Raw genomic sequence first — 70541 nt, 5'->3', positions numbered from 1 at the left:
AGCCTCTGGGGATGGTGTTCAAATGCAGAGTCCCCTTCAGTGGGTCTGGGGTTCAGAGATTCTGCGCTTCTGACAAGCCCCCAGGTCATGCCCAGGCCAGGGATCTACAGACCGCACTCTGAGAAATAAGGATTCCGACTACCACTAAGTTAGCAACTGGCATATCAGCTTCTGCACAAAATCTTGGAAAGGACCATACACTGTCGTACGTCTGTTTTCACCTTAGCAAGATTTAACTGGAGGTTGCCCACCCAGCAGCACACCTAACACAAATTCCAAGACAGCAGAAGGAAAAAGGCCTCTGAGCCATCAAACAGATGCCACCAGTCCTGAAGTCACAGATAATACTCAGCACTGGTGCCCTGCTCCACAGATTCGAAAAGGCAAGCAAAGCAAGCAGGGTGACTGCCAACACCACAGGCAGAGCAGAGAAAAAGCAACATTTATTGCCACAGCCAGGCACCAAGGAAGGAGACCAACACAATGCAAGTGGGCAGAGCAGAGGGCATGGATTTATTTAGGGGTTAAAGCCCATCCCCATCCCACCCCTGCACAGCTCTTAAGGAAATCACTGCACTGGGTTACAGAACCCAAGCAAATTCACAATGACTAGTGTTAACGAGAGAAGGTTAAGTTCATCCCACAGACTGACAGAGGAAGGTGGAGAGCAGCCAACAACAACCAGTAAGATGATGTTCAACATCCTATACCTAAGAAGGTGGATTAGTTCCCTATTGCTACTGTAACAAATCACCACAAATCCAGGGGCTTAAAACAACACACATTTATACTCTCTTACAATCCTGGAGGTCTGAAGTACTGAACAAGCCTTAGGACTAAGATCAAGGTGTCAATAGGGCTGGTTCCTTCTGGAGGCTCCAGGGAGAATCATTTCCTTGCCTTTTCTAGCTTCTAGAGGCGACCTGTGTTCCTTGGCTCATGGATCCTTCCTTGGTCTTCAAAGCTAGTGATAACCTAGGATAATCTCCCCACCTCAAGGTCCCTAATCACACCCACAAAATCCCTTTTGTTATGTAAAATGACATTCACAGGTCCAGAGATTAAGACAAGGATATCTTTGGGGGATTGGTATTTAGCCTCCTACAAAGGGCAAAGCTATGTGCAATGTATTTATAGAGAAGTCCTACAAGTCCTATGAAAGTGATGCCCAAAGAGCTTTTCCCATTTCAAGATCTAAACTTCAGTAATGTAGGCAATTCCTACATGGCAATTCCTCATTCTAGGAGGGGCCAGGTAAGGTGGTGCTGCTGACATGACTCTGAGCAGACAAATGGTGGCAGCTGAGGGTACACTGCCATCCTTTCTTAATACACTTCACAACTCTTCTTGTAAATCAAAATAAATTTATAAATCACTGGGATTAAGGGTCCTGCGCCATTTCCTCAGACCCTCTGTCCACCCTGACTTGAAAGCACACTTGCCCAACGTCCCCTGCAAGAGTGCAGACAAAGCAGCAAAGGTAGGAAATGACTGTCCGCCAGCTGAACAAGATACTACTGATGGAAAAAAAAAAGTGTCTCTAAGGGAATCGTGGCTTCTTTACGTCGCCTTGGACACAGAGCACCCAACACCACAGTGGATGCCCTGGAAAGGTTCAGGACTCCAGCTGCACCCTGGGTCCTCCGTGTAACAGGAACTCCCCTACAGCGTACTCCAAAAGGCTCCGTGAGACCAAGTGCCATACAGTCTCCCTGTACACAGAGACAGGTGTGGCAGATACCGTGGCAGATTCCACAGAGCTGCCAACGCCCTGGCTTGGCCCCCACCTAGCTGGAGGGCTGTCTCTGACCACATTCTCTCTTTGGGCCTGCACACCCATCTGTGCAAGTGGGACACCTGCGGCCCACTGCCTAGTGAACTGGGCGTGGCGGAAAGGCAGAAGCCCACAGGCCAGAGCTGGCCTCCCAGCCTCCGCCAAGGCGGGTCACGCCCGGAAGGCCTGGCCTCCTCCCTCTGCCGAGCCACGCCTGCTCCGCAAATTGGCCCCCAGCACCGCCGACCCCGGCACGCTGGCTCAGCACTGTGATCTTACAGCTCCACGGCCCTCGGCCTCCACGTCCCGTCCACACGAGGCCCGCCCTCTCCCCGACCGCGGTTACCTGCCTCCATGATGAACCTCGTCACGCGGAAGTGCACCCTCGCCTCAGGCGCCAGCCGCCCCTCGGCCCCCAGCGCCACAGCCCCTCCTCCGCTGCTCTCCGGCCTAACGGCCTCCATGAGGCCGCGCCCCGCGACCCCCACGACCCCCGACCGGAAGGAGAAGCGTCCCGGGCGTGCCGAGGCCGCCTCCCAGGGGGTCTTCGCGGCGGGCACGGCCGCCGCGCCCCGGCCGGCCAGCCCGCCCAGGGGCAGGCACGCGGCTGCGCAACAGAAGGCTGCCCGGACAAACGCGCAAGTGCAGGCGCAGGCGCAGAGGCCGACACCGCCCTGTGGCCAGGGTGCGCCCGCAGGCCTCTGGACACCTACGCCCCGCCCCGCAACGCGCACGTCCCGCCCCTTGGAGACTCATGCCCCGCCTCCGGGAGAAACGCAAGGCAACCCCGAATTCCAAAGGCCAGCCCCAGGGGGCCAACGCCCCGCCCCTGGGATACGGATTCTCCGCCCACGGATACCTCAAGCCCCGCCCTGGGAGCTGTGAGCTCTGTCCCCAGAAGGAACCCGTGGAGCCTGGAGCCCGAGGGTATCTCCAGTCACCTGAGCCGCAAGTCCACGCAGCCCGACTAAGGTGTCGCCCTGGGCTGTAGTGGCCCAGCATGGCTTAGGACAGAGAGAGCTGACAGCGTTTGCCGAGTCCTGGGTGTGGGGCGCTTACGGGAGTTCTTGCTGAGATGTCAGTGTCTTAGTAGGCAAGCTGCCACTAACAGGAGGTGTTAGGAGGTGTCAGTGTCGTAAATCCCGAATGCAATGCAGTGCTGTGCATAAAATGTGAAGAGGCCTTTTCTAATGGGGGCGTTAAGGGTGTTAGCGTCTGGATTTTCCAGCCTCCCTGGATTTGTTAGGGATGTAGTTTGTGCTCACCTTTCCAGCCTGTAGAAGCTTAATAAATGTTTGTTGAATGAATGTTAAATATTGAACTCACATATTTACCATCCCATATTTCATTTGTGTCTTCCACAAGCAGGAAATTGTGCATCAGTCGTTAGGGACATAGAGCACCAAAGGGGACTCTCAAGCTAATGACAGCCACTCTGGTCATTCAGATACATTCAGATAATTGCTATGATTTGAAACAGCTGGAAACATTGAGAGGCCAAGGCCATTGCTCCCTAAGGCCTTCTGCCTGGTGACTTGGTCTGGTGATGATGCAGAAGTCTCCACTTCCTATCCCCTGTCCAGCCTCAGTCTCCCTCCTCAGTGTCCACTGCCTCCTCGGAGCTCCCCAGGTCCTCTCCTCACCCCAGCTGGGCTAGTTTCCTGGGGCTGCTGTAACAAATGGCCACGAATTGGATGGCTGAATACAACAGAAATATGTCCTCTCACAATTCTGGAGGGCAGACATCTGAAATCCAGGTGTCACCAGGACTTTGCTCCCTTGGGAGACTCTAGTGGAAGATTGATTCTTCCTTGCTCTTCCAGCTTCTGCAGCCAGAGTTGTTCCTGGGCCTGTGGCCACATCACTCCAGTCCCAGCTCCGTCTCCACATGGCCTCCTCTCCTGTGTGTCTCCCTCTGTCTCCTCCTCTGTCTCTCAGGACTCCTGTCATTGCGTCAGGGCCCACTGGGCAATCCAGGGTGAGCGCACCTTGACATCATTCCCTGCATTACATCTGCAAAGAGCCTTTTGCCAAATAAGGTCCCACTCACAGGCTCTAGGGGGTAAGACATGGAAACATCTTTCAGGGAGCTGCCACTCAGCCAGAGTGAGCTTCCTAAAAATTGAGGTTGAATGACTCTGACCCTGACTAACACCCTCCAGGGCCTCTTCACCTTTAGGAGAAAGCTGGAGGCCTCAGCCTGACATGCCAGTCCTTGTGGAGTCACCTTATCAACTGAGCACTCTGCCACTCATGGCAGGAGCCTTGGGCAGTTCCCCTAAATGTTATGATTTCCCAGCTCAACGTCTTTGCACATACACTGCCCAGTGAAGGGATTCCTGCCACACATACATCTACCCAGCTCGCCCTTGTCTATATGTGCATAGGTGTGCATGTCTGCATGCATCCGTGTGTGTGGAGGGGCTCAGGGCCCTCAGTCCCCTGTGCTGCTGACACCTGCCATGCCTTGAGCACTCTGTTGCCACTGCCTGTCCACAGGATGTGAGTAGCTCCACCCTCTCCCAGGCCCAAGGCCAAAACCTGGGCAGCATCCAGAGTGCCCATCTCCCCTCAGCCCTGTTGGCCAAGGCCAGGCCCATACTCCACCAGGCAATGCCCTAGGCCAGGCCAGCTGCAGCTCAATCTGGCAGGTTCAAGTCCACGTTCCCTAAAGGGTCTATGGGCCTTGGGGCATCAGGCTGCTGCCCCTCAGCTTCCTGCTGGCCTCCCACACACATCTGTGCACATTACATATGCCCCCCATGCACGCACACTCACTTCCGTTGTGCATTCACCCACCCACACACATGCACGTGTGCATGCACACCTACACAAACCCTCTAAATCATACAATGCTTCCCTCTGGCCCCCGGCCTGGTGGCCCGCTGTCCCTTGCACCCGCACAGCTTGAACTCCTCCTTCTCTCCCGGGCCTTTTGTGGTATGAATGGGAGTCAAGGGAATGATTCAATAAAGACATTAATTTTTAAGTCCTGGGTCACAGGCCACTCTCCTGGAAGGCAACCTCGGCACAGTGGTTGATAAATGAATAATTTACTAGCCACCAATTGGAGCCAGAAAACCTTTACGTGGCACCTCACCCACTAACAAGCTTGTCACCATTGTCCCAAACATGGCATCCCCTTCATCCTCCTGGCCCTCTTGCCCTGGCTCAGACTGCACACTCCTTAAGGGCTGAGGCCTGGGTCTCATCTCCAGGCCCACACAGGGAAGGTGCACAACGAAGGCAGGGACAATGGCAATCTGAAGAGTGATTGTGTAATGTTTGCCAGCACAACCTCATCTAATCCTTCCCACAGGTCCTGCACCAATTACGTCACAGCCTCTCCTTACAATGGCACTATTTTCGAAGGAGAAAGTGACTCATTGCAAAGATGGGGCTGTCAAGCTGAAGCTCAAAGGACAAGGCAGAGAAAGAGGAAAGGCCATGCAGGCAGGGCTGTGCGAAAGTCTGGGTGGTCTTTGGGAAGCACCTGCCCACCCTAGCCTCCTTCCTGGCAGCCTTTCCCCAGGAGCCATCACTTGAAGAACAACCTGATCGCAGTCCAGTCCTGCCACTTGTCCTTGGAACCTTCTTGATACCTGAGAACCTTGCTCCATGGTCACCCCTTCTTCCCCAGCTCTCCTTCTCCCTGTCTCTGCCAGCACCTTCTGGACCATGGGGGAATCTGCCGGAGCCTTTTCCCTCTCACCCAGGGCAACCCCAGTAGCCTCCCTCTCTCTTCCCCTCCCCACTTCCCTTTGCTCACCCACTGTCATCTCTGAAGCCACTTATGGCCCACTGCATCCCTGCCTGCTGCTGCATGAGACTGCCTGCCCAGTCTGACTGCTGACAGCCGTGAAGCCATCCCCTTCCCATCCCCTTCTGCTCCACAGCCGGGTGAGCCAATAAGACAGCCTGGGTGCTGGCTCCCTTAGGCAGGAGTGGAGTTCAAACCACAGGGGAACCTGTGCCTCAGCCCTCCCCTAACTGGGAGAAGCCCCCAGTCCCCTTTCCGTGCCCTCTCAAGCCATCTGTAGACCAGCCTGGAAGGCCTACCCTACTTCCCCAGAAAGCCTCATTATGTGAGTAATGGAACTTTTCATATCCCTTTGAGGGGGTGGCACCATCAGTCTCAACAGCCAAGCCACATCTTGGGTGGGGTCCATTCTGTGTCTGCAGAATGGACACAACCTGCTCCCTCCTGCCCCAACACTTTCCCCAAGTGAATTTCGTGCCCCTGCTCTCCTGACTCCCCTCCTACCTAGGCTGGGCCCCCGCAGGAATTTGAGTCTCTCCTGTGCACTTACTTATTGGCTGCCAGGCTCATGCATGGGCATGACCCCTAAACTGGTCAGTGCCTAGGTAGGCCAGGCCTCACACCTGCACCGAGACCCAGGATCCCCATCTGCATGCCACTCATCCCACCTGCATAGACCAGGGCCTGCTTAGCCAGGCTCAGGGCCTGGTTCTGGGAACACAGCAGTGAAGTGGGGCGGATAGAGTCTCCCTGCAACAGCCTCACCTCCTCCCCCACCCCACATGTGCCACACAGGGCACCTCTGTAAAACCCACAGTGTGATCTGATCACAGCCCTTCCCACATGGTGCCCGCAGGAGCCGTACCAGCTGCTGGAACACAGCTCTGTTTTCCTGGTGGGTCAGGGTGAAAGAAGGTGGAAGTTTCCTTACAAGTGGGGGTGTGGGGGTGATTATAACTTCTTGGTAACTCTACTTCCTGGGATTATTTTCTTTTTCAGAGATTCCAGCAACAAGGGGCTCAACAGAATAACAGAGCGAGCTCTGCCCACAGGCAAGCCCACGTGTGCCCAAGTTGGACTTAAGGGAAGTGCTGAGAGTTGGGAATCCCACAAGCCAGGGGCTGACTGGGGTCATGAGGATGTTCTGGAATTAGATCTTGGTGATGGTTGCACAACTCTGTGAATATATTCAAAACCATCAAATTGTACAGTTTAAGTGGGTGAATTTTATGGTATGTGAATTATTAAATATATCTCAATAAAGCTGTTATTTAAAAAAATTACCATGTGCAATTGTGCCATCAAGGACAAAATCTTCCTGTCGGTAGCAGGGGTTTTACAAGGAAGAGCCGGAGGACTGGCCAGCAGAGGAAGCTGGAGGGCGGAGCAGCTGGGGAGGGCAGGCAAAGCCCTTTGTGGACAAGTGAACTCTAAAGGACTGAGAAGCCAGGGGACATCGATTGGCAGGAGGACAGCTGCAGTGAGGGTGGCAATGCTGTGCCATAGAAAGGCCCAGGGACTCATGATGACAAGGAGGCAGTGTAGGAGGGAACTAGAGCATGCAGGTGCCCCATTGGAGACTGGGAGCCCCCACGTGCGGGTGCTGGTGGAGCACTGTACTCTGGGCTTCTGCATACTCAGACCCACCCACCGCAGCATGGAGTCTGTCTCACGGGTGGCCCCTGCACCCATCCTGTGACAACTTCCCTAGTCACCAAGTGTATGGTTCAGACGGATCCACTTACTGACCACCAGGATTCCTGCCATGGTTCCTTCGCTCATGGAGTGAAGGCTCTTGCAATAGGAAAGGCTTTGTGGAAGCTACTGTCCCACAACCCCATGGTGACTCCACTCACAGCTACTGGTCCCCTGTGATCCTCCAGCTGGAGCAAAGCAGGAAATGATTTGCAGTTCCATTCTGATAAACAGAGAACTCCGGAAGTTTCAACCTACTCAGAGAGCAAAGTTATGTTACACCTTTACTGCCTTCCACCAAGGACACTTCAATTCTCTGGCTTCATGCCACGGTTTTGTCCCAAGGGGCCTTGATCTCGCTGTCCCCAAGATATCACTTTATCCATGACAACATGCTGCCAGGATCTGGGGACCAGGAAATCACTGGTCTCCTAATCATCTTGGTAAGACACACAAATGCCAGCGGCTGGGAGACCAGCTCCACAAGCTGGATAGACAGGTGGTGGTCAGGGAGGGAGGCCTGTGTAACTGAGACTCCAAGGGGCTGCCCTTGTTGGTAAAGACAAGGTGTAGGGCATGCCCATGGGAGCAAATGGCTGAGGGAGGCCAGAGACAAGATGTCAGGGCCAGAGGAAGGAGGATTACCTATACGCATTAGTTAGTAAATTGTCACACATTGATGTGGCCCTAAATGTGTTACCTTCATATGGGGTATTTGTAAAAGGCATCAAACTGCAGATGTGTTAGTTTCTGTATGAGATTCCTATGACCGTCAAAAAAAAGTGCCACAAATTTCATGGCTTAAAACAACAGAAATTTGTTCTGTCCCAGTTCTGGAGCCCAGAAAGCTGAAACCAAGGTGTCAGCAGGGCTGTGTTCCTTCCAGAGACTCCAAGGGAGGCTCCTTCCCGCCCCTTCCAGTTCTGATGGCTCCAGGCATTCCTTGGCTCGTGGCTGCATCACTCCACTCTCTGCCTCCGTCCCCACATGTCCTTCTTTGTATCTGTGTTTTCTTTCCTTCTTATAAGGACACTTGTCATTGAATTTAGGGCCCTTATCAAGGATGATCTCATCTTGGGAACCTTAACTGAATCACATCTGCACAGATCCTTTTTCCAAATGAGATCACATTCAGAGCCCAGAGTGTTAAGACCAGATGTCTTTGGGGGCTCATTATTTTTCTTCCCACAGCTATCTTGCCTGGAGTGAGCTTGACCTCAGCTATAGCAGATGCACACACTGCTCCCTCGGCCCTCTGTGTCTGTCCCAGTGTACAAGGGGTGGGGAGAAGAAACAGCCATTCTTTGAGAAGGCGCCAGTGAAGTGAGACCCTCAGGGGACACCCAGGTTCTTCTAGTGTGAGAAGACAAGCAGATATCTGAAGAAAAGGCCTTGCCTTTGGTGGTTCACAAGCTCAAGGCCCTGGAATGGCTTTCTGGAGTCCAGGAGGGTTGGACAACAGAGTCAGACAAGGGGACGTGCAGAGCCATGAGGGGACTGGAGGGTGAAAAGTGGGTAGAGGTCAGGCAGGAGTCAGGGCTGAATGATGTCGTGGGATCAGTCCTGTTGGATAACACACTGATTTAGGGGCAGTCGTGGGCAGAATGGCAGCCCTCAAGAAGATGTGTCCACACCCTCCTCCCCCAGAGCCTGTCAGTAGGACCTTACTGGGAAAAAGGGTCTCTGTGGATGTCATGAAGGGTGGGCCCCAAATCCAGTGACAAGTGCCCTTATAAGAGACAGGAAAGACACAGAAAGAAAAACATCATGTGAAGATGGAGGCAGAAGCCCAGGAATGCCTGGGGCTTGCCCTAGGGCCTCCAGAGGGAGTGGGCCCTGCTGACACCTTGACTCCAGGCTTTCTGGCCTCCAGAACTGGGAGAGACTAAATTTCTATTATTTTAAGCCACCCAGTTTGTGGTACAGCCACAAGACACGAATCCAGCAGGGTAAGGAAGGGAGTGTCCAAGCCTTCCCCAGAAAGCTGTTGGACTTGAGACTTCCAGGGAGGAGGGTGTCGCTTCCAATGCATGGGCCCTTTCTTAACCCCTATTGGTGGAGGAAGGAAGGCAGGAGGCATAATCTTCAGCCCAGGGTATTGGGAAATAAAATAGATAAAAAGAATACAGATGAAGAAATCAGATCCAAGGGCAGGTGGCTTACTGAGGTCACCCAGCATATCGGTGCCACTCAAAATGTAAGGCTTTTAGCTCCTGGCCCAGTGCTGCCCCTGTTATCCCAAACACCCCCCACTGAGGCTGAAAAGTGAAATCCTGCCTAGTTATGCCCTCCTTGTCAGGCTCCCTCCACCACATACCACATCACCCCTACGTTCCTAACTCCAGCCACCTCAGTTGCTTCTGCCTCCCTGGGTTCCTGTTGCTTGTACTGCGGAGGCTCAGGCTGACACCACGGCCTCCCCATCCCTCTTCCTGGCTTCCCCACTGCCATATCTCTGGTCATGCGACCAGTGCAGGCCAGACGTACACTCATGTGCCTACCATCATTTGATTGACTCTACAATTCTAAGTCCAGGGTGAGAATCTTATTGAATAAGCCTAGTTTGTGAACACATCCCCGTGAAACAGGAAACCACATTCTGTCAAATCAGCTGGTTTCGTGTATGAACCAGATAAGTGGGGCTGTGAGCGAGGGAGGTTCCTGTGGAAGGGTGTGTGTGGAGGGAGGGAGTGACCTGCCATTCCAGTCCAGGAACCCAGGGGCACCCACTCAGCAGGGCCACTCCAAGGGCACAATGGGTCAGCCTATGGGGTCACGCTTTGTGCACTACCTTTCTCATATACCTAGAAAAGGACTCAGGGAAAAGAATGGGTGAGGTCACTCAGAGACCTTGACCTTATTGTTTGTTCACTGGGCAAGGAAGTCAGACCCTCGGTTCTCTAGGCAGGCAGCCAGTGGAGAAGGTTAATAATAAATTAATTAATAATAACCTTAATTAACAATAATTAAGATTAATAATAAATTAATAGCTGGGGAAATAGCTGTGGAAGCTAGTTGTCCTGTGACATTGAGGCAACTATCAGAAGAGTTGCAATATTAGGGTGAATGCAAACAAATGGAATAATAACCAAATGTATTCAGAATGGAAAGTGAGAAATAAAACTCCATTTGCAGATGACATGATCTTCTATAAATAAAACCCTAAGGAGTGTACATCAAAAACTCCTATTAGAGATAATAAGTTCAGCAAAGCTTCAGGATACAAGATCAATATACAAAAAATCAATTATATTTCTATATACTACCAATGAACAACCCAAAATGAAATCAAGGATAGTTCCATTTACAATAACATGTAAAAGAAAAAAACACCTAGAAATAAATTTTTACAAAGAAGGGTAAGACTTGTACAATATATTATTGAAAGACATTAATGAAGATCTAAATAAATAGAATGATATCCAGGTTCACGGATCAAAAGACTTAATACTGTTAAGATGGTAATACTCTCTAAATTGATCTACAAATTCAGTGCAATCTTTACCAAAATCCTAGCTGGATTTTTGCAGAAATTGGTAAGTTGATACTAAAATTCGCATGGAAATGGAAGAAACTCAGAATAGCCAGAACAATCTTGAAAAAGAACAAAATTGGAAAACTCACACTTCCTGATTTCAAAACTTACCACAAAGCTGCAGGAATCAAGGCTGCATTGTAAAGATGGACGTATAGGTCAATGGAATAGAATTGAGAATCCTTAAATGAACCTTTACATCTATGGTCAATTGGTTTTTGCAAAGAATGCCAACACCATTCAATAGGAGAAAGAATAGTCTCTTTAACAAATGGTGCTAGGACAACTGGATATCCACATGTTAAAGAATGAATTTGGACCCCTAACTCACACCATATACAAAAACTAACTCAAAATTGAGCATAGACCTAAATAGGAGAGCTAAGACGATATAAAACTCTTAGAAGAAAAGAGGTGTAAATCTTCCTGCCCTTAAAGGAGACAATGCTTTCTTATACATGACATGAAAAGCAAAAGTGACAAAAGAAAAAAGTAGATAAATTGGACTCCACCAAAATTAAACAGTTCTTTGCTTCAAAGGACACCATCAAGAAAGTGGAGAGACAACCCACAGCATAGGAGAAGCTGTTTGCAAATCATACAGCTGATAATTGATTTCTATCTGGAATATAGAAAGAACCAATACAACTCAATAATAAAAAAAAATAGCCCGATTAAAATTGGGTAAAGGATCTGAATAGACATTTCTCAAAAGACCATAACAATGTGTCAAGAGCACTTGAAATGATGTCCAACATCACTAGTCATTAGGGAAATGCAAATCGAAACCACAATGAGATACCATTGACACCTGCTAGGATGGCTATAATAAAATAAAAGTGAAAAATAAGAAGTTTTTGGAGAGGATATCGAGAAATTAGAACCCTCGTGCATTGCTGGCAGGATGTAGACAGTTATAGCCACTTTGGGAAATAGTCTGGCAATTTCTAAAAAGGTTACACATAGAGTTATACAACCTAGCAATTCCATCCTAGTTATATACCCAAGAGAACTGAAAGCATCTGTCCACACAAAATCGTGTACACAAATACTGACAGCAGATTTTTTTCATAATAACAAAAAAGCAGAAACAACCAACCATGAATAGATGAACAGATAAAAAAAATGTGGCACATCCATACAATGGGATATTATTCAGCCATAAAAAGCAATGAAATACTGATCCATGCTATAGCATGGACAAACCTTGAAACCATTATATTCATAGTAATTCAAAGAAGCCAGACACAAAAGGACATAAATTGCATGATTTATATGAAAGATCAGAATAGGCAAATTCATAGAGACAGAAAAGACATTAATGGTTTCCAGGACTTTGGGGAGAGGAGAATGAGGAGTGCTTGCTGGTACAGGGTTCCTTTGTGGGGAGATGAAAATGTTCTGGAATAAGATAGTGGTGACAGTTACACAACTCAATGAATATTCTAATAATGGTTGAATTGTACTCTAGATGGATTGTATGGTACGTAAATTATATCTCAGTAAAATTGATGGGAACTTCCTGTACTGTCTTTGGACTTTCCTGTGAATCTATAATAATTTCAAAATAAAAACAAACAAAAAAGAAAGACATCTGGGCTGAGCACAGTGGCTCATGCCTATAATCCTAGCACTCTGGGAGGCTGAGGCAGGAGGATTGCTTGAGCTCAGGAGTTCGAGACCAGCCTGAGTAAGAACGAGACCCTGTTTCTACAAAAAACAGAAAAATTAGCTGGGCGTGGTGGCAAGCTCCTATAGTCCCAGCTAGTTGGGAGGCTGAGGAAGGAGGGTCGCTTGAGCCCAGGAGTTAGAGGTTGCAGTGAGCTACAATGACACCACTGCACTCTACTGGGATGACAGAGCAAGAATTTGTCCCAAAAAAAAAAAGAAGAAGAAGAAGAAGGAGGAGGAGGAGGAGGAGGAGGAGGAGGAGGAGGAGGAGGAGGAGAAGAGGAGAGGAGAGGAGAGGAGAGGAGAGGAGAGGAGAGGAGAGGAGAGGAGAGGAGAGGAGAGGAGAGGAGAGGAGAGGAGAGGAGAGGAGAGGAGAGGAGAGGAGAGGAGAGGAGAGGAGAGGAGAGGAGAGGAGAGGCGAGGCGAGGCGAGGCGAGGCGAGGCGAGGCGAGGCGAGGCGAGGCGAGGCGAGGCGAGGCGAGGCGAGAACATCCAATGGGCTGTGCTCCATCTGGAGGCTCTGAAAGATTCTGCTTCCAAGCTCATTCATGTGTTAGCAGAATTCAGTTCATTGAAGTTGTAGGACCGAGGTCCCCATTTCCTTGACATGTGACCCTTCTTCCATCTTCATCTTTGGCCAGCAATGGCACACAGAGCCCTTCCCACCATCTTTGTATCTTTCTGACTTCCACTTCTAGCCTCAGCCAATGGAGCTCTACTTGTACTGGCTCATCTTGTATGTTAAGGTCAACTGATTGGATTAAACTTAATCACATCTGCAATGGAATGTACTACACATTGGCCATGTAATGTACTATATTCATGGGAGTGACATCAGGGCCAAAGGTCATGGGGGGCAAAATTCTGCCTACCACCCGTGGGTTACTCAAAAACTATTTGGGATGTAAAACCCCTAGATCAGTGAGGAGTTGGATGTTGGGGAGGAGGAGGAGGGGTGATGGGATCAAGCTTGGGGCAACTGGGTGGGTGAAGGTGCCAGTTTCTGAGATGAGGAGTAAGTGTGGGCAGGACAAGACGGACTTGATTGGGACACGTGGAGTTTGAGGGGCCAATGTCCCCTGTGCGTTTGTCCCCTAGGGGAAAGATCTGGGCAGCTATGAGAGGAACTGGGGTCACCCAAGGAGAGGGTGGCAGGTGGAAAGAGGAGCTGCCAAGGCAGCCGGCCCCGCGAGCCCCTCCTGGGATCTTCCTCCCCAAGCTCGGCCTGCGTTTTTGTCCTTGGAGCCAGTCTCCTTGTGAGGCTCCTTCATCCCCAAGACCTCCCTGGAAGGAATGCAGTGTCGCCCTGGCCGCCTGTCCCCCACCCTGAGTGCTGTCCGCAGCCTGCCGCTAGGGGGCAGAGTCCCCTACACCACAAGCCACCCAGCTGGAGTGTGCGCGTGGGCGTGCGCTTGCGCGTGCGCACCCACAGTGGGGCTCCCGGGCAGCGGGGTTGGAGTGCTGTGCTGGTCCATGGGAACGCGCCTTGCTGCGGGATGCCCCTTGCAGGCCCTGGTTCCTAAAGGTCCCGGTGCGGGCCTCAGAGCAATAAGAGGTCGTGCGGGGATGGCAGCTCCCGGTGGGGGCCCCAGTCACCCCAAAGCACCCATCCTCTCCTGTCCCGGCTGAGGAGAGGATCCGACGGGGCCGGTGCAGGGCCCTGTGACCAAACACACTGCCCTGGAGGCTGGTGCCGGAGTCGAATCTTCTCCGGAGAAACGGCAAGGGGGTCACTTATCCACGACTAATCTCAAGCCCAACACCCTCGACGCCACCTCTCCAAAATTGAAATTCACAGCAAAATACACCACTAGTGAATAACTGGGCTCAGGTCCCAGAAATAGGCTGCCCTTTCTAAGGGGTGACGGGAATATCCTCCCGGCTTCCTGTTACCATGGTTTCCTCTCAGCTACCAGGCAGCCCGTTGTGGCGGAAGCATTTTCCGCAATAGGATGCTGGTGCCAGCTGGGTGTGCAGCTGGAAGCTGCCAAAGGAGAGAGAAGGGTGAAAAAAATCCTGGGCCCAGAGATCCACCGATCCACCGGCCAGAGAGTGGGTGCCAGGGCATCACACACTCCCTGAGCTCCGAGATCCAAAGGCCTGGAGGAGAGACTACTAGACAAAATGGACAGATGCTAAAGCCAACACATGCTCTGGTGGAGCCCACTACTGGTCAGGGTGCTGGGCATAGGTCATCAGCACTGAAGAGCCCGTCTTCTCTTCCAGAGAAGTTTCTTCCAGAGAAACTGAGTGGATAGGTTGTCTTCTTGGGAGGTCCCAAGCCGGCACAGCACAACAGATGCTAAAGAGCATAGAGCATTGCTAGTGGGTCTGAGCTCAGGCCCCACGGCTGCAGCTTCCCTGTTGGGCCCAGTATATACTCCACGGGTCAGGGAACTCCCAGGAGCCCTGCCCACCCGGCAGCCTGCCACCATTCCAGGAGAGCAGGGAACAAGAATCTGAGTCCCTCTGGCCCCAAGACCTTCAGGCTGCCCTTGTGCCCACTCAAGGACTCCCTCACAGCACAGCCTCCTGGCCTCAGTTAGTGGAAAGTGTCTCCTGGAGTCTAGAGGGCCCACAAGCCAACCAGGCTCTGGTTTTGAAAGGAGAGGGCCAGCTGGAGTGCTGCCTTCCTGCCCCATCTAAAGGGGCAGGAGTGAAGAGGGCACATTGGAGCCTGGCCCCAGGCTGGGCACTGGAACCTGGGAGCAGGAATCACATCTGCACCTGCAGCCCCTCCAGCACTTCCTAGGGCGTTGCCAGCCATTCCAGACCTTTCCTGTTGATGTAACTCTCATGACAGGGTTTGTTTATGCGAGTCACTGTGTGTCCAGGCACCTCCCCCCACTCCCAGCCATTAACTTTTCTGGTCTTTTTTGGTGATTAAAATTCAGCCCAGCCTCACATCCCACTGGAAGACTTCCCTCCCCATCCTCAAGGCTGGAATGGACTGGAATGGAGGAGGGGTGGCCTGACCTCCCGTCTGTCCCCTGCCGGATCCCACCCCCAGGCTGGGGCAGGCAAGGCTGGTCTATACCAAGGTTGGGACAGGGCAAGGGGTACCTCATATTTGCCTGGGTTTGCTGATGCCAACTGATGGCATTGCTCCTTTCCTAGGATAGGTCCCCTCCTTGCTAAGGTCACCCCACTGTCTACAGCCCCACGCCTGGTGCTCCCAGGTGCCCACTGTTCCTTCCAGCAAGTCTCCTGCCTTCAGAAACCTCAGGAATGCAGCGTGCACCCCCGTTCCCAGGGAGACACACCAAGCTCTCCCCAGAACATACTCCCATACCTCGCTCCCTGACGGGAAGGCAGCCTGGAGCAGGGCCTGCCGGGAGAGAGCACAGGGCTTTCTCCCCAAGTGACACACTTTGAACCACCCCTTCACTGGGCTGAGGGTTACCCCTCTCCTCATTAAACTGTTAACAGAACTTCTCTGTGAGAGATAGTAGGGGGGCAGAATGAGGGGCACAGGCCTTGCCCTCCAAAGGTGGCAGAGCCTTAGGGGAGGCAGTGTCGGAGCTGAAGGCAGAGAGTCTAGTTTGTGCCCTTCAGGCCGAGGGACAGGTGCGAACAAGTTGGAGAGGCCACAAGCCGGGTTGCATTTGCAGCTACTGGCCCAGAGGACCAGCTGGCAAGGGCCCTGACCCAAGAGAGCCCATGGCAGCCTCTGGGCCAGAAGCCATGCCTGCACCCACAGTGGTGCCTCCCAACTTTTCTCCCAACTTTTTGGGCATTTTATGGATTAAAAAACAAAACAAAACACAGCATTCCTCTAAGGCAGCCTGTGTTCATCTGTCTGTCTGGTAGTTAATAAAGTGGACTCAGGCTGGCCCCTGGCACCGGTAATGGATTAACTCACTCCTCGCCCGCTGCAGGGGAGTGGGACTCCTGCCCCAAGGACAGCCCAGACGTCGGGTCCAGAGGCCGAAAGGCACTTAGCACATATGCAACATCTTTACCCTTGTCCTTTTCTGCTTTCTGTACTCTGGAACACGTAAGAAACTTTTTGCCTTGGGACTTGGACTTGCCAAGTCCTTTTCCTAAGATTGTTTTGTCCCAGGAATAAGTATATATTAAGGCATTTTGTACTTCATTTTGTGTGTCCTAATGCAGTCTTTCTTTGTGATTTAGATACAACGACATGAAGTGCTGCCTCACCTCCCTCTTCCTTGCAGATTGGGCATGGCAGCCACGGCCGGGGGCAGCTCTATGAGAGCCGCTTCGGCGAGGAGACAAGTGTGGAGCCAGACGCAGCTACTTTGGAAGGGAGAAGATGTGAAAGAGCCCCCAGGAGAGGAAGCAGCCCCTAACCCAGCTGAGGAGACAGACGGGCCTTTGGTGAATGGCTTTCAAAATGCTTAATATTTTTTTTCTTTTTTTTTATTTCAGCATATTATGGGGGTACAAGTGTTAAGGTTACATACATTGCCCTTGTCTCCCCTCTCCGCAAATGCTTAATATCTTTTTAATAAGCCAAATTGATCATTGGAGAACTGATTAAGCCAGAGCTGCTGTTAGAATAAAAGATGAAAATAAACTCCTTCATTTGAATTCCAAATTTGGGCTTGGAGGTGACCGGTAATGAGGCGAACTGGTCATTAGGCAAACTGGCTGTGGGTGGCCAGGGCCGCGCACGGAGCCAGTGGGCAGATGTAACCTTGAGTCTTCTCCTCCCAGAGTGTGGGTGCTGGGCCCTGACTCAGAGCAGGGACGCCAAGGAGGCAGCGTGAATGTTCCCAGCACTTAACACCAGGGTGGCCCAGGCACAGAGGCTGCTCAGGGGCCAGAACAGTTTCTCTGAGGGCCACTGCTGTGCCCAGAATGAGCCACTAGTTCCGGATTGGGATGAGTGGAGGGTGTCCCAGAAGAGAGACATGGGGAGCATTTGAGGTTTGGGGACAGTTGCAATTTACCAATGGCAAAAGCACAGCCCTACCAGAGAGTATTGGCTGCCATGACCAGAGACTGCAGGGGTCCCAGCCCAGTCTTGAAACCCAGCTTCTCCCCTCACCTGCTACCTGGGGGAGTCACCAGGGCCTGCTAAAGACTTTTGAGGTTTCTCAGCAACAATGGCGTCATGGTGCCTCTCCATGGGTAATTCAACAGAACTTTTACTTTTTAAAATTGTCTTTACTAGATACTGAGCAGACACAAAAGAACATTTACAAAATATGTACAAGTGTAAAGAACAATCCAATGAACCTCTGTGTACTCACCACCCAGCTTAGAAGAAAGAAATGTAACGTTACCTTTGAAAGACCTTGGGTGACCCTCTCATTGCCCCAACACCTCCCACCCCCATGTCAGAGACGATCTCTTTCATGAATTTCGCATTTACCACTCCTGTGTTTTCCTCTGTAGTTTTACAACCTTTGTACGCATCCCCAAACAATATATTTTTAGTTTTGCCTGTTTTGAACTTTATATAAATGGAATCATACTGTCTGCATTGTACTGCAGCCTGGTTTTTCATCGAACATGGTATTCCCGAGATGCTATAGTGGCTGTGATCCATTGATCCTCTGAGCACTCTGTTGGGCTGTGGGATTAAACTCCAGCCACTCTATGTGTGGTCCGCCTAGACGACTGTTGGATTGTTCCCACTCCTTTTGTGCTATGACAAACATCCCAATGCCCAGCACCAGTTTCTCTAAGGATCATTTTCAGCAGGAAAAGCCTGGGCCATGGGAAATATGCACCTGCAACTTTGATAAGCAAGGATCAATTATTTCCCAAGTGGTTGTACTGATTCATATGCCCCTCTGCAGCATGTAAGCTTTCTAGTGGTTCCACATCATTGCCAACACTTGATGTCGCCAGACTTTATGTTCCATGTGGGTAATCCATTGTCCCAGCATGATTTATTGAAAAAAATCCTCTTCCTCTCCTGACCGGTGATGCCAGCTTTATCACACATCAAGTCTTTGCACACCTGGTCTGTTCTGGATTCTCTCTGCTGTCCCCTTGGTCTAGCTGTCCATCCTTGTGCTAACACCACACTATCTTTATAATAATTCTTAGAATCTGATAAACCAACTCCTTCCACTTCCTCCTTCTTATTAGTGTCTTAGATATGGCTTTTTGCTCTTCCCTATAAATTTAAGGATTAGACCACCTTGTCAAGCACCATTTTAAAAATGGCATTTAGATTACAATTACATTCAATCTATAAATCAAATTGGGGAAAATTGGCATGTTTAAAACATTGATTTTCTGGAGAATTCTGGGTAGCTAAGGTAACAGCAGCCACATAAATCTGGAACTCTCAACATAGTTTCCAAACAAAAATCAATTTTAAAAAGTAAGCATGAATAAAATCACACAAAACCCATGTCCTCGGCATAATGAGAAGACAATAACACGACCCTCTGAAAGGGAGAAAAAGAACTAACCCAAGCAACTTGAACACAGTACTTGGCCTATATGCCCTCAGGCTGAAGAAAAAAAGAACTAGAAAGAAATCTTGAACTCTAGAGAGTAGTTTTCTTCTTTGCAGAGACACGAGCTGACAATTCTGAGACAACTTTCTGAGTATTCTAGGATTGTGCAAATACGTGAACATATTGTGGGTAATGGCAGCCAGTGTTAGCGACAAAAAGTTACAAGTGTGCAATGGAAAGAAGGATTGGAATTAGCAGTGTTAGTGTGAACTCGTGCTTGTAGACAGATCAGGTGGGTGGGAGTGTCTGTACATGTGAGTGTGTACGTCCACATATGTGTGTATTGTGTGTGTATGTGTGTGTGTGTGTGTGTGTATAATATCCTAGTAGGTTTCTAAGTGCCAACATCCACTCAGAATGAGCTAGGGATCCTAAGAGAAATGGCTGCTACCAGGAATGGGGGACAGGGAAAGCCAAGATAAGCCAAGAACAGAAAGTCAGAAATGCATGAATTCACACTGATTAAAAATAAATACAGTCATGTGCTGCACACTCCAGTCAGTGACAGACTGTATATGTGATGGTGGTCCCATAAGATTACAATGCCATATTTTTACTGTACCTTTTCTATGTTTATATAGATTTAGATACACTAATCCTCCCCATTGTGTTCCAGTTGCCTGCAGCATTCAGTGCAGTCACATGCTGTGCAGGTGCGTAGCCCGGGAGCAATAGGCTGTACCATCCAGCCTAGGTGTGGGGTAGGCTGTACCATCTAAGTTTATGTACGGACATTCTAGATGTTTGTACAGCAACAAAATCGCCTAACCACATGTTTCTCAGAACATATCCCCATCGTTAAGCAACACACAACTGTAAATGGGAGAGAAGGGAAGCTCTTCCTCACGGTACAAAGCCAAATAATAAATGTAGAAGGAATAAGGGAAATCAAAAATCATCATTTGGCAGCCATAATAGTGATGACTGTTTCAAGCCAAAATAATCAATGAATGAAAAAACCATCCCCTTCCCCCACTGACCTGCAATGCCGGCACATATTGTTGAGGAACAGGATATTAATATAGTCTCAAATGTCTCCCAACAAAGGGAAAATAATAGCATCTTGACAGTAGACACTGTCTTAACCAAATGATCAAGATGACCACCACCAGTAATGGCACTTGGCTCACTGAGCAGGACGCAGCCTTTCTGTGCTCTTCCTACCAATAGTGACACAATTCACACATCACTCAAGCCCCAACGGAGAGACAAGCTAAAAAATAAGTGTTCTGTGCTCTTGAAAAATGTCAGTGTCATGAAACAAAAAGACTGAAGAATTATCTCAGATGTAAGGAGACTAAAGGGATGCATTGAGTATAATGCATGATCAGAGATGCTTCTCTTCTAGCAAGGACATTATTGGGACAATTGGCAAACTCTGAGTAAGTTCTGTAGATTATAGTATTGTATCAATGATAATGCCGTGCTTTTGATAACTGCACTGTGGTTATATAAGAGAATGGCCCTTGTTTTTAGGAAATACATGCTGAAGTATTTAGAGATAAAGGAACATGATGTCTAAATTGACTCAAAAAATATCCGGAAAGAGCTGTGTGTGTGAGAGAGAGAGAGAGAGATACATAGAGATAAGAATGAAGCAAACATAGTAAAATGTCAACATTTGGGGAATCTAGATGAAGGATGTAGAAGGATTCAATCTTTTCTGCCAGCTATATTGAGATATAATTCACATGCCATACAATTCACCTATTGGGCACATACCTATAAGCAGAACTGCCAAGTCATGTGGTAACTCTATTTTATCATTTTGAGAAACTGCCAAAGTTTTCCAAAGCAGCTACACCGAGTTACATTCCCGCCAGTAATGCATGAGGGTTTCAATTGCTCCACATTCTCACCAACGCTTGTTATTGTTTGTCTTTTTCATTATAGCCACCTTAGTGTGAATCAATATCTCATGGTGGGCCAGGCGCAGTGGCTCTCGGCCTGTAATCCTAGCTCTCTGGGAGGCTGAGGCGGGCGGATTGCTCAAGGTCAGGAGTTCAAAACCAGCCTGTGCAAGAGCGAGACCCTGTCTCTACTATAAATAGAAAGAAATTAATTGGCCAACTAATATATATAGAAAAAATTAGCCGGGCATGGTGGCACATGCCTGTAGTCCCAGCTACTCGGGAGGCTGAGGCAGAAGGATCGCTTGAGCCCAGGAGTTTGAGGTTGCTGTGAGCTAGGCTGACGCCACGGCACTCACTCTAGCCTGGGCAACAAAGCGAGACTCCGTCTCAAAAAAAAAAAAAAAATCTCATGGTGGTTTTGATTTGCACTTGCCTAAAGACTAGTGATGTTGAGCATCTTTTTATATGTTCATTGGCCACTCATACATCTTATTTGGAAAAATACCTATTCAAATCCTTTGCTCATTTTTAAAATTGGATCATTTGTTTTTTATCGTGGGTTTGGGAGGATTATATATATAATTGTAGAATATATATATATATATTCTAGACACAAGTCCCTTACCTGATATATAATCTGCACATCTGTATCTCATTCTGTAGGTTATCTTTGCACTGTCCTGATAGTACCATGTGCAGCATAGAACTGTTCAATTTCTATAAAGTCCAACTTATCTATTTTATCTTTTGTCACCTGTGCTTTTAGTGTCATATCTATGAAACCACTGCCTGATCCAAGGTCATCAAGATTTACACCTCTGTTTTCTTCTAAGAGTTTTATAGTTTTAGTGCTTACATTTAAGTCTCTGATCCATTTTGATGCGTTTTTACATATGGTGTGAGGTTAGGGTCCAATTTCATTCTTTTGCATGTGGCTATCCAATTGTCCAAGCACTGTTTGTTAAAGAGACTATTCTTTCTCCCATTGAATGGTCTTGGCACCCTTGACAAAAATCCATTCACCATACATATATGGGTTTATTTTTGGACTCTCAATTCTATTCCATTGATATATTAGTATAAGTCTATCCTTATGGCAATACCACATAGTATTGATTACTGTACCTTATTTTAAAGATTGTATTTGGTAATTCCATTATCTGGAGACACTATGGGTCTTTTTCTGTTGTCTGCTGTTTCTGCTGCTTTTCATTCATATTGCTTCTCTTCTCATATGCATAATTATTCTTATTGTTTGCTGAATATTGTAAATGTAAAACTTTTTGTAGTGATAATTTGAGGGCGAGGACAATGTTATCTTCCTCCCAAAGAGGATTCCACTTGGCTTTGCCAGTTTCTGAGGACACAGCACTCTAAGGTCACCCTTGTCTAGTTTGGAGCATTGAGAAGATAAAAAGCTAGCTAAAGTACTGGAGAGTTTCTATTTCTAGGTTACCTTTACTCCTAGGAAGCAGTCCTATAGGGTCCCAACCAAAATGAGAGAGATTCACTAGGGCAGTGGTCCCCAACCTTTTTGGCACCAGGGACCAGTTTCATGGAAAGCAGTTTTTCCACAGCCCAGGGAGGGGGATGGTTTCCAGATGATTCAGGCACATTCCATTTATTGTGCAGTCAGACCTCTCTGCTAATGATAATCTGTGTTTGCAGCTGCTCCCCAGCGCTAGCATCACTACCTCAGCTCCACCTCAGATCATCAGCATTAGATTCTTATAAAGAGCACACAACCTAGATCCCTCCCATGCGCAGTGTACAGTAGGGTTTGTGCTCCTATGAGAATCTAATGCTGCTGCCGATTTGCCAGGAGGCAGAGACTATGTGGTGATGTGAGCGATGGGGAGTGGCTGTAAATACAGATGAAGCTCTGCTTGCCCCACCGTGTTTGTCCTTCTAGCCCCATGTAGCTGTCAAAAGCCCTATCCAGTCTGCAACCCACTCATTCTGAATCTACAAACATACTCAGGGATAAGCAGCTCCAAATGCCAGCCTTGCCTCCCTAAGTTGCTATCCTTCTCTGCATCCTGGCCTGGAAATTCTTCATCTTCTTTTTTCTCTCTGATGCCTTCAAGCACATGATTTTTCTGTTTTTCCAGCTTTTCTAATTGCCCTTATTAGGAGGGAGGCATGAATTAACTAATTCATTATTATGAGAAGCGGAAGTCCTTCACTGAATCTTTAAATTTGATTACCTTATTTTTTACTTTTCTTAATAGAATTATTATTTGGTTTGCTTTCAAATACACTTGATTGGTTTTATACAATGCCACCCTTTATGATACTTCCAACCTCCTCTTTGGTTCCTCTTAACATATTAAACATACTGAGTTTGTACAACGGCTGGTAATTCCCACATTTGCCACCGGTGAGAGTTTATTCTGCTGGTGCTCACTCATGGGCTGTGTTGCCCTTTTTAACTTGTGTGTTTGGATTTTTCACTGGATATTTTTCCTCCTCAGAACTTCACAGAGGGAATGCCTTGAGACCTGGTTACAGGTGGGTCCCTCCAGAGAGGAATTGCATTACCTTTTGACAGTTTTCTGGAACACTCCAACCTAGAACCATTTTAAACTAAATTCTCAGTTTGCAGATTTTATGGCCCGTCTGGGTATTGTAGATCCCAGCTGCAAACCCACGTAGTGCTGGTTTGTGGGTTACAGATGCTGAGAGGAGATGTTTCCCCTCCCCCTCGTGCCAGGCTTGAGATCTGGGGGTGTGAAGAGGTAGTGGCAAGTATTTCCAGTTCATCGTAACAATCATGGCATCATCTTTTTATGGTTCCACCTTCATGGACAGGGCAGGAGAGGAGGGTGGTGCCACAATCTGTGAAAACTGAAGCTCAAGGTCACCAGGGTCGACAAACACCCTCAAGGTGGCAGTTGCCCTCAGTGTTCTGGTTACCTCTCTGGGTTCCTGCTTTGACTTAATTTTTGGACTCTGGGGATTCATTACTTTTTCACCATCTCATTGGTGCATTTAAAAAGATGATTTTTGGCTGGGTGTGGTGGCTCACGCCTGTAATGCTAGCACTCTGGGAGGCCGAGGCGGGCGGATTGCTCGAGGTCGGGAGTTCGAAACCAGCCTGAGCGAGAGACCCCGTCTCTATTAAAAGTAGAAAGAAATTAATTGACCAACTAAAAATATATATACAAAAAAATTAGCCGGGCATGGTGGTGCATGCCTGTAGTCCCAGCTACTTGGGAGGCTGAGGCAGGAGGATCGCTTGAGCCCAGGAGTTTGAGGTTGCTGTGAGCTAGGCTGACGCCACGGCACTCACTCTAGCCTGGGCAACAAAATGAGACTCTGTCTCAAAAAAAATAAAAATAAAATAAAAGGATGATTTTAAAATATTTTCTTTAGCATTTTTAGTTATTTTCATTGAAGTGTCATTCAAGGCATCTGGTTTATAATACTGATGGAAACAGAAATCAACTTTTACCTTTTGAAATGTAACAAAACTTACATGCATGCTAACATAAAAATAGCTTCTTCCTTGGTTTTCTGATTTCAAAAATCTGGAAACATTCACCAAAGATGAATCAATCTCTCTCTCTCTCTCTCTCTCTCTCTTTCTCACTCTTGATTTTTTGTTGAAGGGGTGGCCTTGCATTTTTCTTTCATAGATATTTTTGCAATAATAATTATACATTTACTTATTAGATGTGTCATGAAATGGGTGTCCTCCCAGTAGATAGTAACAGGGACCATGTCTGTTCCATTTTCTCCTGTCACTTAGGATTAGATTCAGCTACACAGATGTAAAAAAAACTCCTAATAATGAGGGCCTAGCCAAGCTAGACATTTATTTGTCTCACGAATTAATGAAGTCCAGAAGTAAAGCATTCAGAGCTGGTACAGACATCCCACCAAATCATGAGGACTCAAGGAGCCTTTCAGATCATTCCAGCTCATTTCAGCTCACCCCAGAATCCCTCGGGTGTGGCCTTTCTTGCCTTGATCTGAGACAGCAGCCAGAGCTCCAGCCATCACAACAGAGAGGGGATGAGAAAGGGACTAGAAGGAGGAGAGAGCAGGGGAACAAGGAGAATAATAGCATCTTTGAAAGGAGTTTCCCAGAAGGTGCTAGCCATGACTTCCAGTGAAATCTCACTGGCCGGAATTGGCTCCTTGGCCATGCCTCGCTGTAAGGGAGGCTCACTGTTTATTCAGGCAGCCATAGACCCAGCCAAGGATTGAGGCTCTATCCCCAGAGGAGAATGGGGGAGCCACCAGCAGTCTCTACCAAAATCGATGCATCCAGAGAGCCTGGCCTGGTGCCTGGGGCATGGCTGGCACTCTACATGTGTCAAAATAATGAAGGAAAGAGGGGGGAGAGAGTGTTACAGACCTGTGAAGGCTAGGTGCTCATTCACAATAGCAAATGACTGGAAACAACCCACGTGCAGGAGGGAAGGGTGAAGAAGCACTCGTGTGCTCCCAGGGACACCTCCAGCACATCATGACACATCTAAAGGCGAGGACACAACAATATGCTATTTTCTGTATTAAAAATGGGGGCATATAAACATATGCATATTGTTCCATGAAAAATATTTTCATAATGTAAAAAGTCCAAAAGAAAGACAAAAGCAATCCCTAAGATTCAAAAGCAAACAGAAACAAATGAATCAAACCATATAAAAACTGGTGGCATAACCACATGTAGTACTGTTTCAACTGTTTTGAAAACACAGTATTTTTTTTTTTTTTGAGACAGAGTCTCACTTTGTTGCCCAGGCTAGGGTAAGTGCTGTGGCATCAGCCTAGCTCACAGCAACCTCAAACTCCTGGGCTCAAGCGATCCTTCTGCCTCAGCCTCCCGAGTACCTGGGACTACAGGCATGCGCCACCATGCCCGGCTAATTTTTTTTGTATATATATTTTTAGTTGGTCAATTAATTTCTTTCTATTTTTAGTAGAGACGGGGTCTCGCTCAGGCTGGTTTCGAACTCCCGACCTCGAGCAATCCGCCCGCCTCGGCCTCCCAGAGTGCTAGGATTACAGGCATGAGCCACCTCGCCCGGCTGAAAAGACAGTATTTTGATCGCACACACCTAATGGGATATACCTTAAGGACGAAAAGAATTGCAAAGACATCTGAAACTGTATTCAGCAGTGCCTGCCGTATTTAGTGGGGAATACATTTCCCACTATGAGGAACTAGGGCTCCTTGGAGCCAGGTGAAAATCTGGGTCTGCAGCGAGGAATGGAGAAGACCAGCCCCGGACTGCGGCAGGGGACATGGGAGCCACCTCAAAGGCGAGCCCGGAGAGGAAGAAGGATGGCAGCGGAATGCAGCACGTTATTCCGGCACTTCTGGGAGTTGCTTGGGGAGAACTCTGAGGGGCAGTGTATGGAAAGAAGACTCAATGTCCACCCTGCTCTTTCTGCAACACCTATATTTCAGTGACCAAATAGTTGATCAGGGAAAGTTGTCCTGTTATAGGATTCCAACTAGGAAATACAGGAAGATTGATAGAATCAGAAAATCACCATTTTGTAACCCTAAATAATGGATCTCGATTCTGAAACCCCTGGGTAAAAGATCATTAGAAAACTCTATGAAGGCCAGAGTAGATCGACTCCACCTGAATCTCCTGCTCAGTCTCAGCAACCTCAAGAGCTGCAAGAAAAGGTATTGAACATCACTGCCATTAGGACAGCACAAGCCAAAGCCATAGTGTAGCAGAATACACACCTTGCAGGTGGTAAAATAAAGTAGCGATGAGAGCCATGCAAGAAAGGCATGCAGCAACTGGGTCTTGCAGCCGCTGCTATAGGTATGGAAGATGGGACAGCCACTCTGGACAAACGTTTGGTGGTTTCTTACAAAACTACACACCTGTAAAGAGGTAGCATAGGGCTGTTTGTGATGACGGAACAGCTCTGTATGTTGATTGAATCTACACAAGTGATGAAACTGCGAACGGACACGAGCGTGTGTGCACGTGCACATGCTTAGGGTGACACCTGGAGCACTTCTCGGATGGTGCTGGTACCATGTTCAGACCTTGACACTGCACCTCAGTTGTGCAAGATGCCCATGTGGGCTGCGAGGAGGGGCCAGCCACCTCTTGGAAATTTCTCAGCAACTTCCTGTGGCTCTAATGATTGGAAAAGAACAAGTTAAAATATATTCCAGGGAAAAAAGAAAATTATAAATGAAAAACATGGACAAATTGCAAGTGTTGACATTAGCTGATTGATCAATGGGGCTTCATTAACTAATCTTTCTACTTTTGTTTATGTTTGAATTTTTCCGTGATAAACTGTTTTCTTAAGAGTCATTGCTGGCCGGGCGCGGTAGCTCACGCCTGTAATCCTAGCACTCTGGGAGGCCGAGGCCAGTGGATTGCTTGAGGTCAGGAGTTCAAAACCAGCCTGTGCAAGAGCGAGACTCCATTTCTAGTATAAATAGAAAGAAATTAATTGGCCAACTAATATATATAGAAAAAATTAGCCGGGCATGGTGGTGCCTGCCTGTAGTCCCAGCTACTTGGGAGGCTGAGGCAGGAGGATTGCTTGAGCCCAGGAGTTTGAGGTTGCTGTGAGCTAGGCTGACGCCATGGCACTCACTCTAGCCTGGGCAACAAAGTGAGACTCTGTCTAAAAAAAAGGAAAAAAAAAAGAAAAAGAAAAGAAAAAAAAAGAGTCATTGCTAAACAAATGTCTGCTGAATGAATAAGTGAGGGATTAATGAATAACCACAATTCAAACCTGTCCTAGAGACAGTGGGAGCAAGATCTAGAGTGGGGACTGCTCAAGGTCATGGCACATGGTCAAGGTGCCTGATATCCAGTTGAGCTCTTTTTAAACATGAGTGTGAAACTTTACACCAGTGGTTGTTTCAAAAGGAAAGTTAACCATAAACTGAGATCTTCAACACAAGAGGGGAAGGGCTTCCCCAGGCAAGGGCAGAGGCTCTGCCGTGAGCAGTTTCTCCACAAGATGAAATCACAAGAATGCCTAGTCTGTGTTTGAACGTCTTGACCGAACGTTTACACACCCGGACAAGACTCTAGGGTTGAATTAGTGATAAGCATGTGAGAAGCTAAGCAAACAGCAGCCCAGAGGACAATTATTAACTCCTGGGAAAACAGAATGCTGTGCAGGGAAGAAAAGTAACTGTGGTTTGCATGGCTCAACTGTGAATGGCATTTATGTGGCCACATAATTTTCAAGGATGGGGGACAGGAACGGGGGAGAACAAGACCCTTTTCTTGCCCAGGAAGCCCTGGAGTGGGCTATAAGGTGCTCTACAAGCTCCTCCCTCCATCTCCGTGAGCCACATTTCCCTGATGGAACAGGTCCACCACCCCACCTGTGCCCCCACCCCCTCTGCTTCCTCATGTCCCTTTGGGTGGCCTGTCCTTGCTCCCTTCTGAGGTCAGCCCCTCCACAGGAGCACTGGCCCCTTCCCCTCTGGCCCAGTCAATTCAAGGGTATGGCTCCTCCAATGCCCACCCCTTCTTAGTCACACACAGGGACACCTATCTGCACACATGCCAAGCCACAGACATAGCCAGGCCACAAGAGAGAGGACCCTCCACTCTCCAGAGCCAGGGTGGGCCAGGGCTACAGACCATATGGCTTTAGTAGCTGGGCAAGGATGGGGGAGGGTCCCTACCGCAGGACTCAGCCCTTTCACATCTCAGCAGAGAGCAGCCACCCCAGCAGCACCCACAGGCTGCTTCCTCAGAAAGGGTGTGAGGCACAGTGGGCATGCTGGGTCACATGGTGGTCTGCCAAAGATGCGTCCACGTCCTGGAGCCTGTGTGGGGGACCTTATTAGGAAAAAGGGTTTCTGCAGATGTAAGAAGTTAAGGAGGTAAAGGTGAGCTCATCTTGGATTATCTGGGTGGGCCCCAAATCCAGTGGCAAATGTCCTTATAAAAGACAGAACAGACACAGAAAGAAAGCCACATGAAGACAGTGGTAGAGATCGGGTTGATGTAGCCACAAGCCCAGGGATGCCTGGAGCCACCAGGAACTGGAAGAGGCAGGAAGGAGCCTCTCCTGGAGACTGGGGAGAGAGCATGTCCCTATCAACACTCTGACATCACACTTGTGGCTTCTGCTACTTTAAGCACCCCCAGTTTGTGGTCATATGTTACAGCAGGCCCAGGACAGTCACCCAGTGGGAGACCCCAGGAGGGTGAGAAAGAACCCCTTAAGCACAGGGGTGGTGTGTTCCGTGGATTGGGAGTCACTAACCACGGTCACCCCTCCCTAGGGTTTCCTGGCCAGACCGACTGCATCCACGCAGAACTGAGCCATATGCAACTGCTCTTGACATGAAAGACAGGTTTCCCTGCTAGAATGTCAGTGCCGTGATGACAATCATTGGGTTCTGCTCACTTTTCCATACCAGCACCTAATTCAGCGCATGGCACATCACACATGCTCTAGCATTTGCCGAATTCATGAATGCCGTATGAATGCCGTATGAAGGAAAAGCTGGGAACATGGGTGGCCTGGGCAGCCCCAGCAATTGACTACTGTTTTTGACACATGACTGGTGTGCCCTCTCCACCTTTCAGGGGTGGCCCAGAGATATGGTAAGGGGCCTCATGCTCAAATCCTGGCTGCTCACAGGCTTGGATCCAAGTCTCTGCCTCATGTCCAGGCTTCTCAGGCCACCCATTAGGGTACTGGTCCCAGGGCTAATGCTCACCAGGCCTGGTAGCCACATGCAAAGGGGCCACTGCCCCACAGGTCAGCAGCCCAGGGAGTGAGGCAGCAGCTGGCTGAGCCAAGGAAAAGGGAAGAGCTGGGAAGGTGAGGGGGGGTATGTGAGGAAGGGCTGGGGAGGAAGACTGGGGACAGGGCCTCCCGGGCAGCACACCCATATTCGGAAACTGGGGAAGAAGACTGGGGGGCTGTGAGGGGGAGTCCCCCTCTCCTCCCTGGAGCCCTGGCTCCCCAGCTGGCCCTCTCCTGCTCTGGCTGGCTTGGCTGTCCCCAGCTCTGGTGTCCTAGCCTCTCCTCGTCCAAAGCTGGTCCTCCAAAGCTGGTCCGGGACAGGCAGGTGAGGTAGCTGGGGTGCAGGGGAGCAGGCACTGTCCCATGGCGTGGTGGCGCCCTCTGTGCTGGGTGCTGGCCGGGACAGAAACAGCTCCCTCCCAGGCGCAGGTCAGCTGCAGCAGGTCCCCAGGATCCCAGCAGGGAGGTCCAGGGTGAAGCCATGCTGCCTGTGGGAAAGGATGGAGCCCCTCAAGAGAGTAGGAGCCAGTGGAGGGCAGCCAGGCCCAAGGAGGCTGTGGGCTGCCTTCGAAGTGGAGCAGAAGCTGGGACAGGCCCTCCCCAGGGCCAGCTGTGGGACTCAGTGGGCAGAGCATGTAGAAGGAGAAGGAAAGCGGGGTCTCTCCCATGTCTTGGGCTGGCCAGGATGGCTGTGGGGCCCTGGAGAAGAGGCCTTTCTCACATGTGCATCTGGTCGAAAAGGAGGTTCAAGGAGCTTGAGTATCCCAATCTGGAGGATGGGGACATGGGGGCTCTGCATTGACCTGGCACTGGGGTCCCCTCATATACTGAGACTCAGGATTCCTGTGTCCCGGACCCTGCCATTAGAAACTGAGCACTAGGTGGGCCCTCTCTCTGCCTCTGTACTTATCCTTACAACACCAGAGCTGCTGGGGGTTTCTTTTCTTCAGACGACCCTGGATCTGACCAGGAGAGCTTGGCCCACAGCAAGGAGCCCTGGGCAGGCCTGTGCTCCCAGGACAAGAACTGTCTGTCCCAGGCTCAGGGAAGGGCTGGGATACCCACGCAGGGAGCTTCTGGCCAGGGCAGCGAGGCTCTCAGGGAGCAAGTTCAGGCATAGCTTCGGTGCCCCTTCCTGGAGCAGAGGCAGGGAGGCCCCTGTAGCACCCAACGGTGGGCCCTGATGCCCGACCTTGTCCCCTCACTGGGGCTTTGGCTGGGCAGGCCCGGGCCTGGGCTGCAGAGCTATAGTGGGGTGACTGGTAGCTCTCCAAAAGATATATCCACATCCTTACACCTGGGTGCTGTGAACATGACCTTCTATGGGAAAAGGGTGTTTGCAGACGTAATTGAAGTAAGGACGTCGAGATGGCAGTGTCCTAGATTATCTAGGTGGGTCCTAAATCCCGTGGTAGGTGTCCTGGTAAGGGACAGAAGAGAGACACACAGAGAAGGAGGCCACGTGCAGAGGGAGGTGGAGACTGGAGCGATGTGGCCACAGCCGGGCATCACGGGAGCCCCTGAAGCTGGAAGAGGCAGGAAGGACCCTCTCCTAGAGCCTTCGGAGGAAGCAAGGCCCCGCCAACACCTCGATTTTGGACTCTGGCCTCCAAAACCGAGAGAATAAGTTCCTGCTGGTTTTTTTTTTTTTTTTTTTTTTGCTTTTTTTTTTAATTTTTTTTTTTAATTTTTTTTTTATTTCGGCATATTATGGGGGTACAGATTTTAAAGTTTCAATAAATGCCCTTCCCCCCCTCCCCCCACAAGTCTGAGTCTCCAGCATGACCATCCCTCAGATGGTGCACATCTCACCCATTATGTATGTATATACCCGCCCCCCTCCCCCTCCCCAATACTCTATTACTGTAGTACCTATGTGTCCACTTAGGTGCTACTCAGTTAATACCAGTTTGCTGGAGAATATATCTGGTGCTTGTTTTTCCATTCTTGGGATACTTCACTTAGTTAAGCCACCTGTTTGTGGTCACTTGCCGTGGCAGCCGCAGGAGGCTTGGTCACACACACGAGGGAACGGGCCGAGCCCGGAGTCCTTCTGGGCCAGTTGAGGTGGGGGGTGCTGTGTACCCGCATCATCTGGGACCTGGCAGGGGCTGGGGCAACCTTGGGAAGGCAGCTCCCTTTGGCCTTGAGCCGTCCCCAGAGAGCAAGCAGCCAACCTTCAAGGGAGCTGGGCAGTGAAAGCCTCAGCTTGGGGGCTCTGAGCATGCACCCCACACCCACTGCAGGAGGGCGCTGTGTGCCGAGCATGCAGGTCCCACACAAGCCTGGAAATGCGGGACCAGGGGACACCGTGGGCAGGATTGTGTGTGACCACTTGCGCTGCCCACACTGGGGGTGGTAGCTTCGCTGTGGTCAGCCTGGAGCACCCCAGACCTAAGCCAGAACGAGGGAGATGTTGATAAGCCCACAATTATATCGGGAGATCAGTCCCCCTTCCAGAATTTTTTCAGTTTTTTTTATTATGAAGAATTACGAGAGAGGCATCCTCATCTTCATTAGGCAGGGACAGGGCCTCTTGGGCAGCACATCCAGATTCCAACCTTCAGCCCCTGTCTGCGCCAGCCAGGTCAGGAGGCTGGCCCGCTCAGCCTGAGGGCTCAGCCCACGGTCCCCCACAGCCCAGGTCAAAGCGAGTGTGCGTGACAAGTATTTACAAGGGCCTCGTGCTGGAAGCAGGGTTCTGGAGAGAGGACAGGCATTTGCTACATGGGGATGCAGAGAGGGGATGCAGGGTCGTGAGCAGAAGAGATGGAATATGTGTGAGCACAGTGCAAAGGTCTGCGGGGCTGGATCTGCGCAGAGAGGGCAGTAGCCAGGAGCTTCGAGGGACCATTGAGAAGCCCAGGCGGCTGCTGAGTCCTGGGCCGCTCTCTCCCGCTGCCCACCTACTCCCTCCCCTGGGCTTCCAGCCAAGCTCCAGCCCTAAGAGTCCAGCCACCTACTGTCTTACAGGGACGCCCCCCCACACACATCCTCCTGCCCAGACTCACCTCCCTCACACGGCTCCTTCATGTGCCACCCACCTCCAGCACCCAAGCCACATACCAAGCACCAGGCCTCGCTCCCCTGTCCCTGGCATGTCTACTGGGGCTCCAGGTGAAATCACTTCTTCAAGCCTGTACACACCACACACACATGCAGGCTGCTCGGAGGGGTTCTGGAAAGCACTGGCGCTTTCTCCTCCAGCAATCCCCTCCAGCAACATGGTTTTGCTTTCTTTGGCTATTCTATACCCAGACTCAGGAAAAGAAAGGGCAGCCTGAACCCCCTCTGCCCCTCACCAGGAGTGAACATTCTTACCCACTGGGAAACTCCAACATAATGGAGGCACAGATGGGGCTGGAGATTTCCATAAGAAACTTGTAACTTCATGAAGAGATATTTGGTGAATTGCTTATTCCACGTCCGAGACAGACCCGGGTTTAACAAGCAATGGCATTCATAGTTGACATTGAAACCAGCTTTTCCTAACTATGCACCCCAATGTAGTCCCTGACTATTCGTTGTGTTAATGGAGAGCTCACCTTTCGGGAGGAGGCATGCTATAGTGCGCATCACACGTGTTTGCGGAGTGAGTGAATGAGCCTGCTCACCTGATTTCTGGGGATAGTTACTGGAATGGTAGCTGAGGATCCAGGAGGAAGTGACTCATCTTTGCTGAGTAGCTCACAAAATCCACAGGTAGGGCAGAACCAGGGAAAGCTCTGCGAGGGCAGGCCAGCGAGCTGCCTTCTGAAGCAGTTCACCAGGTGGCTGGGGGCAGAAAGTCATAGCAAGCAGGTGAACCGCATGGGGCATGGAAATTCAGGCCCTACTCAGGGACCCAGAAAGAATGTCTGTATTCCTACAGTGCACTGTGCCCCGAGTGTGTGCATGTGCATGTACGTGTGCACCCAGTGTGTGGATATTCAGGGTAAAATGAGGCTGGAGATGTGGAAGAGTCCGGTTGTGCACTGCCACATGGCTGCTGCTGCAGAGGAGGCACTGCGAGGAGGGAGACAGCAGAGGGGCAGCCTCTTGTTCAGGAGTCTGAAGCTGCTTCCCAAATGCCAACTGTGCTCCTGGAGTCCCTGGGGTGGAGTGCACTTGCTCACTGGCTCACACACACATGCACTCACATGTGCATGTGCACGCACAGGTACACACACAAAGGCCTCATCCACTGGCACAGCCCTCCCTGGGCCCTCACACGGCCTCCTGCCTGCAGTCACACGGCACATACTCCCACCACCCAGTGTGTGCTCACACATGCCACTTCACCTGCCTGATGCGCACACACACACACACGCTTACACATTCACACATGCATGCACAGAACTCAGGGCCTGGGCTGAGTGGAAAGCAGACACAATGGCCCTTGGAGATGCCGCTCAGTGGACCCCACTTTAGCTGGCAGCTGACACCTTCCCTGGCCTCTTACACTGGCTCCTGGCCCTTTGTACCCTCCCAGGGGTGAGTGAGAGGAGGCCAAGCAGGGCGGGGTGGGCCCACTGGGGAGCCTGTTGCTGGCCCTGCCAGCTTGGTTCTCACTGGAAGCTCACCTCTGGGACCAGCCCCCTCCCCAGGCCGCCTGGAGGGTGATTGCCTGACTCAGTCACAGGCTGATAGGCCCCATGGAGCTGTCTTCTCCCAAGTCCTGGTTATGCAGAGAGCCTCAAGGCTGCAGGGCCCAGCCTCCTCTCTTGCCTGTATTGGGGATCAAGTGATTTTCACACGTATGAGAAAGGCAGAGGTCAGTGTGTGTCTGTGTGTGCATGTGTGTGTGTTGGGGAGTGGTGTGTGTGTGTATGTGTTTATGCATGTGTGGATGTGTGTGGATGTGGCTGTGGTGTGAGTGTACACATGTGATGTATGTATGCGTGTGTGGATGTGTATGTAGCCCACCCCTCACCTAGCCCTTCAGGGGGTTCCTCTGAGCCCATCTCCCTTTCACTGAGACCCTCTTCTGTCACCCACTCTACCCAACACCCTACCCAACAATAGCAGGGTGCCACTCTTTCCAAGTGCCCATGGGACATATCCCAACATAGAGCATAGTAGCCAAACAGTAACAAATTAAAAAGAACTGAAATCATATAGTGTGTTCTCTGACCACAATAGAATCAAACTTGAGATCGATAACAGAAGGTAACAGAAAAGTCTCCACATAGCAGGAAACTAAACAACATACTTTTAAATAACCCACATATCAAAGAGGAAGTCTGAAGGAAAAACATTTTAAATACACTGAAATAGATGAGAATAAAACTATAACATAGCAAAGTTGTGGGATGCAGCTAAAGCAGTGTTGAGAGGAATATTTACAGTACAAAAAGAAAGCCCATTCCTCTCCCTAAAAAGGAATCAATTTCTCAGAGGCAGGCTGGTACATGGGAGAGGGTTGGCACATTGCCTGACTTGCTCAGTCAACAGTTTCTGCTCAGGCCCAAGGCTTGACTAACATACACTTTAAAAGAACATTAAAACCTGACTACATCAGGAAGCTGGGAGACTGCCGAACTCCTGTGTTCCACTGCATCTACATTTAAAATCTGAACAATTGAATTGAGCTCTGGGTCTACCTCAAACTGACCAGATTAGTCTGAGCAAGTCATTCAAACGTTCAGAAGCTTACTTTCCTCATCTGTGAAATGCTAAGACCATCCACCTCACAGGGATCTTTTAGAATTAAATGACCTAATACGTAAGAGAGCATTTTGATTTCGAACTCCTGACCTCGAGTGATCCACCCGCCTCAGCCTCCCAGAGTGCTAGGATTACAGGTGTGAGCCACCGCACCCAGCCTAAGAGAGCATTTTGAAAATACTAAAAGTCTGTTAGTTTTCTAGAGCTGCTGTAACAAAATATCACATGCAGGTGGCTTAAGACGACGTTTACTCTTCCCCAGTTCTGGAGGCTTGTAAGTCTCTGCCACATGGGGCTCTCTCTGTGCATGTCTGCATCCACACTCTCCCTTTTTAGTCATATGGATTAGGGCCATCCCACTCCAGGGTGACCTCATCTCAACTCATTAGATGCAAATATTCTGTTTCCGAATACAGTCACATTCCCAGGTGCTGGAAGTTAGGACTTTAACATTGGATTTGGGAGGGAGGCACACAATTCAACTCATAATGAGCTCTCTACCAATGTTCTGTTAGAGAATTTCAGTCTTTTTTATTATGGTGCCTTGTTGGCTGCAGCCATATCAGCTGCATACATCCCAACCTTGGCTGCCCCTGGCCAGTCTGCCTGGATGGTTGGAGAGGCGTGCTGCTGTCCCTGTGAAGGTGTGCACACACCCACGTGAGCACATGCTGTGGTTGCTGGCTTCAGCTCTGTGTGTGCACGGCAAGCTCAGGTCCCCAGACAAGGCCATCCCATTCAGCCCTGTCCCACCCAGGCCCCTGCAGCCCTGGGAGTCTGCCTGGCTCTCAGTGCACATCTTTGGGGCTGTCCAATGGGATTCTCTGCGGTTGCCTGGGTGCCCAGTCCCTCACAGAGGTGTGTTCTGCCTGTCTCCCTCCTCCCAGATGACAAGCACTCACATGAGGCTTGGGTTTCCTCAGTAACCAAGGCCTGCAGCTGACTGATCACAGAACCTGCGGCAGAGGTGGCCCAGGGACCACCAATGTGATGACAAGGCAACTTGTCCTCCTCCTGCTCCTGCCCCCTTTCCTCCTCCAGCATACGCCCAACCAGCACCTGGGGAGTGGCCAGCAAGTCTTGGGCCAGGCCAGCCGAGGGACACAGGGGAGGCCTGTGGCCAGTCCAACGTTGGCAAGCACACACTCGGCTCTCTGAAACAGCCCACAGCCACCTGGAGCGCTGTGAGGCCACGAGGGGTGCTGGGGCACCCGCCAAAGGGGATGGAAGGTGAGAGCACTGAGGTTGGGGAGGGCAAGGCTGAGGCTGGGCCAGGAAGGCCAGAGGGATCTCCGAGGGTGGTCTGGGGGGCGTTCTGGGAAGGGGAATGGCCAAAACAAAGGCTAGGATGGGGGCAGCAGCAGAGACCCAGTGTGCTGCCTGGAACAGAAGTGGGGACAGGTGGGCAGGTGAGGGGCCGTAGGAGAGGAGCTGGAGGAGCCTTGAGTACACCAGAGCACAGGAGGAGGGGATTCGATGGCAGGCATCTGGCCCCCCCCCTCAGGAATTCGGAGGCCTTACCTGGAGGCAGGACAAGGCCACATGATGATGCCAAGAGTGTGCAGGAGTGGGAGGACTCCCGGGCAGGGGCAGGTGACCAGACAGCTGCCAGCCAGGGTTGGGACAGTGAGATGTGCCTCAAGTGCCACCTGTGGGAGGGGTCTCCTGGAGGCAGGCCCAGTTCTTGGTCCTCCGTGAACCCCGACAGCCTGGCCAGGCACAGAGCAGCGTGGGATTAGCAGCTGGCAGAGCTAGACATGGTTCCCTCAAGAGACGTGTGTGGCACATCTGCAGCAGTCAGGCCCAATGCCAGGTATGCTGGGGCACAGAGACATCCGTAGCGTCCATGCCCTCACCAGCTAGCCGGGTGCAGAGGTGGCAGACAGGGAAGCCCCAACAACACAAGGGAGGGAAGCAGAGTGACACCTGAGGGATGTGCCCCAGTGCTATGAGGCGAAGGGGGTGAGGGGAGGGCACTGCCAGTAGCAGACATGCTGTGTCCTGGGTTACTGAGCCAAGCAGCAACATGGTGAGGGAGGGCAATGCCCATGCCCAGCACAGTGTCCAGGAGGTGCCTGGAGGGAGTGGGGGTCCTGGAGGGGAGTTCCAAGTCTTACCCTCAGCCTGTCCCACAGCCCATGGGGGTCCAACTCAGCCCCTCTTCCAGGCCCCATCCCTGCCCTGTGTGCTTAGGACAAAAGCCCACTGAGGCTGAGAGCTGGTTGGGAGGGCAGCAGGCAGTGGGAGGGGAACAGCTACCAAAGGCTCCCCACAGGGAAGGTGCTGGGAGAGCACGGCTGGATCTGGGGACCAGGACCCAGAGGATTCACTCACCCCCTGTGCCTTCCCCTGGGGGAGATCCTGAGCCTGCCTCTCCTGTGATTGTGCTGGAGCGCTGCTTCCCCCTCCAGGGAAGGGTGAGGGGCACAGGGGGCCAGCTGGTGGCCAGTCTATACACCTTGCTAGGGCCCCACCTCAGAGCCAGGCTGGTGCAAAGCCCTACAGATAGATGCCAACGTGACATGGCCCCTCTCCTCCAAATGTTCTGTCTGATCCAAGATGCAGCTCCACAGACAAGGGCCGCAGTGGTCCAGGGCTGGCAGGACACAGCCATCTTGTGATGGGTGGCCCCGGCAAAGGGAAGACAGCATGCATGGTGCAGTGCAGATGTGGAGGGGCATGTATGGTAAGAGGACACAGGCACAGCAGCGAAGATTTGCATGAATGTATTTTGCACATGGGATTGACGTGAATTTTGTGGGGAGCAGACAGAGGACTATAGTAGCCTCAGAACGTGACCTTGTTTAGAATACGTCAAAGGGACAGGAGACGTTCTGGTGCATTCTGGGAACTGCAAGCAGTGAGCTGGGGCTGGCACGTGGGCTTGGAGGGAAGGGACAAGGGCCAGAGGGGGACAGGAGGATCACTCCGGCCTGCAAGCTGGACTTTGTCCTCTAGACAGTGAGGGCCACTGAAGGGCATGGAAGGGAGGGGTAGCTACTGCATGTATCTGCTTAGGGACAACTACCCTGGCCTTGGTGTGAAGGAGGGGTGAGAGGACAGGGTCTGGGCAGGGACCTGGGGGGGGGGGCATTTGCAAGCTCATGGGGTGGTAAAACCACCAGAACCTGCAATGTGAGGGGTGATGGAGAGAGAGGAGCTGAGGGCAGCCCCTAAGTATGGGGTGTGGAGGGAAGACAGTGAGTTCACTTTTGGACACAGTGCATCTGAAGTGCCACGGGGCATCCAGGTGGCAATGGCCACAGGCAGTTGGAGTTATGGGTGTGGCGCCCAGAGACACTGATGTCACAGTTGTCACCCAGGAGAGGAACTGAGGTCATCCAGTGGAACATATGTAGAGAGATGAGAAGGGGCACAGAGCCTGGGACGAATGGCCAGAGTAGAGGGAAGGAAACCAGGAGCATGGTGGGTACAGAGCAGGGAGATGGGACCAGAGCGAGGTGGTGTCCAGAGATGACTCGGTGAGGAAGAGTGAGATGGGAGCATATTGGGAAAGGTGGCAGGTATCATGGGAAAGAGTCGCAGGTGCAGACAGAGTCACAGGTACAAGTGGAAAGGCCAACTCTGGACCCACTGAGCCTGGGCTCCAGGTGGCCAGGACTACAACCACTGAGATGCCCCATGGTGTGGGTGGCAAAAGCCAGCTCCAGCCCAGCCCCTCCGGGACCTCCTGCCACTCCCTGGTCAGAGTGATCTGCCATCTTGAGCCAGCAGCCAGGGATGGGGGGGGGGGGGAAGAACCTTGAAGGCCTTGGAGTTTCACAGGAGGGTAGAGTCACATCTGGAAGCCACCACCTTAGGAAGCCAGTGATGCCAACTGGCCTGGGGAGGGAGAAAGCCAGGCCAAGGGGGCTCTCTTGGCACAGGGTGGCATGGAAGGGTTTCCAGATGCTCAGGAGGCATTTGGAGAGCCATTCAGGGATGTGAGGATGGAAGGACTCACGCAGACTCAAAGTTGGTGACTGGAGGGTAGGGGCCATGGAGGAGGGGCAGACTTGGCTAAGGAGGAGAGGATAGGGGCACCACAGGTCCCCCCTTCCTGAGCACCATCTCTGGATACTCCTCTCCCTTGCAGCCTACAGAGCCTGCCCAGGCACACGGTGGCTAGATGGGCTGTCACCAAGAGAGGAGTACATGGGATCTGCATCTGGGACACGGTGAGTGTGAGAAGCAGGTGTTGTGGGCCAGTGTGGGTGACTGTCGATGCCGTGGGTGGAGAAGTGTCCCTGGGGCGGATGTGAGGGCAACGTCAGCAAAACAGCAGAATAGGAGGTCCCAACCCTCAGCCCTCCCACAACGACAACGAAAACAACAAACAAGTATATACCGACATACACAGGACATCAGTGGGCCAAGGACCTCCAGGTCCTGTTCTCTGGGTCTGTGAGCAAAATAAGAAGGGCCAGGTAGCTATGAGAACATGAAAGACCCTTCGGAGGACAAGCAGAGGGTCCTGGCCAGGGCCAGCCTCCTCAAGGACCCGAGCCTTTCCTGTGGCAGGGGCTGGGCTGAGGGGGAGGGCCTCGGAGTATGTGGGCAGAGGTGCTGGCCTGCCAACAGCCCTGCAGCCTGGGAGCTCACCAGGGCCAAGAGCTTCCATGTCTGACGCCCAAGTGTGGTCACGCATGTGCACAGCAGGGGTGTGCCAAGCTCCTAAAGACACCTCCACAGGAGCACTATTTACCCCGGGAGGGGTGGGTAAAGCAGCCACAGAGCAGGGATGGGGAGCAGAGAACAGAGCCCACCTGGGACACAGGCTCTCCTCAGATATCTTTAGCGCCTCCCTCTGTCTAGGGTCAGCACCAGAGAGGTAGCAAAAAGGAGCCTATTCTGCAGCTTCTGCTTCCAGCCCTCACTCCTCCAGGCAGTCAGTCCCAAGCTGGCTGCTCTGATGAGTGGGAAGTCCTCCTAGGCTTATAGCCTTGGGTCTCCCATCCTAGACCCCCTGCTGGCACCTCTGAGACTATGAAGAACAGCAGCTCAGGCTACAGGCGCCATTAGGAAGCTCCAATGCCCGTGGCTCTGGCCAGCTCTCCAAAGTCATGTCTCAATGACTGCACCCTGTGTCACTCTCATGGTTCCATCCCATGCCAGCCACAGCAGCTCTCCCTGCAGCTCGGCATGCAGAGAAGAACAAGTCTCAGGCCACTGCTCCAGGTGGTGACAGCAGAGTGGCCAGGACTGACTGACTAACTCTCAAAGCCTCTGTGAGAATGAAATGACACTGGGCACACAGTGGACGGTGACAGAAGGGAGATAGCTCTGAAGACAGTTACCCCATCATCTGCAGGCAAGACAGTAAGACCCCATGGAAGGCTGTGTGCCTGGCCCCAAGCAGGGGCCTTGGCTGACCCCTTTGCACCCACGTGGATGTGATTGATCCCTGAGAGTCACTGCCACCCCATCCATCCTTCCCCTTCCTCCCCAGCCTCCTTTCTGCCCAGGAGCTGGCCCCCAGGGGCGGGCAGGTCAGGGCAGGTCACGTGGCCGCATCTGCACTGCTCTCCTCACCCCGCTCTGGGGATGCAAATCAGCTAGCAATGTGGGAAGCAGGTACTGAGGGGTAATAACTACTCTCTAAATTTAGACAGGAACATCCCCATGGAGTTGGCAAGAATATCTCAAGCTTTCCCTGTGGCAAGCATCTCAGACAGGAAACTGGGGGGCAGTGAGAGCCTGGGGTGGGGGCCACGAGGCTAAGGGAGGTGACAGAGAAGGCCCTTGTCCAGGCTGGGGTGCACATGCTTTGGAGCCACAGCCTGGGACTCCAACCTGGTGGGGGTAGCCCACTCTCAAGGGTGGCGCAGGCCTCTCTGCATGTGGATTTTGTCGATTCGGATTGCATTCACAGTTCTCAGGAGCCCTGCAACCCAGAGCAGAAGGGAGCTGCCTCTTTCCTTGCTCTGGACAGGCAAGTGGGCTTACCAGGATGCAGGTCCCTGCCCCCAAGGCTATGAAGAGAAAGACCCAAGGACCTGAGGATAGAGGCAAGTCCCCTCTATGGAAGCTGCAGATTGGTTGGTGGTGGGTGTCACTCTGGCCTTGGCACCTTATCTGATAGTTTGGGGACTCCAAGAGCATCACCTCTCTGTACCTCAGCTTCCCCATTCATAAGGTTCATCTGGAGCTGCCTGCAGGGCTCGGTGAGAGCACAGGGCACCCAGTGTGCCAGCAGCAAGCGGTGCTGCCCGTCCTTATGGTCACAGTGCTGGTGCTAGTATCAGGAATGAGGAAACCCACATCTGTCCCTGGAGCCACTGTTCTCACTATCCAAGGGTCCTGCACGCAAGGATTCGGGTTCTGAAGTTTGTGAGCTGCCAATTGGAAACTTCAGAGATAGCAGTGCTTCAAAGGGCAGCCAGGGTGGGGGTTGCATGACAATGGGGTGGCAGGGCACCACTCTGAGTCTCCCTCCTGGAGGCTACACAGCATAGTCAGCTCTGACTCCTTGCCTGGAAGGTGACTCCTGGCACACACACAGCTCTGGTTCTGGCTCCCGCTTTGTCACTAATGGCTGCAGGGCCTTGGGCAAGTGGCAGTGGTAGACAGCAGTGGTGCTAGGTGCCCCCTGACTGTAGAGCAGCAAGTGGCTCAGTCAGCCTGATGGGTGGGCCTTGCAGTGCTGTGGGTAGGGGGAGCCAATAAGCAGGACAGTTGGGGTGCTCAGTGCTGTGACATAGTGGACAGAGGCCCCCGAGGAATGTTGTGAGAAAAGCTCACAGCTTCCCCACCCCACGGACATCTGAGCCAGGGCGAGAGGTGGCAGTGAGCCCCTGGCTGCCTGTTCCTTATATGAGACGGCCTGATTGAAGGGGCACATTTCTGGGGAGGGAGAGACACAGAGATGTGGCCAGAAAGGCAGGTGGGCCACTCACAGAGGCCTTACTCCTGGGCCAGGCAGAGCAATGGAGGGGGGTCTGCAGCAAGGCAGCTGAGGGGTCCGTGAACGCCCTCACTCGGGTGGCCCCAATCTCCCCGGCCTCATCCTGTCACCCTCCTCTCCCCCAGGCCCACTCATCTGCTCCCTCCCCTTCCACATGCCTCCCTTTACTTGTCCAGCAGTGGGCGTGGCTGGCTGGCTCTCTGGTGACAGGATTATATCATCTGTAACGTACATCCAGACACTCGCGCTGCCTCAGTAGGACAAGACAAGGAGAGGGAGACTGTGCCACTGGCCAAAGGGGCTTGAACCTGAACCTGAGCCCTCCTGGAATGGGGGGTGCTAATGGCTGTCGAGGCCCTGGTCCCCAAAAATCAATCACAGCACAGGCTGGCCCTCTCTGCCCTGCCCTGCCCTCCCCTCCTTTCTCTCTGGCCACCCTCCAGCCCCGTTTGGTCCTCACACCCCCAGGGCTCAGCGGCTGGTCCAGCCTGCCTTTGACTGGCCTGCAAGTGCAGATTTGGGAACTGCCACAGGGCCATTTTGTTTAAAATCTCTCTGGCATGGCCCTGTTGGGAGCTGCTGCGGGCAGGTAGGGTGCTTCTGAACAGGGTCTAGAATGCGCTCCGGAAGGCATGGCAACTGGAAGCAAGATGCATCTAGAAGATGCTGGCTGGAGCGCTTCAGATCTAGGAGGGATGCAGAGGGAGCAGCTAGGGGGAGGTTGTCATGTGAGCAGACGGCTTCGGTGGCAGATATTGCTCTCTGTAAGGCCTGTGGTTACCCAGAAAAGTCTCTGGTGTCCATGCACTGAAGTGCCAAGTCCCCCAGATGTGAGCAGGGTTCCTGTGCAGGGTACAGGCTCCGAGTAGGGTGAGATGAGCAGGAGGAGGGCAAATTTGTCCAGTGAAGAAGTGGTGCCAGCAGAGCCCCAGGGCAGACAGGAACCTTCATAGCCAACCAGCTTGGGGACCCTGAGCAAAGCCCTGAGGAGGGTACCTGGCTTATGGCAGGATTGTGCCAATCCCTAGGCCAGGTGTGAGGCTTCACCCTCCCGTGGCCTCTCTCCCAAACCTCACTAGCCTGGAGAATGTCCCAGAATCCCAACCTGAAAAAAGTGCCCCTTAACAGGTACTGATGCCCTCAGCCAAAGGCCCACCATGTGAGAGTGGCAGAGCTGGGCCAGCCACCACTGGCACTGCCAGGCTGAAGGCCTCTCCACTTCCAGCAAAACCCAGCTTCCTGGCCCCTGCACCTCACCCGGGGCTGGCAGTTTGTGGGCAACTTTCAGGGTCTTTGGGAAGCACCTTTAGGGTTCAGGAGGGCAAGGGGTCTGGGTAAGAAACAAGATGGCCACTTCCCAAAGGCCATCCCCACGGAGGGAAAGGGAGGGAGTGACCCACTGGTGGCCTTGAGCTAGTGCTGAGTGCCTTGGGGTTCTGGGTAGAAAGGGTCATGGAATGGACTAGAGGCAGGGGCACAGAGGAGAGGGTGAGGGCTTGGGCTGGCCAGCCACCTCCCCCTGCGGTTTCTGTCAGAAGCAGACAGGACCTGGGTAGGTGGACTGGGCTGCTTCAGAGAGGCAGGCCCAGCTGTACCCGCCATCCTCTGACTCGAACTCCACTCAAGTCTCCCTTGAGAAGTTTCTGCATTTCATTCCCCAGCCCCTGGGAATGAGGAGGGAGGCCTGTCTCCAAAGGCCCAGCAAGACTATGCCTTAAAATTCCTGGGACATCTTTGGACAGGACATCTCTGATCATTTGCTTTTTTCTCTCCAGCAATGGGTGGGTCTTGTTGCCTGGAGAGCAGAGACTGTGGGAGGGCTGGGGTGGGAGCTTTGCCGGGGTGGGGGGCAGCATTATTCAAATGTTTTCCCCCATCCTTTCAGCCCTGAGTCACTAAAGCGCACAGGATGGTGGAAGGGGGATGATTATCCAACCTTTCTAGAAACTCCTCTGAGTCAGATCACCTAGCCTTTGCCAGGGTCAACTGAGTGCCCTGGCCATGGACACAGCTGCTATACTCCTCCCCAAACAGGAGGACCACTCAGGGGGTGAAAGCCAACCCCATCTTTTTAGGGCACGGTCGATTTCTTAGAAAAAGTCCCATAACTTCGGAACAACTGGTAGTGTGGACCGTCCAACACGGGGCCAGCGGCAGGGAACCCGCATGCAGTTTCGTTTGGTGGCCTGTGTGAGGTTGCCTTGGCAGATCCAAGCTCCAGTCCTGAACAGTTCAGCTCCCTGATGCTGAAGAGGTGGGCCCCAGTTGGTGTTGTCCACAGGGCAGACCTGAAAGGCCAGAGCAGGGAAAGGGCTGCAGGGCCCATGGCTTCCACCTGGGAACGCTGAGCCGAGGCTGAGGCTGGAAAGGCAAAGAGGACAGGGCTGGCATGCCAGGCTGGCAGCGGCAGGACCCTCCCCAGCTCACAAATCATGGCTTGAGGAGGGCCAGGAGGGCCCACTTCTCTCCACAAATGTACAGCCCAGGAGATTGAGGCGAGAGATGGGATAGCAACTTGGGCTTCAGAGGCAAAGCTGCTGCCCTCCTCTCTTCTCCTGGGGTAATGACTCAGGGCAATGCAGTGCTGCCGCAGACACAGCCAGGCAGCCAGGCCTGCCTTGGCTGTGCCATCCATGGAGCCACTGCTGGCATCCTAGCCCTGCCTGGCCCCACTGTACCTGTTCTCCCTGGGCCAAGAAGCCAGCCCTTCACAGCCCACGGCCTCTGGCTCTCAGCACCTCCCCACTGCAGGCGTGGGCCCGTCTGCCCACTTCTGGCCTGGGAGCCCCAGAAAGGCAGGGCCCATGCCCCTCTGGGCTCCCTGACTCCCCTCCCCCACAGCAGTGAGCCAGGCCAGGCCTTGTGGGCTTCTGTACTCACACTGGCCAAGGCTCTAGGCTTCTGAACACAGCCAGCCTGAGCCCAGTCCAGCTCTGCCACCATATTATTATGCAACCACTGCCTCAGTTTCCCTAGCTGTAGCATGGGAACGTTGTCTTCTGACTTCCAGAACTAGTGTGAGGATAAAATGAGGTCCTTGACAGGAATGCTTGTGACCTTTGGTACAGAGAAAAGCAAACCGGACCTGGTGACAACACCTCCTCCCCACTCGCTCCCAGCCCTTCCCCCAACTTCCTGGCTCCACCCCTTCCAGACACTGAGGCTGAAATGCTCTTGCTATTAGCCAGAATCTGACACAAGAGAATGAGAGGAGACAGTGCGGGGGAGGGACCTGGGGGAGTGGGCCACTTGCAGCGCTGTCAGTTGGACCTTTTACTGTCCCCAATGTGGGAGCGAAAGGTGGCCCTGGGGGCCAAGCTGTGCTCAGTCCGTAATGGGCCTCTTCCCTGGGGTGCCAGTGTAGACTCTGCGGTGCACCCCCCATCCCCAGGCCCAGCCTAGGTCAGGTCCTCCCACACCACTCCGTCACCCCAAGCTCGGAAGCCCACACACACAGTAGCGCTGTTGCGGGTCGGGCACCGCAGGGCGCGTCGGGCAGCACAGCGGAAAGGGCAGAGGCTTGCAGGTGGGAAGAAGGCGGGCGGGGACGTGGGAGGTGGAGAGAGACGCTGGGCAGGCCGCGGCCCCTCCCCTCTCCCTCCCTGCGCGCCGCGGGCGACATTGCCCCTCCTGGGCAGGGGGTGGAGAAGACGGGAGGGGAGTAGGCGGCGGCGGAGGCGGGATTTGGAGTTTCCCTCCGCAACGGCGGCGGCGGCGGCCCCTCGGCTCCCGGCGAGGCCGCCGCCCGGGGCTCCGGTGGCATTTGGCGGCGGCTCTTCCCGCCGCCAGAGCTTCGGAAACTTCCCGACCACGACCGCACTGAGCCAGCGCAGGGACCGGAGCGGAGCAGAGGTGAGCAGAGCACGCGGCACCTCAGGGGCCCCCACCCCACCCCACCCCACCCCACCCCCACCAGGCCTGGCTGCCCCCCGACGTGCACTCCTCCACTCTGCACCCTCAAAGTCCTACGACGCCCACCCCACGAGGCCAACGCACTAGCCCCTGCAAGACACATTTGGTCCTGACACGGCACACCCCCGCACCACGCCCGTACACCTCCCGTGTCCCCTGCCACTTACACGGGCAGCACACTCGCGCGCGTACAAACCACGGACCCTGGTCCCTGTAGTGCACACGTTAGCAGTCCCTGACCCATCACTCACCACTGTCCCCAAATCACGCTAACACCCATTCCAGACTCTGCCACGCCCCAGTACACACCCAAGCGGGCACACAGGCTTCTAACACATCTCTGCCATACCTGCACTAACATAGCTCCCCCCACGAGGCCCCCACCACCTCACACTCTCCATATGCCCATTACAGACCCCCCCACCCATGTTCCCAGCCCAGACACTGCAGTTCATCCACCCCAGAGCGAAGTCCCAACACAAACCCACTCCCCAGGCACACACCTCCAGCATCGCCAACACCACTCTCACACGTCCTAGCATGCTCGCACACCTGCTGGATCGCACACTCCCCAGCATCCTGCTCCGCCTCCATCGCAAATCGCCTTTGACACCCCCAGCCATGCCTGAGTCCCTCCCACCACTCCCCCCCAACACCTGGCACGCGGGCTCTAGAGGCTGCAGCATTTGGTGGCATCCCTGCCAGGCACCTCTGGCTCTCCTTTGGCAGCGGCTCACGAGCCTGGGCCCCCAGGTGCCTACCTAAACAGACCTTGAGACTCCCTAGCGACTGACTTGGCCTCTTCCCTAAGGGATAAAGAAGGCACTTAGGGTCCACGGTAGAGTACTTAGATTGGGAGGCGAGAAGCTGCGGGAAGGGGGTAGAGAGGAGACAGACAGAGGCGCTGAAATGGAGGCGGCCCAGGTGGGACCAAAGGGGCTCCAGTGCCTGGCATGCACATAGTAGATCGGTTCCTGGAGGGCTGGGGTCCCCGTGCACTGTGTGCCTGTCTGCTTGTATGTTGGGGGGAGGGCTGTGTGTGCACGTGTGCTTGTGCGTGTCTGGGGGTGGGGGAGGAGTGTGTGCTCGGCAGAAGGAAAAAGCAGGAGCAGCACCCTCCTGGGCTCCCTCAGGCAACAATTGGTTTCATTCATTCATGCCTTCTTTGTTAACGAGCATTTCTTCCGTGAGCGCTGGGCGCGTGCCAGGCCCTGCACTGGGGGCTGGGGCCAGCTTGGGGCCGGGCACACACCCGTTCCTGCCTTGGAGGAACTCCCAGTCCCGCGAGGAGACTGACCAGGAAATGCAGAAAGCTATCCCCAGCGGAAAGTGGATTTGGTGGAAAAGACACTGGATTTGGCAGGAACGCAGTCGCTGGGAGTTGTGCTCCTGGCCATGTGACCGAGCCAAGACAGCCGAAATCCTGCCACTCGGGCCCGGCGGGAACAGTGCATTTCTCGGGGGGAAGGCGGGACGCTGCGCTTGGGAGGCTCCCGGGACCAGAGGGCGCACGCGGCGCGCGCGGGGCCTGCGGGCGGCCGCGTCCCCGAGGACTCCAGAGGGCGCTGGCCCGGCCGGGCGGAGGCGGGGATGGGGGTGGCGGGCGCAGCGCCCACCCTGCGGCGAGCAGGGAGTGTGCGGCCTAGCTACGCCCGCTGGAGGAAGCCAGTCGATGCCCGGGCGCGGCGCTGCGCCCCAGAACCGAGCACAGCCTGCCCGGAGAGCGGCCTCGGGGCAGGGCCGGCGCCCAGAGCAGGCGCTACAGGGGGCCTGAGTGGGGCAGGCCTGGCCATGGGAGGGTGGTTGGCTGTGCTCAGCACTGCAGTGCGGAGGTGGCAACAGGTTCCCGTTTGTCCTGTTGCTGGCGCTGCCGGGCGTTGCAGGCGCCAAGCACTGAGCACTGACTTTCGAGATGGATGCTCATCCCACACTCCCCAGCGCTCTCCTGGGTTGGAGGGCTTGCCAGCAGGGGTCTGGGTAAGGTGCAGGGTAGCCACCCTTCAGGCGTTGGGAGATGGTGGACTGGGGGAACCTAGGCTTTCCCTTCCTTCACCATGGCAGAGGTTGCCCCTCTCTCTCCATCCTCCTCCCCAGCCAGCTCCCCTCACCTCCTCCAGGGAGCCCTCTTCAGAGAGCAACCTGGGCACCTCAGAAGCTACTGCCTCCCTGGATTGGCGATCCTCTCCCTCTCCAGCCACGCTGCGCCCCCACGACAGGGCAGGTGGGGTACAGTCTCTCCAACTCCCTGCCTGCCACAGCCCTGTGCCACTCTCACTATCCACAACCAGGCTGGCACATGGCAGAACCTCCATGATGTCTTCAACTCCTGCCCACTCCAAGGTCCCACCGTGCAGACCCACAGCTGGTACCCACCTCTGCCACTGTGGAGCTGGGGTGTGAGAAACAGGAGAAGGTAGCAGTTTCTGCCCCAGGAGCACACTGATAAGGGGAGTGGGGCACAGAAGGGAGGCCTTCAGGCTGGCCCTGAGACTAGAAGGCTGCCTGGAGGAGGCTGCCTTGGAGGGCATGAAGAGTGAGTAGAGTCTGGGAAAGTGGCCTGGGGTTGTGTCCACAGGGCAAAAGGGAAGGAGAGGCATGGCCCAGGTGCCCACAGTCCCTGGTTGCAAGTATCGGGATTCAATCTAAAGTCAGGGATGTGGTGGGGTGGGGCCTGAGATGAGCCCACTACCAGGGTCCTAGGAGTCCCATGCTGGTGGCCCACTATGGGAGTGGAAAGGAGAAGAGCAAACTGGAGGCCCCTTAGAGGTGACCTAGCTGTCTGTGACCTGCACTCTTCCCTTTACCATTACCTCACACACTCTCATCTCACTCTGTGAGTCATAAGAGGAGTCTTCTCAACAGACATACGAATGGACTGTGTTTCATTTTTCTAAATGCTAGACTTCTAGGTTGGTTTGCATTTTTCACTCCCCAGAAAAATGTTTTGTGATGCCTATCCCTATGTGCATAGCTTTGCTTTCTTTTGCTTTACTTCTTTAGAGTAGATTCCCATAAGTGGCCAAAGGGTTGGATTTTTTTTCTTAGCTCTTGATATTGCCAGATTAATTTCCAAAAGGGCCATACCAATATATATATAATGCTCCAACAAAAGAACAGCATGCTTTCACAGCAGCCTTGCCAGCACTGAGTGTTCTCATTTTGAGAACATTTCACTAGTGTAGTAGGTGGGATGTGTAACCTTGTTTGTTATTGTTCCCTTGTTTTTTGAATTTGCTTTCCTTCCATGCCTGAGGTTGAACCTTACCTCACATATTTTTTACCCCGTTGCATTCCCTCTTTCATGCAATATGCAGTCTTTTCAGGTTCCTTGCTTATTTATCTACCAGGGTCTTAACCTTTTGATTAATTTGTATGAGTTTAACTTATCTGTCATACATTTTCCTTCAACACTGTTATTTACTTGTACTGGGCTTTAAGTAGAGAAGGGACATTTAGCCTATTGGCTTTTTAGAAACCTCCCCCTGACCCTGTTTCATTGTCCCAGCACTTATCTCACCTGATAGTTTGTCCAGCCTCCTTGCTGATTATTGATCTGTCCTGCTAGATCAACAAGACACTGGGCAAGCAGGGACCCTGTGTGTCCTGCCTGTTCATTGCCCTGTGCCCACGGAGGCCAAGGAGGGAGGCCACCGGCCTTTGTTGAATGAATGGCATTCTGGCATGGGGCAGGCAGGGCAGAGTAGAGGGCAGACTGACACAGACAGGCCTGGAGGCAGGGAGACTGTTTTGGAAGATGTGATGGTGACCTGACCAGGAGCTGGTGAGTGTGAGCACTTAGACAGTGCAAGGGACAGGGGAGAGTGCGGATGTGGGGGATATTTGAGTAGAAATTACTTCCCTCCAGATTGATCTGTCCTAGGCATGTTAAGGGAAGGAGGCAAGGGTGACTTGGAGCTCCTGGCTGCCTTTGCCCAGGCCTGTGCAAATGAAGGGGTGGGGGTGCCCAGGAGCTGCCCTCTGCCTTCCTAGCCCTCCAGCCAGCCTTGGGCAGGGCTCTGGGCTGAAGGCAACAGTAGGTTTCTGGTCCTGCCTCCTTCTCTCTTCCATGATTTCAGTGGCATCCCTTGGTAGCCCAAGGTGGTGGCTATGATAAGCCCATTGTATAGATGGGGCCACTGAAGTCCAGGCAGGTGATAAGATGGTCCAGGATCACTGGGTGAATTTGGTTGGAGGCAGCTTCTGGAGCAGAGGCCCAGGCTCTTGTCCTCACACCTCCCCCTGCCTCCAGGGCCCAAGCTGGAGCCGGCCAGGGGAACTGCAGCTGGCCCCTGCTGGGCCCCTGACCTGCCCTTGGCCTCTGCCCTGACCCTGTCCCACCTGGGTGGAAGCCCCAGCTCAGCCTGCTACTCGCCTGTACCACCTGACTGCTTTCACTAGCACCCATTGGCTCGCTGCCCCGCTGAGCCCGCCCCGCCGCCCCGCCCCTCTGAGCTGCAACTCCACGTCCGAAGGCAACAGCTTCTAGAGTAGAAGCTGGGTCCCCCTGCCAGGAAGCGGCCGGCGCGCCATCGGCGCTGGGTTTGGAGCTCGGTTTCCACGTGTGAGCCTGCTCCACCGCTCCGCCCCTCCTGGCGGCCGCACCTGGGGACTCTCTGCCCAAGGACGGCGCCCCGCCGTGGCAGTGGCCATGGCAGGGACGTCCACGTGCAGTCGCCCGCTGCCGGATTGCGCTCCAGGTCTCTCTCCTTTTCTCTCCTGGGTGGGGGTGTGGGGCGGTGTGCCAGGACAGGGTCAACTCAGTGAGGGCTCAACGAGGCCCATGACCTCGGTGCCACCACTGTTCCCCTGGCCCACCTGGCTGTGAGGGAGATCTAGGCCTTGAACCCCCAGCCCCTCACACGCACACATCCCCAAAGTCGGAAGCTCAAAATTGGGGAATGATCACATCAGGCTGAGAGAGAAACAGAAAAGGGATGTGGAGGGCGGTGGCTGTGGCCTTGGGGCGCCCCAGGATAAGCCTCGAAGGGGCTGATAGATGCTTAGCCATCTTCTGGGGGACCCCTCACACTTTCCTTCCCGCGGGCGCCCGAATGGCTGCCTCGGGTATTTTTCCTGGGGTGCCTTTCTGCCTGTCCTCACTGTGGGAGGGGTGCGAGAAGAGAAGCAGGCGGTGGAGGAGTGTTCCTGCCGGACGCTGGGCGCCCGCCTTTGGGACAAGGGGCTGGCTTCAGGTCTTGGTCCCCTCGGCCGGCGGCCAGGCGGGAGAGTCTGGCTCACGCCGCGCCTTCCCTCTCTCCACAGTGCCCGCGGCCAGACGTGTAGGGAGCCGCGCGCCCATGGAGGGCCTGGGTCGCTCGTGCTTGTGGCTGCGCCGGGAGCTGTCGCCCCCGCGGCCTCCACTGCTGCTCCTGGACTGCCGCAGCCGCGAGCTGTACGAGTCGGCGCGCATCGGCGGGGCGCTGAGCGTGGCCCTGCCCGCGCTGCTGCTGCGCCGCCTGCGGAGGGGGAGCCTGTCGGTCCGCGCGCTCCTTCCCGGGCCGCCGCTGCAGCCGCCCCCGCCCGCCCCGGTGCTCCTGTACGACCAGGGCGCGGGCCGGCGCTGGCGCGGGGAGAACGAGGCCGAGGAGTGGGAGGCCGAGTCGGTGCTGGGCACGCTGCTCCAGAAGCTACGGGAGGAAGGCTACCTGGCCTACTACCTCCAGGGTAGGTGCGGCAGCGGCGGGGCGGCGGGCACCGGTCAGGGGAAGACCGGGGCCTGGGAAGGCAGCGCCCTGCCTTCCCAGGAGATTCGCAATTAATTTGACATTGGACGAGCCCCACCTCAGTTTGCCTAAAGTGGAGGTGAAACTGCCTCCCCTGATAATCTGCCAGGCTACTTTCTTCGTTCGTCCTTGGAAGCCCTAGTTTCTGAGTCTGGAAAATGGGAAGAATTGGGCAGACCTGACATAGTTCACAGGATGCTCAAGAACAAAGTACCAGGTGTGGGCTCCCCAGTGTCCCCGTAGTGGTATCTCTCCTTTCCCAGCTACTCAGAGGGCGGCAGGGACCTACCTTCCACCCCCACCCCCATAGTCTTGGCAGGACTAGGGGTGGGTCAAGGGAAGGCTGAGCCCAATACCACTCCCCCTAGAGGCCCAAGGCAGAAACAGGGTTTCCATGAACCTATAGAGCTAGCTGTCACCAAGAAAGGTCATAGGACTGTATTGGGGATATATAAATATATAAAGTGTCAGGTATGTGGGCCTCCACCCCTAGTCCTGAGAAAAAGTAGTATCTGTAGATGAGGGAGATGTTGGCTTCTTGGGACTTTGTAACCATTCAGGTGGAATGTCACACTCTCTCCCATGCTTCCCACCTCTTGGGGCCCCACTTCATCCTTGAGGGTGCTCCCAGTCACACTGGATCAGGAGACACCCAGGCAGAGAACTGCCATGTGAACCTTTCCCCTTCTTTAACAGATGGCTGCTGTCCTCCTTGAGGCTGGTAGTAGTACATCTAGGCTCTGTTGAGCCTTCACACCTGCCTCAGCTTAGCCCTGGAGGCGTAAGATCCTCTTGGGTGGTTCTACATGGGGTGGGTATTTGCTGTCCAAAGGAGTGGCCAGCCATGCTGACTGTGGGTGCCCACAATCCTCCACGTGTGGCCACCAGAATAGATCAGGCTGCAGGTTTTTGTGTGGGGACATCTGCAAACCTTCCAGGCTTCCTAGGGTCAGCTCCCTCTCCCCAGCCAGGGGCACTTGGCTGCCCAGGAGACCAGGCCAGCAGGACCCGCACCCTCTCCTCCACAGGTGGCTTCAGCCGATTCCAGGCCGAGTGTCCTCACTTGTGTGAGACCAGCCTCAATGGCCGTACTGGCTTGAGCACGGCCCCAATGCCCAGCCCAGTGCCCGTGGTGGGGCTGGGTGGCCTGTGCCTGGGCTCCGACTGCTCTGATGGGGAATCTGAGGCTGACCGAGACTCCATGAGCTGTGGCCTGGATTCAGAAGGTGCCACGCCACCTCCAGTGGGGCTGCTGCCATCCTTCCCTGTCCAGATCCTGCCCAACCTCTACCTGGGTAGTGCCCAGGATTCAGCCAACTTGGAGAGCCTGGCCAAGCTGGGCATCCGCTACATCCTCAATGTCACCCCTAATTTCCCTAACCTCTTTGAGAAGAATGGCGACTTTCACTACAAGCAGATCCCCATCTCTGACCACTGGAGCCAGAACTTGTCCCAGTTCTTTCCAGAGGCCATTGCATTCATTGGTGAGTCTGCCTGACCCACCCCCTTTCCGACCTCTCCACCCCCACCCCCCCCAGGCTCCCACCTCTCCCATTTCTCTCTCCTCTCCCTCATGACAGTTCCTCCCAGGCTTAGCTACCATTCTCAGAGCCCAGAGCCAGGATGGCACTTCTGGGGGGCGGGCAGAGCTCAGACCAGCTCCCAGAGGCTTCCAGGGAAACCTCCAGGACTACTCTGAGGGCAGGGCAGGGGCTCTGGGGGCCCTTCCGGAAGGCCTTTGCCTCCCTCACGCTGGCCCTTGGGATCTCCCCAACCCTGCCTGCCCCACCTAGATGAGGCCTTGTCCCAGAACTGCGGGGTGCTCGTTCACTGCCTGGCAGGGGTCAGCCGCTCTGTCACCGTCACCGTGGCCTACCTCATGCAGAAGCTCCACCTCTCACTCAACGACGCCTACGACCTGGTCAAGAGGAAGAAGTCTAACATCTCCCCCAACTTCAACTTCATGGGGCAGCTGCTGGACTTCGAGCGCAGCCTGCGGCTCGAAGAGCAGCACTCCCTGGAGCGGGGCGGGGGGCAAGACTCCGCCTGCGACCTGCCCTCCTTCTTCACTACCCCCACCAGTGATGGCGTCTTTCAGCTGGACCCCACCTAGGGCCCCCAGGCCCGGTGGGTGTTCCCTGCCGGCAGGGGCAGGGGCAGGGCCGGGCGGGGCGGGGGCGCAATACCTCACTCAGCTGTGTAGGGAGGCGGGGGTGGAGCTAGGACCTGCCCTGCCCACTCAAGACATCCGCGGGAATCCCGCGACACGTGCCTATGGGCCGGCCCTGGGGCCGCCCACCTGAACCACACGACTCTCGACTCTCGGGCAGGGCCACGCTCCAGAACCTGCCTCTTCTGCGACTGTTACTTTTTTCTTTGGGGGGGCATTCCCTATCTGAGGGACCATTCCAGGCGGCTGCCTGTTCCCCAGCCCAGGCCCCAGGTGGTCAGACAGCTAGGCTGGGCCCTGGGCCTCCCTGCGGTTCCCCCTTCAAGAAGGGTGTGCCACCTCATTTGCCACAGGGACTGGCTCCCAGTCCCTTTCCTGTCCCCAAATGGCCGCTTGGGGAGTTCGCCATCATCACCAGTGCAGTCACCTCCTTGCTTTTTCACCAAGGGCTTGGGCTTTTCAGGGGATGTGGACCCAGAGGTGCAACAGCCACCCAGCATCCATAGCCTGGGAGCACTGGGCAGGTTCTCCACCACACATCTGGCGCCCTGACTGTTTTTTCCCTCTTCTTTTCCTCTTCCGCCAAATGTCTTGATGGGATCACTGGGGCTCTTTGAGACTGAAGGTGGTCAAACTGCCACCGGAGGAGATGGGGTCTCAGAGAGAGAGCCAGGGAGTTGGAGGGGAAGAAGAAGGCTCAGTTTTCCTGTTACTGGGCCCACACAGCCCTGTGGGTTTTGAGGGTGGGGAAGGGGCTAGCCTGCAGACAAACCCAGTCATTCATTGCAGTCCCACCCACCCCTGTGGGCGACAGGTGTGTGCCTGTGTGTGCATGTTGAGCTCACACACGCATGCAAGCCCACTTCTCACCCAGCCCAGGGCTGGCAGTCCTTGTCACACATTGGACCATCTAGTCCTTGAACCTGTAGGAGGGCCTGTGCTTGGTTTTGTAATCCTCATCATAGTTGCTTTCTTTCATTGTTCCTCCTGAATAAACGGTGTACTTAAGATACTGAGCAGAGAGGGAAGCTGCTTCCTTAGTGTCTTGGCAGGTTTGGAGAAGGTGAGGCAAGAGGCCCTTGCAGTCTCTTGCCTGCCCACAGTGGAAAGGGTGAGGGACTCAAGTGCTACCCCTCTCCTTTCTGGAGAGGAAGAACCGAGGAACAATAGGCACAGTGAATGAGTAAGCTCTGTGGTGTGTATGCAGTGCCACTGGCCCACAATTGACCATGGGATTGAGCAGCTGATCCCCAGATACCACGCAGGGTCAGATCGCAGCCCTGCCGTGAAGTCTCCTGAGTGCAGGACCCAAGCTGGGCAGAGACACGGGAAGACTTGCATGTCCAAGTGTGTGTCCCTCTGACTGACACTGGAATCCGGTCTGCAAAGGCCCAGGGTGGGGTACAAAAAGATCCCTATGTAGGCCCTTGGGCCACCTAAAGTGACAAATGGGGCCAGCATCTCTCCTTAGTTCGGGATGCCGCCTTCTCCACACTGCAGCTGGAAGGGTCTCTAAAGCTGGGATTCTCCCCCGCAGAGACGTGGCAGAGTAGGAGGGCAGCTGGGAGTGGGTGGGAGCAATTGCGGCCTGACAACGTAGTGGAGGTTTTGTGAGCAACGTATGCCAGATGGCCAGAGAAGCCCTCTGGTCCAAACCCCTGAAGTGTGGGATGAAATCTCAAAACAGGTGAGTGAATGGCTGAGCTGCTGGGGAAATTAGGACAGCTCTGCAGTAGGATCCTTGAGTCCAGAGCGGTAAGCCAGCCCCAGGGCTACTAGCCCAGAGCCCAGGGTATCTCCTGTGCCCCAAGCCAGAAGCCTCAAGGCATGCAGCCCCACTGACACCTTGATTTTAATCCAGTGAAATCTATTTTGGATTGTTGACCTCCAGAAACATAAGAGATAAATTTGTGTTGTTTTAAGCCATTAAATTTGTGGTAATTTGTTACAGCAGCAACAGAAAACTAATAGGTAACCTATAAAAAAAATACCTCAAAGAAAGAAGTGAAGGGTGTGTGCTTACCTTGGATCTGGGTGGAATTGAAATAAAAGGAGCCCCCACAAACCTCTTGAGAGTTTATATCCACAAGCTGAAATTTTCTTTTAGAGTGGTCTAGGCATAGAGTAGTGGATGCTCCGTAATTTCTCTCTTGGAGGGACATAAAGACAGTGATCTGTAGGAGGGGGGAGGGTCCTGGATTTGTCTTGAAGCTGCATTTGATTATCTTACACACAGATTTTACTTAGATTGTGACAGCCCAATAAAAATAGCAAAGTTTAAAATATTAGGAAAATAAATTTTTTTAAACTTTTAATTGAAGTGGTCCAGAGGTAGTGTTGCCCCAGGATCCCCAGCAGAAGCAAGCACAAATCCTCTGTGGAGGGATATACTGTAACCATAGGCCTCAAAGAATTACTATAAAAAACTCTAAAATATGTAATAAAAAAAGCACAAAATGTACAAGGAAACAAGCCACTATCAGTGACAGAAACATATAAACATAAATTTAAATATCAATCCTGCAAAGATGGCAGATTTTGAAATTATGACACAGAATATAAAATAAGTATAATTGATATGCTTAAAGAAAATGAAAGTATAACAAAAGAACAAGAGAATATAAAATGACCAGACTCTTGAAAAAGGACCAAATGGAACTTTGGAAATTAAAAATATACAATTGAAATTGGAAATTCAAGATATGGGCTAAATAGCATATTAGGCCGGTTGCGGTGGCTCACACCTGTAATCCTAGCACTCTGGGAGATGGAGGTAGAGGCAGACAGATCATTTGAGCTCAGGAGTTTGAGAGCAGCCTGAGCAAGAGCGAGACCCCGTCTCTACCAAAAATAAAAAACTTAGCCGGGCATGGTGGCGCATGCCTGTTGTCCCAGCTACTTGGGAGGCTGAGGCAGAAGGATCGCTTGAGCCCAGGAGTTTGAGGTTGCTGTGAGCTAGGCTGACGCCATGGCACTCTACCCGGGGCAACAGAGTGAGACTCTGTCTCAAAAAAAAAAAGAAAGAAAAAAGGCATATTAAACACAGCTGAAGAGAGAAATAGTGAAATGGAAGATGGATTTAAGAAAATTACCCAGAATGCAGCACAAAGAGGCAATAAGATAGATTGAGCTCACACATATATTTAGTTAAATTTCTAGAAGAAAAAAAAAATAAACAGAATAGGGAATATGCAGTATTTTGATAGACAATGGCTGGGAATTTTCCAAAAGTGATGAAAGATACTGTGGAAGAGACTGCTGAGTGTCACCGAGTAGCCTCTCTCCCCTTATGCCTTTTAGAAATAAAATGACCAAAGGTTAATGGGGTATATGGCTTCCCAGCTAGAAATGTTATTTCCCATCATACCTTGCAGCTAATTGTGGCCATCATGTTCTTGCATATTGTCTACTTTTTCCATTAGAGCCCTTAGTATTTTAATCATGGTTATTTTAAATTTCTGGTCTGATAATTCCAATATTCCTGCCATTTCTGAGTCTGGTTTTGGTGCTGGTTCTGTCTCTTCAAACTGTTTTTTGCCCTTTAGTATGCCTTCTAATTTTTTTGTTCAAAGTTGGACTTGGCTGGGTGTGGTGGCACACACCTGTAATCCCAGCACTTTGGAAGGCAAGCCTGGGCAACATCGCAAGACCTCGTCCCTACAAAAAGTAATTTAAAGAATTAACCAGGGCCGGGCGCGGTGGCTCACGCCTGTAATCCTAGCTCTCTGGGAGGCCGAGGTGGGCGGATTGCTCAAGGTCAGGAGTTCAAAACCAGCCTGAGTGAGACCCCGTCTCTACTATAAAATAGAAAGAAATTAATTGGCCAACTGATATGTATATAAAAAATTAGCCGGGCATGGTGGCGCATGCCTGTAGTCCCAGCTACTCGGGAGGCTGAGGCAGTAGGATTGCTCGAGCCCAGGAGTTTGAGGTTGCTGTGAGCTAGGCTGACGCCACGGCACTCACTCTAGCCTGGACAACAAAGCGAGACTCTGTCTCAAAAAAAAAAAAAAAAAAAAAAAAAAAAAAAAAAAAAAAAAAAAAAAAAAAAAAAAAAAGAATTAACCAGGTGTGGTGGTGTGTGGCTGTAGTCCCAGCTACTTGGGAGGCTGAGGCAGGAGGATCACTTGAGCCCAGGAATTTGAGGTTACATTTGGGTTTTTTGTTTGTTTTGGGTTTTTTTTTCACTTTCTTTTCTCTTTTTTGTTTTTTTAGGAGTTCAAGGTTATAGTGAGCTATGATTATGCCACTGCACTCCAGCCCTGTCTTAAAAAAAAAAAAAAAAAAAAACAAGAAAAAGAAAGTGGGGCATGCTGTACTGGGTAAAAGGAACCATTGCAAATAGGTCTTTAGTGATGTGGTGGTGAGGTGCAGAGGGAGATAAGGCATTCTCTACTCCTATAATTAGGTCTTAGTCTTATGGTGAGCCTGTGCCCCAGACTGTGACCTTCATCAGTGCTTCTAGGATCATGCCCCCTTCAGGTGGTACAGGATGGCTGCAAGGGGCTGGAGTTGGGTATTTCCCTTCCCCCAGGTTGGTTAGGCTCTGATAAAACCCTCTTAGGTTAGGTTCTGGTAAAATAGTTTCTCCTGAGGGCAGGCCTTGTTAAGGAGAAGAGAATGCTCTGGACATATCTCAAAATGTTTACTTTTCCCTCCCCCTGGCAGAAGCATGAGGAGATTTTTTTTCACTCTGAGAACCTGGTCAAGCTCCTAGAGGTAAAACTCACAAAAGTATGGGTACCCTCCTAAGACCGGCCCCTCCCTGGAGTTTAACTTTCAGACTTGTCTGCCCTAAGCCTCCAGCAATTTGGTAATTACAGTTCTGTATGCATCTGTCTGTCTCTCCAGTTTGGGGGGCAGCAGTTTGTCCTGTGACCTCAATTCTCTGATAGATCTAAGAGGAGTTGTTGATTTTATGTTTGTTCAGCTTTTATTTGTTGTTAGAACATACTGATGACTTCCAAGCTCTTGACATGCCGGACCAGAAACTTAAACTCCCCTAGATCCATTTTCATTGGCTCATTTTTCTTCTCATGATGGGTCACATTTTTGTGCTTCCTCTACCTCAGCCAGAAAGCCCAGGTGGCAGAGCTCACCTAGTTCATTTCATTTCTTTCAGGGACGATAGTCTCTCATTGACTGTTGCCCACCATCTGAAAACGATTGGTTCATATATTTTGCCTAATTTTCTAATTGTTTATGTTGAGAGGGTAATTCTGGATCCTGTCACTCTCTCATGGCCAAATCAATGTTGAATGACTTTAAGCTTTGTTAACAGAAATATGTATGCTGCATTTTTGAGGGTAACTAGAAAATAAAGAAAATGTTTTATTTCCAAAATTGTAAAAGAATATCAAATAATGAAGCAAAATCTCAATTGATCCAAAAGAAGTCAAGAGACAGAAAGGAACAAAAACATTAAAATAAGTTGAAAGCATAACATTATGTTAGAAATACATCTAAAAATCACTAAGCAAAATAAATAGATCAAATTCTCCAGTTAAAGACAGGCTGTTTAAAAATCCAGCTATAAGCTATTTCTAAGAGATCCATCTATAGGGTAGGACAAAAAAAAAAGTTAAAAGGGCAGGACTTCCAGCTATGGCCAAATGATATCAGCCAATAACCTCAAATACTTATAAAGTTGGGCAAAACTGACAAAAGTAAGCTTTTTGACCTGGAAATCAGCCAAAGGTATATGATAATCTGAGAAGCTGAACTTTGGATAAGAATAGTGGGTGTCTGTGGCACTCTGATCTAGAGCTGCTCCCATCTCTCCCAGCTTGTTTGGCATGGAGGTTCTGCCAAGGCAAGGCAGGCCATGAAGACTAGCAGCTTCTCTGCCTAGGTTTGAAGGGAGCTCACTCAATTTGGATTGGTGAGCAATACCCACTCCCAGTGTCATTGTCAGTGGACCTGACTTCTTGGAGGCGTGCCAGCAGGGGAGAGCTAACAGCTCTACTAGACTGAGGTTGTGAAAGTGGCTATGGCAAGCACATTCCTGTCTGACTGGAGACTGGTGGTGTCCCAAACTACTCGTGCTCTCCTGGACTGCCCTGTGGCTATGTACTTGTATATAGGAGACACAAAATGGCCCAGTAGAGAGTAAAACCTGGAAGACCTGAAAATAGCCTGAACATTGAAAGAGCTCTCCTGCCCACACACAGATCCATCAGTAGAGAACACAACAAGCTTTACTGGCTCAAGATGTATTAAGTACATCTTCTGTCCAATCACAGGCCAACCACTAAGGTAGGCAGATACAGGAAAGCCCTAGGAAACCAGGCTTAACATTTTCTTTATTTTTATTTTTTTATTTTTGAGACACAGTCTCAGTCTGTTGCCCAGACTAAAGTGCCGTGGCATTAGGCTAGCTCACAGCAACTTTAAACTCCTGGGCTCAAGCAATCCTTCTGCTTTAACCTCCTTAGTAGCTGGGACTATGGATGTGTGCCACCATGCCCAGCTAATTTTTTTTCCTATTCTTAGTCACCTGGCTAGTTGTTTTGTTTTTTTCTATTTTTAGTAGAGACAGGGTCTCGTTCTTGCTCAGGCTGGTCCTGAGCTCCTGACCCCAAGCAATCCTCCTGCCTTGGCCTTCCAGAATGCTAGGATTATAAGCATGAGCCACCACACCTGGCCAGGCTTAAATTTTTAAATTAGAATATATATCTTTTTGAACCTGAAAAAATCTGAGCAGAGACACTAGTGACTGCACACTGCAGGGAGACAGATTTCACACCCAGAAAAATTACACAACAAAGAAACAAATTATAAAACACATATACCCACACATACCCACACAGCAATAACTTCCAGGAAGGGGGGAAATAATCAGAATCCAGAGTTGCTGCAAAATATTATTTAAGATATCCAGTTTTCCACAAAAAAAATTACAAGACATGAAACAAAACAGTAAAGTGTGACCCACACTCAGAAAAACGGTCAATAGAAACTGCCTCTGAGTGTTCCCAGATGTTGATATTAGCAGATGAAGACTTCAAAGCAGCTATTATAAATATATCCAAAGTACTAAAGGGCCAGGCGTGGTGGCTCATGCCTGTAATCCTAGCACTCTGGGAGGCCGAGGCAGGAGGATTGCTCAAGGTCAGGAGTTCGAAACCAGCCTGAGCAAGAGCAAGACTCCATCTCTACTAAAAATAGAAAGAAATTAATTGGCCAACTAAAAATATATATAGAAAAATTATCCAGGCATGGTGGCACATGCCTGTAGTTCCATCTACTCGGGAGGCTGAGACAGAAGGATCACTTGAACCCAGGAGTTCGAAGTTGCTGTGAGCTAGGCTGATGACACGGCACTCTAGCCAGGGCAACAGAGTAAGACTCTGTCTCAAAAAAAAAAAAAAGTACTAAAGAAAACCATATTTAAAGAGTTAAAGGAAAGTAGGAAAGTATTATAGCAATGAATCAACAGATAGAGAATATTATGAAAAGAAAAAAAACCAAGTGGAAATCATGGAGTTGAAGAGTACAGTAAATGAAATGAAAACTTCTTTAGAGGTATTCAAGAACAAGTTCAAAATGTCAGAAGAAAGCATTGGTGAACTTGAAAATAGATCAATATAAATTATGCAATCTTAAAAAGAAAGAAAAATGATTGAAGAAAAATGGACAGAGCCTCAGAGATCTGTGGCACAGCATCAAGCATACCAAAGTATGTGTAACTGGAGGCACTGAAGAAGAGGAGAGAGAGAAAGAGGAAGAATAAATATTTAAAAAAATAATGGCTTAACACTTCCAAAATTTGATGAAAAACATTAATCTGATCCAAGAAGTTCAATTAACTTCAAGTAAGATAAACACAAAGAGAGTCACTCCTTGACACTTCATAGTCAAGCCGTTAAATGCTAATGATAGGCTGGGCACAGTGGCTCATGCTTTAATGCTGCCACTCTGGTAGGCTGAGGTGGGACGATCACTTGAGGTCAGGAGCTGGAGACCAGCCTGAACAAGAGCAAGACCCCATGTCTAGCAAAAATAGAAAAATTAGCCAGGCATGGTGTCACACACCTGTAGTCCCAGCTACTTAGGACGCTGAGGCAGGAGGATTGCTTGAGCCCGGGAGTTTAGAGTTGCAGTGAGCTGTGATGATACTGCACTCCACCCAGGGCAACAGATTGAAACTTTGTCAAAAAAAAGCTAAAAATAGATAATGTTGAAAGTAGCAAGAGAGAAAATGACCCATGTAGATGAGAACCACAATAAAATTAACATGTGACTTCCCATCAGGAACAATGGGGGCTAGAAGTCAGTGAGATGATGTATTCAAAGCGCTGAAAGAAAAAATACTATCAAGCAAAAATTTCACATCTAGTAAAACCATGCTTTAAAAATTGAAGTTTTAAGGCCGGGCGTGGTGGCTCACGCCTGTAATCCTAGCTCTCTGGGAGGCCGAGGCGGGCGGATTGCTCAAGGTCAGGAGTTCAAAACCAGCCTGAGCAAGAGCGAGACCCCGTCTCTACTATAAATAGAAAGAAATTAATTGGCCAACTGATCTGTATATAAAAAATTAGCCGGGCATGGTGGCGCATGCCTGTAGTCCCAGCTACTCGGGAGGCTGAGGCAGAAGGATCGCTCGAGCCCAGGAGTTTGAGGTTGCTGTGAGCTAGCCTGACGCCACGGCACTCACTCTAGCCTGGACAACAAAGCGAGACTCTGTCTCAAAAAAAAAAAAAAAAAATTGAAGTTTTAGAAAAGACATGCCCAGATTAAAAAAAAAAATGGACAGAATTCATTGCCAGAATGCCTCCTTGCAAGAAATATTCAAGGAAGTTCTTCAGGCTGAAAGAAATGACACCAGTTAGTAATTTGAATTCAAAGCAAGAAATGAAAAGCAATAAATAATGGTTAATAGGTGAGTTAATATAAAAGTCTCTCTGCTAGGCACAGTGGCTCACACCTGTAATCCTAGCACTTTGGGAGGCTGAGGCAGGAGGATCACTTGAGATGAGGAGTTTGAGACCAGGCTAGGCAACATAGTGAGACTCTGTCTCTACAATTAAATAAATAAAAAGAAAAACAAGATTCAACTAACTATATAGTGTTTATAAAAGACAAATCTTAAGATTCAAACATACAAACAGATTGAAAGTAAAAAGACAGAAAAAGACAAACCATGCAAACAGTAACCATAGAGAGCTGGAGTGCCTTTATTATCAGATAAAATAGACTTTAAGATAATAAATATTATTAGAGAAAAAACTGATATATCATAATGATAAATGGGTCAATTAATTAGAAAGATAAAATAATTATAAACATATGTGCATCTAACAACACAGTCCCAAATACATGAAGCAAAAACTGACAGGAGAAAGAGAAAATTCAACTACAATAATCAGAGATTTCAAAGCCCCATTTTCAATAATTGCTAGAACTAAACAGGAAAGCAGCAAGGATATGGGAAATTTTGGCAACACTATCAACAAATATGACCTGACACCTATAAAACACACGACTCGATAACTGCCAAAGGCACATTCTTTTCAAATGCACATGGAACATTTTCCAGGATAGACCATAACTTAGGTCATAAAGCAAGTCTCAATACATTTAAAGGGATTTAAATAATACAAAATATGTTCTCAGACCACAACAGAATTAAATTAGAAATCAAAAAAGAAATAAATCTTGGAAATCTCCCCAAAATTGGGAATTAAACAGCACACTGCAAATAACTCATAAGTCAAAGAAAAAATAAAGGAAATAAAAGACTTTGAACATAATGAAAACAAAAACAACAAATCAGGGCCGGGCGTGGTGGCTCACGCCTGTAATCCTAGCACTTTGGGAGGCCGAGGCGGGTGGATTGCTCAAGGTCAGGAGTTCGAAACCAGCCTGAGCGAGACCCTGTCTCTACCAAAAATAGAAATAAATTAATTGACCAACTAAAAAAATATATACAAAAAATTAGCGGGGCATGGTGGCGCATGCCTGTAGTCCCAGCTACTCGGGAGGCTGAGGCAGTAGGATCGCTGAGCCCTGGAGATTGAGGTTGCTGTGAGCCAGGCTGACGCCACGGCACTCACTCTAGCCTGGGCAACAAAGTGAGACTCTGTCTCAAAAAAAAACAAACAAAAAAAAAAACAACATATCAAAATTTATGGAATGCAGGTAAAGCATACTTGGAAGGAAATTTATACCTTTAACTATGCCTACACCAGCATAAAAGAAAGGTCTCAAATCAATAGCCTAAGGATTTATCTTTAAAAAGTAGAAAAAATAAGAGCACACTAAATGCAAAGCAAGCAGAAGGATGGAAATAAAGATGAGCACAGAAACCAATGAAATTGAAAACAGGAAAACAATAGAGAAAATCAATGAAAACAAAAGTTGGTTCTTTGAAAAAAATCAACAAAATTGATCTTAGCCTTCAGTGACCAAGAAAAAAAGAGAATTAAATTACCAAGATCAGGAAGGGAAAAGGGTGGCATCACTACCAACCTGTAGAAATTAAAAAGATTTTTAGAGAATGTTTCGAACAACTTCATGCCAACAAATTGGACAACTCAGATGAAATGGACAAATTCCTAGAAAGACACATGACCAAAACCAACTTTAAAATAAATAAAAAATCTGAATAGGCTTATAACAAGTAAGTTGAATTAGTAACTGAAAATCTTTCCACAAAGAAAATCCACGGCCGGGCGTGGTGGCTCACGCCTGTAATCCTAGCACTTTGGGAGGCCGAGGCGGGCGGATTGCTCAAGGTCAGGAGTTCAAAACCAGCATGAGCGAGACCCCGTCTCTACCAAAAATAGAAATAAATTAATTGACCAACTAAAAATATATATACAAAAAATTGGCCGGGCATGGTGGCGCATGCCTGTAGTCCCAGCTACTCGGGAGGCTGAGGCAGTAGGATCGCTGAACCCAGGAGATTGAGGTTGCTGTGAGCCAGGCTGACGCCACGGCACTCACTCTAGTCTGGGCAACAAAGTGAGACTCTGTCTCAAAAAAAAAAAAAAAAGAAAGAAAGAAAATCCAGATGGTTTCACTGCTGAAAAATAACTAAAGAAGAAGCAATACTAATCCTTCACAAACTCTAAAAAAATAGAGGAGCAGAAACACTTTCCATCTCATTCTTTGAGCCCATATTACCCTCATACCAAAGACATAATTAATAAGAAAACTACATAGCAATATTCTTCATGAACATAAATGCAAAAAATCCTTAACATGACGTTTAAAAACTGAATCCAGCAACATATAGGATAGATTATATACCACAATCAAGTGGGATTTATACCAAGAATGCAAGTTTGGGCCGGGCGCGGTGGCTCACGCCTGTAATCCTAGCATTCTGGAAGGCAGAGGCAGAAGGATCGCTCAAGGTCAGGAGTTCAAGACCACCCTGAGCAAGAGCGAGACCCCGTCTCTACTAAAAATAGAAAGAAATTAATTGGCCAACTAAAAATATATAGAAAAAAAATTAGCCAGGCATGGTGGCGCATGCCTGTAGTCCCAGCTATTCAGGGGGCTGATGCAGAAGGATTGCTTGAGCCCAGGAGTTTGAGATTGCTATGAGCTAGGCTGACGCCACGGCACTTGGGCCAGGGCAACAGAGTGAGACTTTGTCTCAAAAAAAGAAAAAAAGAAAAGAAAAAAAAAAAGAATACAAGCTTGATTTGACATCTGAAAATGTCAAATTTCAGACCTTATGACCTCATTGAACCTTAATTGCTTCCTTAGGAGCCCCATCTCAAAATGCAGTCACATGGGGGATCAGGGATCTAACATGAATTTGGGGGGAATGTAAACATTCAGTCTGTAACACTCTCCACATGTATCTATAGATTCAATGCAAGCTCCATCAAAATATCAGTTGCCTAGGCCGGGCGCTGTGGCTCACGCCTGTAATCCTAGCTCTTGGGAGGCCGAGGCGGGCGGATTGCTCAAGGTCATGAGTTCAAAACCAGCCTGAGCAAGAGCGAGACCCCGTCTCTACTATAAACAGAAAGAAATTAATTGGCCAACTGATATATATATATATATATATATATATATAAATTAGCCGGGCATAGTGGCACATGCCTGTAGTCCCAGCTACTCGGGAGGCTGAGGCAGAAGGATCACTCGAGCCCAGGAGTTTGAGGTTGCTGTGAGCTAGGCTGACGCCACGGCACTCACTCTAGCCTGGACAACAAAGTGAGACTCTGTCTCAAAAAAAAAAAAAAAAAAAAAAAAATATCAGTTGCCTTTTTTTTTTGCTGAAATTAATAAGCTGATCCTAAAATTCATATGGAAATGCAAGAAACCCAGAATAGCGAAAATATTCCTGAAAAAGAATAAATTTAGATGACTCTCAGGTCCCAATTTCAAAACTTACCACAAAGCTACAATAATCAAGACAGTATGGCATTGGCATTAAGATAGACATGTAGATCAATGGAATAGAATTGAGAGTCCAGCAAAAAACAAAAAACAAAAACCCTTAGGTTTATGTTCAATTGATTTTTAACAAGGGTACCAGGACAAGTCCATGGGGGAAAAATAGGCTTTTCAACAAATGGTGCTAAAACAACTGGACAGCCACATGCAAAAGGATTAAGTTGGACCCTAACCTCACATCATATAAAAAAAACTAACTCAAAATGGATCAAAGACCTAAATGTAACAGCTAAACCACTCAGAAGATAATATAAGTGTAAATCTTTGTGACCAAGATTAGGCAATGGTTTCTTAGATATGACACTGAAAGCATAAGCAGCCAAAGGAAAAATAGATAAATTGGACTTCATCACAATTTGAAAACATTGTGCATCAAGAGACACTAAGGAAGGGTGAAAAGACAATCCACAAAACAGGAGAAAATATTTACAAATCATATACCTGATAAGGATCTAGGATCCAGAACACATAAAGAATCCTTATAGCTCAACAATAAAAAATTATCCAGTTAAAAAATGAACAAAAGCTTTGAATAAACATTTTAACAAAGAAGATACACAAATAGTTAATAAGTACATGAAAAGACGCTCAACATCATTGGTCATTAGAACAATGCAAATCAAAACCACAATGAGATACCACTTCACACACACTAGGATGGCTATTTAAAAAATAACAGATAAGGCCGGGCGCGGTGGCTCACTCCTGTAATCCTAGCACTCTGGGAGGCCGAGGCGGGCGGATTGTTCGAGGTCAGGAGTTCGAAACCAGCCTGAGCAAGAGCAAGACCCCGTCTCTACTATAAATAGAAAGAAATTAATTGGCCAACTAATATACATATATATATAAAAAAATTAGCCGGGCATGGTGGTGCATGCTTGTAGTCCCAGCTACTCAGGAGGCTGAGGCAGGAGGATCGCTTGAGCCCAGGAGTCTGAGGTTGCTGTGAGCTAGGCTGACGCCACGGCACTCACTCTAGCCTGGGCAACAAAGCGAGACTCTGTCTCAAAAAAAAATAAAAATAAAAATAACAGATAATAACAAGTGTTGACAAGAATGTAGAGAAACAGGAACTCTTATGCATTGCCAGTGGGAATGGGTAAAATGATACAGTTGCTTTGCAAAACAATTGGCATTTCCTTCAAAAGTTAAACATGGAATTACCATATGGCCCAGCAATTCCACTCCTAGGTATATACTCAAGACAATTGAAAATATATGTCCACACAAAAACTTGCACACAGCTGTTCATGGCAGCATTTATTCACAATAGCCAAAAGGTAGAAACAATCCAAATGTCCATCAATGGTAATTAAAATGTGGTCCATCCACAGAATGCAGTATTAATATCATTCTGCTATAAAAAGGAATGAAGTTATGATTCATGTTACAATGTGGATGAATCCTGAAAACATTATGCTAATGGCAAGCCAGACACAAAAGCCCACATATGGTAGGATTCCATTCATTTAAAATATTGGGACCGGGCGTGGTGGCTCACACCTGTAATCCTAGCACTCTGGGAGGCCGAGGCAGGTGGATCGTTTCAGTTCAGGAGTTCGAAACCAACCTGAGCAAGAGCGAGACCCAGTCTCTACTATAAATAGAAAGAAATTAATTGGCCAACTAATATATATAGAAAAATTAGCCGGGCATAGTGGTGCATGCCTGTAGTCCCAGCTACTGGGGAGGCTGAGGCAGCAGGATCGCTTGAGCCCAGGAGTTTGAAGTTGCTGTGAGCTAGGCTGATGCCACGGCACTCACTCTAGCCTGGGCAACAGAGTGAGCCTCTGTTTCAAAAAAAAAATAAAAAATAAAATAAAATAAAATAAAATATTGGAATAAGCAAATCCACAGAGACAGAAAGTTGATTAGTTGTTGCCAAGGGCTGGGGGAGTATAAATGGGGAGTGACAGCAAATGTATATAGGGTGTCCTTTCAGGGTGATAAAAATGTTCTGGAATTAGATAGTGATGATGATTAGACAACTTTGTAAACATACTAAAAACCACTGAATTATACATTTTATTTTATTTATTTATTTATTTATTTTTGAGACAGAGTCTCACTTTGTTGCCCAGGCTAGAGTGAGTGCCATGGCGTCAGCCTAGCTCACAGCAACCTCAAACTCCTAGGCTCAAGTGATCCTCCTGCCTCAGCCTCCCAAGTAGCTGGGACTACAGGCATGTGCCACCATGCCCGGATAATTTTTTCTATATATTAGTTGGCCAATTAATTTCTTTCTATATACAGTAGAGACAGGGTCTCGCTCTTGCTCAGGCTGGTTTTGAACTCCTGACCTCGAGCAATCCGCCCGCCTCAGCCTCCCAGAGTGCTAGGATTACATGAATTATACATTTTAAAGGGTGACTTTTATGGTATGTGAATTGTATTTCAATAAAAATCAAATTTTAAGTTTGAAAGGAAAAGGATTGAAAAAGATATACCAGGCAAATATTAATCATAAAAAGTTATGGTTGCTACTTTAATATCAAAGTAGATTATAAAGGAAAAGCGTTTTAGTACTAATGAATGTGACTACATTTTGATCAAATAGTCAACCTACTTGAAATATATAGCAATTCTCAACTCATATGCACTTAATAACACAACTTAAAAATACAAAAAGCAATACTTGAAAGAAGTACAAGAAGAAACTGGCAAAGAGTAGTTGGGCCCCTGCTCAGACTTGGCTCCTGGGGGACGAGGAAAACTATAGAAATTTCCACAGGGTGTGAGGGAGGAGATTTGGAGACATAGGTATGAGGTTTTTATATTTCTCAAAAGGGGCCAAATAGGGCTGAAAAATATTGAAAAACTCTCTTAAAGCAAGAATATGATCCTGTCACTTGTTCTGCTTAAAACCCTTCAGTGGCTTCCAATGCCCTCTTGAAACAGTTCACTTTCTAGGCTGATCTGTAGCCACTTCCTCTCACAGGCCCTCCAGTCAACCACACTTGGTTCTTGATTACTTCTCACGCTTCTTATATTGCCCACCTAGGGCTGGAGATGGAGATAAGGATGCCGGAATGAAGGCGAGGTGTGGTGGAGAACATGTTTGCCATGTGCCCAAACAGTGCCTGGCAAGAAGGGATATGCAGCGTATGGTGCCAATGTGGCCACTGCCTGGCCGAAGGTGCCTGGCCTGCCCTTTCATCTCCTGAACAGCCCTGCTTCTCTTTTGGCTTCCCTGGCAATGTCCTCAACTGCCCCACAAGCTACCCCAGCCCCTGCCCTTGCTGAGTCCACCATACCCCAGCTCCCCTTTCCAGCCCCAATTCAGCTGCCTTGGCACAGGCTCTTTACATCTCTTGCCTTGTTTCCCACGTGGCCAGACATATCTCCCAGCCACCAGCCCTGCCCCACTCCCGGCCTTTCCTCACACCAAAGTCTAGAGGGGTCTTTGCAGGGCCCCGATCGCATGGTCTATCCCTACCACTGTGGAGACCTACCATGTTAGGTTTAGGTCCCCATCTGACAGAACCTAAAATTGACACACAGAGGATGTTAAAAGCAACACAAACCACCTGCAAAGCCCAAACTCAAACACAGCACAGAGTCCTTCCTCCTGAAGCACGCTGCTAGTTTGCATTCACAAAGGGCGGGGTGGAAAGGACTCCCTCCTTGTGTCCTCTATTCCCCACAATTCTTATGGCCCAGGCAAGACCTTGCTTGCATGGAGGCAGGCAGGAGGGTGCAATGGAAGAGTGTGAAGTCAAATCCTCACTCTGCCACAGCTGTGTGGCTTTGGCTCAGTTACTTAGCCACTCTATGCCTCAGTTTTTCCATATATAAAGTGCAGATGATGGTAATGATAGCTACCTCACAGGTGAAGTTCAAGTTAACACATGTGAAGCTCTTCAAAAACAGTGCCTGGCATGCAGTAAGTGCTCAATGAAGAATCACTGTTAGCATTCTTTTTATTAGAAGGAATAGACTTCCCATAAATATCAGCTATAAAGCTAGATACATATTTGCAAAGAGAAGGATGTCAGAACAATGGGTTCCCCGAACCCCCTTCCTTCAGCTGGCTCTGGAGTCACAGTGCTGGAGCTCTACAGCCAGCTCAGTCTTGGTGTCCAACCTCAGCTGGGTAAGGACACTCTCTGGCTTCAACCACTGCCAGACTCCCTACTGCTCTAGACTAAGGCCCCCTCCCTCCCTGCCAGGCTTCGGTCTGCTAGTCCCTCCTGCTGTCAGCCTCAGTGCTCTCACAGCGGCGCCCCCAAGTTCCCTGGCCATCTCCCCACCCACACACCACCTTCAGCCTTGGGCTAAACCAGTCCTTTCTGTCTCCTGGGCTGTGCACGCCACTGCCTAGGT

At 50.7% G+C, this 70541-nt stretch overlaps 2 protein-coding genes across 5 annotated transcripts in view; one reads left to right on the top strand and one right to left on the bottom strand.

The window, feature by feature from the left end:
• The window catches only part of CCNQ (cyclin Q), an 11022-nt gene extending 8614 nt beyond the window's left edge, over positions 1-2408 (bottom strand). The window contains exon 1 of one of the 3 annotated variants that reach the window (XM_012757258.2): positions 2121-2408. In XM_012757258.2, the coding sequence (XP_012612712.1) occupies positions 2121-2238 (118 nt within the window). In that variant the 5' untranslated portion in view covers positions 2239-2408. The remainder of the gene's footprint in view (positions 1-2120) is intronic. The other 2 variants (XM_012757260.2, XM_012757259.2) reach the window with 2 other exon arrangements.
• Positions 2409-45691: 43283 nt separating this feature from the next.
• DUSP9 (dual specificity phosphatase 9) lies at positions 45692-54820 on the top strand. Of its 2 annotated transcripts, none has more exons than XM_012757296.3 (4): positions 45692-45851; positions 51174-51575; positions 52663-53118; positions 53428-54820. In XM_012757296.3, the coding sequence occupies exons 2-4, from the start codon at positions 51209-51211 to the stop codon at positions 53745-53747; spliced, it is 1143 nt and encodes a 380-aa protein (XP_012612750.2). In that variant the 5' UTR covers positions 45692-45851; positions 51174-51208; the 3' UTR covers positions 53748-54820. The 2 variants fall into 2 exon arrangements, with proteins under 2 accessions (XP_012612750.2, XP_012612749.2); XM_012757295.3 differs by lacking the exon at positions 45692-45851 and adding an exon at positions 50396-50608.
• The last annotated feature ends 15721 nt before the right edge of the window (positions 54821-70541 follow it).

This window comes from Microcebus murinus, unplaced genomic scaffold (genome assembly GCF_040939455.1).
Source record: "Microcebus murinus isolate Inina unplaced genomic scaffold, M.murinus_Inina_mat1.0 scaf003_hap2_Mmur4.0, whole genome shotgun sequence".
Taxonomy (NCBI): Eukaryota; Metazoa; Chordata; class Mammalia; order Primates; family Cheirogaleidae; genus Microcebus; species Microcebus murinus.
Note: the sequence above shows the minus strand (reverse complement) of the source record. Positions and strands in the feature narration are given on the sequence as shown.

What these genes read in the sequence shown, in the direction of transcription:
- DUSP9 (XM_012757295.3), top strand. Translation starts at nt 50,560, where the DNA reads ATGGCAGGGACGTCCACGTGCAGTCGCCCGCTGCCGGATTGCGCTCCA. An exon ending in CCTGGCCTACTACCTCCAGG is followed by an intron (nt 51,576 to 52,662) that starts GTAGGTGCGGCA and finishes TCTCCTCCACAG; the next exon opens with GTGGCTTCAGCCGATTCCAG. An exon ending in AGAGGCCATTGCATTCATTG is followed by an intron (nt 53,119 to 53,427) that starts GTGAGTCTGCCT and finishes TGCCCCACCTAG; the next exon opens with ATGAGGCCTTGTCCCAGAAC.